Source organism: Pinus tabuliformis, chromosome 4_2 (genome assembly GCF_031772625.1).
Source record: "Pinus tabuliformis cultivar Carrire ecotype Pingquan chromosome 4_2, CPIR1, whole genome shotgun sequence".
Taxonomy (NCBI): Eukaryota; Viridiplantae; Streptophyta; class Pinopsida; order Pinales; family Pinaceae; genus Pinus; species Pinus tabuliformis.
In genome coordinates, this window is record NC_142304.1 from 108,388,750 (window position 1) to 108,460,838 (window position 72,089).

Below are 72,089 nucleotides of genomic sequence, written 5' to 3' on the forward strand. Positions count from 1 at the left end.
CAAAATATTCGCCCACTAAAAATTTAAAACCCCTTAATTTCGGCAAAGGGCGAACATTCGCCCCTAAAATTATCCTTGCTTAACTATTAAGCCTGAGAAAATAAATTCTAATCTGATCATAATTCATTTAACATAATAGATCTAAAGGTAGAACAATGTATCTAAGATTGTGTGAAATACAAATCTACTGAAAAACAAAAAAAACTAAAACTAAAAATACCATCTAATAAAATATAAAAAAAAAAACTGAATATTAACCTACCCTACAAATAAAAAACAGGTCGTTACCTGAGTCAAGAGGCCCTTCCCGACTTGGAAATGTTCCCAACAACTAATTCAAACCAGTACAATGCTTAAATTTCAATAATTAAATCTTCATTACCAAAAACTTCAACTTTTGTTTACAGGTGAAGGTTCAATTTTATTACAATAATTAGCATCAGAATAAAGTCTATTTGCGTCTTCTCCAACCTAATCTCACGTTTCTAGGTAGATATATTTTTATATTCTCACAAGGCAGAGGAATCGATTGTTAAATGATAACATTGACTCCCAAAAACCTCTCGCTCCATACTATTATTAAAATATCAAATATCATATAAAACAATTTTGTTATGATTCAAGATCATGTTAAATCAGTTGTTGGAGATGGAAATGATGCTACTTGGAATTAGTTTGATTTTTTTCTAAGTTTGGATTTAACTGCCCATAGTTGTTGGTGCGTAGGTGTAGAATCATGTATCGAACTAACCACCGAATTTCTAGAAAATGCCAAAATGGGACCGATCTAAGTACCAAATTTCTAGAAAATGCCAAACTAGTACTGAATTAATGTAGGTGGAATTTGGGTTTGACTATAAATTTGAATATCATATTGAGATTCACATGTGAGCTGGATGTGATCCAAAAAACATAAATCCACCCATAAACATGTAGTTGCAACTCATATCATCTCGAGAAGTGCCAATGTGTTAACCTTTACTTAGTACAAAAATTCATATTAGTACTAAATTGTCAAATTCCAGTACTAGAACTTCTTGTTTGGGCACATAAACATATTAGTAAACTGCCATTGGAAAACCACATTAAAAACTAATTTAATCATTAAAAATACAAGAAATCATTAATAATTAACCACAAGGTAAAATGAATGCATTTAATAAAAATTGGTAATATAATAGTTACATACCATGTTGCAAAGGTATGAATATGGCTTTTAAGTTAAAGGTTTGGAAAGCCAATACGATAACATATCTAAGGCCCATCATCTCCCCATGCATAAGACTTTGCATGGCCTCATGCAAACAAAATATTAACTAGGAAGGGATGGTAGATGATATAAGGTGACAATGAAGATAATGATAAATAAATGTGGACTTGGAAACTTGTAATACCATTACTTATTTTGTGGTTCTTTTTCCAGATAAGAAACAATGACTTCATCCTCTTATTGTGAACATTCAAATGATGATTTTGTGAATGCTTTATGATGTACAAGGACAAGACACTATAGATATTCATGTACCACAATAATTATTATTGTCTTACTAGAATATGCATTAATAGATTTGGAAATGGGGATTTAATGGTAGTTTAAGGAAGGTGAATATTCATGTAATAGGAAGTGGTTAATCATAGGGATTCCTTAAATTTTAATGAGTTAAAGAGACTTTAGACATGTTTTAACTCAAGTATACCTTTTCAATTTTGATTTGTATTGTAGATTGCAATGGAAGTTGTGTGTCGTTGAAGATGAGGCAAAATAAGGTTGAGATTCTAGAATGATCTAGAAGAGCTAGAGTATATGAGTGCTAAAACAATCTGGTGAAGGAAGACGAAGAGATTTAACTGAAGATGTTGAAAAGGTCACAACAAAAACTCCCCCATGCCTGACGTTTTGAATGTCCTCATGCAAACAAGGTGATTACTAAAGAAGTTAGGAGGGTTGCTGAGATGGCTCTAGTAAAAAAGAACCTAAAAAAAAACAATGGAGCTAATGAGATGAATAGTGAAAAAAAACAAGTCATCTCAAATTTATTAAAATGATTTAAAACTAAAACTAATCATAAAATAAATTCCAAATCACTCATTATATATTATGTCATCAATTTTTAAATAGTCTTATGCTCAAGAAAAGAAACCTTTTATAAATTTAAGGGGTTGTCCTTCTTTGTATAAAAGGAGGATTTTTATGACCACAACAAATGATGAACCATTGAAAAATTAGTTATTACTAAGAAAATTCAAAAGTCTTATAATTATCAAGTATTATAGATAATATTTGCAGTTGATTTACAATAATTCTCTGTGATCATAGGTTCCACTTCTAAGGTAATTAAATATTAGATATAGTATGAAAAAATAATGATATAGGACTCAAGGTTACCTTTAGGCCAATCTTTTGCAACAAATTTATGGAGTTCTTTTTTCCCTTGACTTCATCCACACATGCTTCCTTTCGATTGTAACACTATAGAGTAACCATCATACGTGTAGACAAAAATCCTTGGTTTGGTTGACACTTCTTTAGGAATAATTCCCCATTTTCTGTGAGCATCCATAGCCCTGATGGGTTTGTGATAAGGAGCTCAAAATTTGCCAAAAAATCAGTGTCAGAATATTGATAATCTTAACTTCAAATCAAAGAGCTCATTATTATGAATCCAATGGTGTGAATGACACTCAAATCTGAGCTCATACGCAAGAGTTAGAACAAGTCAAAGTTTAGGTTTGCCTTGTCCAGGTGGCAAGATTGGATGACATGGGAAAGGTTCCAGCGAATGGGGAAGTTCCAAGTGGCAGGTTGCCATTGGGTCCCACATATTGCATATCAAATAAAAAAAAAGGAGCAGCCAAAGGAGAATTGTCCCTAGGCAAGTGGTAATGCAATAATTGCATATCGCAATTGCACAAAGAGAAGTGTTAAGAATCGGCCCCCAACAGGATCTCGACTACGATTGTGATATCACATATCACAAGTTGGAAGAGGAATGAGAATTGGCTCCCCATGAAACCTGGTTTCACTGTGACAAAATCACTATTGCAGATCACAATGGGAGCATGAAGTAACACCCTGGCTACCACCGATTGTGATTGTCATAGTGTTCCCGTATGCGATATTCTATATGTTGTGTTTTATAATCCCGGTGGGTCCATGTATCACAAAGTGCATGTTGTTTGGGCTTGAGGTTATCTGCTAATTGTGATGAGCGATAAGTCTCGGATGTGATGTGACTATAGGTTTCGTTTATTCATCCATTCGGTCCGCCGATATGGCATTGCACATCACCTGTTTTTGTTCACAGACCTTGACTACGGGTTTTTCCGCTGATTCTGATATCCGATAGGGCTACGAAACCATCACCTTTTTCACCAGATGACCACTTTTCATGTGAACACTTGGCCTTAACTATGATATAGGCAGGGAAGTTGGTGGGACCACCAATTTTGGTAGAACTACCAGAATTAGCTTCGAGTAATGAATTTAATTGGCAGTAAACCAGATTTGGAGGAGAAAATTGTGGAAAGACTGATAGAAGTCATAAATAAGGAAATTTTTGATCAAATGGGATTCAAAAAGAGGCTAGATATCCATTTTTTTGGATTCTAAACTGATTGGAACATGTTTAAGGATCAAAGGAGCACTTCTGGATAGGCATTTTACAAATGGAATCCTATGGGTGCTCTGGTCAACCAAAGTGTTGATTCATTTTAAGGAGGAGTATGAAGATGGAGATGATCTTGCAGGGGTATTCCAGCCTCCATCTGCTTTCTATAGTAGCCATTACAGTAGTATTGTAGCTTTATTTCTTATTTGCTCTATGTGTGTATAGATGAAGAGACCTGTTTAAGTAATTCAAGTGGATTGTAGTACTATTTATGCTCTTGGAAGTTGGAGTATGGGGTCTTGATTTGAGAGCCTTAGCCTGTTGATTGTTTCATGACCAACTATAGGTTGTCATGTATTTAGAGTGAGATTTCTTTACAAAATAATTTTTCCTTGGAATGGAAACTAGGCACTCTTTTTGTTAGCACACTTATGTACTCTTACTACTGAATAATTTTGAGCATAATGAGAAGGGGTCATGCCTTTAGAGCTAATCCAAGGATATGTAGCTCACGAGGGGTGAACTCCTTTAAGAATGGCTATTGTATTACTGATTGATGCATGTTTCCATTCAACATTTTGCTTTCATGGTTTAAGTGTTCTTCATGAAACTAACTTAAGTAAATACACATAAAATTCACTTTTTTTTTACTTTTTATTTTGGAGTACAAACCTCAAGCACATTTTTATATTCTAAATAGGGAATTAGCACAACATTACTAATCTGCTCCATTTTAGTTAAAGTTAGTATCAGATCATAGGCTTTCTTTGCACAAGGAGGAATTGGTTGTTGTTTGCGATTGAATGTGTTTTGAAGCTCATTGAGGAGAAGGTTTTGGAGAGGAGAGAAAGATTGTTACAATCTCTACCACCAAGCTCTACCTCAAATTGTAGTAGAAGCTTCAAGCAAAGCATGTCCCAAGGAGGAGAGCCTACAAGAATGTTAGAGGATGTAAAGGATTTTAGAAAGGCTTTCTTAGACATGGCAGAAATGGTGAAAATCCTCTATGAAGAGAGGAATACCAAATTGCAAGTTGAAAGCTCTAGACCTCCAAGAGGATAAAGTTCTCAAAGGGAAGAAGGTAACAGTAACGGTGATAAACCACCATCTTCTCCACAATATTCATGTTTTCTACAACTCTTATGCAAGCTACTAGTGTAGAAAGTTCCTAAGAAGGTAGATGGACAAGTCTATACCTTTTTTCCACATGATGTAGAATATGAGGTTCTATCAGCACCCAAATTCAAGGAGCTAAAAGACGAGAGCCAAAGGTTCCAAGAGGACACATCCAAAATCAAAAGGGAGTCCAAAAACATCTTCATATGTCAATCAAAAGATGCGGAAAATGGTAATAATTTACATGCTTTTTCCTTATGTGAAAGTGTTGACGTAAATTCATTTGCAGCTTTTGAAAACATATTAAAGGCATTGGATCCAAGTTCTTGACCAAGATGGGTTACAAGGGAGGAGGCGTTGGAGTAAACCAGCAAGGCATTAAAAATCCAACTGAGGCAGGGGAGAGGCCTAAATATGAAGTCTTAGGCTATGTTGCAAAAGAAGATAGGTCTTCTAGTGACACCTCATGGGTATCATGTTCCATTTTCCATAATAAAGCGCATGAGGAGGCAAGATGTTGGGAGTTGCATCCATAATTGGTTTCCGCTTGGTTCCTCAAGCATAAAAAGTACTTGAAGTGAAACATGTCTCCAAAGAGAGATGAAGACGTTGAAGAAGAAGGGAAGCTAAATTCTTCTTGCCACACAATTTCCTCACGCAAGCAGCGTAAGACAAAGGATAACAAACAGAGGTATATCCATTATGTTAATTCAAATGTTGTTCATAATGGAGAAAAACACACAGATTTGAATAACGTGTTGAGGAATATGTTTCCATGCACCTTTTTCCTTTCAACTAACCATTGTGTAGATAAGTGTGATAAAAGGAATGAAATCATGAAGAATATGTTTATGGTTACTGGAATTGAGACCGAAAAGAGAAAATATCATTGAAAGTTAAAGGAAAGTGAGCCAAGAGGAGCTAAAAATAACTTATGTACTCACTGCAATATCAATGGGCATTGATTCAAGAAGTGTTAGAAATTATTTCCACAAATTCATTATAGTAAAGGCAAGAAAATCATGCAAGCACCAGAAGAGGAAGTGGCAAAAGAAAAAGTGGCACGAGATGCGACCATCCCTGAAGCTACTTCAGAAGAAGAGAAAGTTCAAATAGAGGGTTCATTTACCTGGTTGGGTAAGATATGGGCAGACTATTTGTCCAACTGAAGTTTGTAATTTTTTGTTTGCACTAGTTGCATATCCCCATAGTTGGGTAACTTATAAAAGTGATGTTCATAAATAAATCACTTCTATGCAAAATTGTTTTTTTTAAGCATTACAATGCTAGTTTGGCTTCTTGATAGTCAATTTTAATGAAAAATTTGGGAGTCAAGTTTATTCCATTTTGTAAAATTCTTTCTCCAACTGTCGATTTTAAAATTGTTGTATGAGTCGTTGCAGCACATTTAGTATGTTCCAAATGTGTTTATCACTTAAGCTATACAAGTATTCACTATGTGAGACTTGTTTTGGTTCATTTGGCAAAGTCTTTTAGGATCTTATCCTCGATAAGTATTTTGAATATGAGGACCTTGGAATTTTTCTTGGGAAGGATGTTGTTATGGATGGCCATAGTGACATGGACAAGCCAGGAAGAACATCAAACTTGAATTCTTTGGTCAAGTTATATTTTAATTTTAGCTTGAGAAAAGTGAAGACAAGTACAAGTCAAGGCACTGCAAACATTGGTTGGATTGAGTTTGGAAAAATGAAGGAATTTTACCTTCAAATGTTGAACAATTGAAAGTAAGCTTTCGGAGACCAAAAGAATTTCAATGAGAAAGAGTGATCAGGAGCTCAAAATTTTCAAAGAATCAAAGTGTCAGAATCTTGATAAGCTTAGCTTCATTGTGAAGAACTCGTTATTCTGAATCTAATGGTGTGAACAAAACTCAAATGTGAGTTCGTATGCAAGAGTTAGAGCTAGTCAAAGTTTAGGTTTGACTTGTCTAGGTGGAAAGATTGGATGACATGGAAATGGTTCCAGCGAACGAGGAAGTGCCAAGTGGCAGGTTTCCATTGGGTCCCACATATCAGCGAAAAACATAGGAGAGGCTTAAGGAGAATTGGCCTTAAGCAACTAGTTATTCGATATTCGTATATCGTAATCGCACAAAGGGAAGTGTTATGAATAGGCCCCCGACAGGACCCTAGTTCCGATTGCGATATTGCATATCGCAGATCGGAGGAGGAACAAGAATCATCCCCCAAGGAAGCCTGGTTTTGATGTGACAAAATCACAATCACAGATCGCAACGAAAGCATTAAGTAATGCCCTAGCCACTGCTGATTGCGATTGTGATAGTGTCTCCAGATGCAATATTCTATATGTTGTGTTTTATAATCCTGGTGGGTCCGTGTATCGCAGAGTGCCTATTTTTTGGGCTTGAGGTTATCTGTCAATTGCGATGAGCGATAAGTCCCATTTGCGATGCAGCTATAATTCCATTTATTTTTTCATCAGGTCTACCGATACGCATCGCACATCACCCGTTTTTGTTCATAGACCTTGACCACGGGTTTTTCCACCGATTGCAATATCCGATAGGGCTGCAAAACCATTGCCTTTTCCACCGAATGACAACTTTTCATGTGAACACTTGACCTTAACTACGAGATAGGAAGGGAAGTTAGTGGGACCACCGATTTCAGCAGAAATGCCAGAATTAGCTCCTGATAATGAATTTAACTAGCAATAAGCCAGATTTGGAGGAGAAAATTGTGTAAAGACTGACATAAGTCATAACTAAGGAAATTTTCAACCAAATGGGATGGAAAAAGAGGCTAGATAGCTAATTTCAGTTATTTTGAACTGATTGGAACAGGTTTCAGAATCAAAGGAGCACTTCTGGATAGGCTCTTTGCAAAGTGAAGCTTATGGGTGCTCTACTCAACCAGAATGTTGATTTAGTTTAAGGAGGAGTATGAATATGGAGATGATCTTGAAGGGGTATTCTAGACTCCATGTACTTTGTGCAGTAGCCATTACAATAATGTTGTAGCTTTATTTCTTCTATTCTTTATACGTGTATGGAGAAAGAGACTTGTTTAAGTACTTCAAGTGGATTGTAGTATTGTTTATGCTCTTGGAAGTTGGAGTATGGGGTCTTGATTTGAGAGCCCTTAGCTTGTTGATTGTTTCATGAATAATTGTAGGTTTTCATGTGTTTAGAGTCAGATTTCTTTACAGAAGAATGTTTCCTTGAAGGGGAAACTAGACACTCTTTTTGTCATCACACTTATGTACTCTTATTACTAAAGAATTTTGAGAATAATGAGAATGGGTCATGCCTTTAGAGTTGATCCAAGGAGATGTAGCCTAGAAGGGGTGAACTCCTTTAACAATGGCTGGTGTATTATTGATTGATGCATGTTTGCATTTAGTGTTTTGGTTTCGTGGTTTAAGTTTTCTTCATGAAACTAACTTAAGTAAATACACATAAAATTCATTTTTTTACTTTCTATTTTGGAGTACAAACCTCAAGAACATTTTTATATTCTAAATGGGGAATTAGCATAGCATTACTAATCTACTCCATTTCATATTAGTTTGCCTACTGGTATCATTGGTCAGAACCTGCTACTAGTAGGTGTCCACAACCTCGACATGTTAACCTCTTAAACCTATTTTACACTGAAGGCTCTAGTCCCATGTTTTCTACCATTTTAGGTTTACATTATGGACATTTATTTTGTAATTGGTAGATGGAGGAGAAACCCCTTAAATGCATAGGATGATACCTTTCAAATTGACTTTGATTGCCTGCATAATGTATTAGACACATAATGTACTTTAGGTACTTAGAAGACATAGCATGAATGAGCCATTTTAATGTGAGATGGATGAGGCTAACCAAAGAATAGCCAAAAGACACCTAAAGTCCTAATAATCATAGTTTCATGTATTCTTTAACTTTTTAAAGTGTTTCCACTATGAGCAGATACTTCAATAACTCTTATGCAAGTCTTAATAAAGATGCTCGAATATCATACTTTGGTGTTAGGGTTATAGTATTCAAGTTTATTTTTTTCATTGATATCATTGTATGGACCTTATAATTGTGTTTTGATCCCCTTAGTATGCTTTAGTAACTATATTTTGAGAAACTATTTCATATTGATAATCATATATATGTGTGTGTGTGTGTGTGTGTGTGCAAGAAAAATGAAATTCCAAAACAAAAATGGCGGCTATGAAAATTTTTGAATTATCATTCAATTCAAATTCTATGGAAAAGATATATTATTCAGCCATCTTCATGAAATAGTGGTATTAATTATAAAGCATGAATGCATCATTTTTTAAAAATTATGGAAAAATAAATATGTCATCAAATACTCCTCTAAGTGTTCCATTCCATTGATGAACATGTATTTTCTTCTTTTGAAAATATTCTTCTAGTATTTAAGCATCCCAAATGAACAATATCCTTGAATCCTTCTTTGTCTTGCAAAATAACAAATTGGTACCAAAATTTTGGGTGCTAGTTGGTTGAAATATGGTACCATATAGTTGGTGTACAATACTAAACGATGTTGCAATGAAATAATTTCCAACTTCACATAACATTCGAAACATACTGGTCATAGCTTACTTTATTGAAAAGAAAAACTAGAAACAAATATAACTATCATAAAGAAATAATAAGTGGGAAAGAAAAGTAATAGTTGAACCATGTTGCAGTTGGAAATAAGACTAAGTGGAAATATTCATTAAAAAAATATGCAACTAAAAGAGATCCTGACATAAATCTTCTATAGGAACATAGATCTCTCAATTTCAACCAATTGCTTTTTAGCTGTTAGCATGCCCACTTACTGAAAACAAATGATAAATATGATGCACTATATTTTATAACTAAACTAACTACTATATGAAACATTTGTTTATTTATTTATTATCCTGCTCTACTTGAGAAAAATAAATTCCTTTCCTCAAGTATAGGAGTATTTCCAATGTAACCATGTGTGTAATAGGTGTAAAATGCATTCATACGCAAGTTTAAAATATAATATTCAATACATACCTCAGTATGAAGAACCAATTGTTTTAATGATGATGTCAAGAAGTAAGGAAGAATGAAGGAGTGGTATGGCCTTACAGTTTCTTGAAACCAACTTTCAAGAAAATCAAAATGCTCTTGGTTTACCTCATTATTTAGCTCATTTAGCATGTCCTCCTTTACCATGACATGAAAATATTCTATTATTAGATGATTATCCTCTTGTCTTCTTAGAGGATCCACAGATAGGCATGTCAAAAATTCTTGATTCTCAGGTTATAATGGTTTCCCTCCAAACCATTGGATTCGTTCCCTGATTCTTTAGTTTCTTCAACAGGTTTGTAAGGGTGAATATCTTCCTATGGAAGTGGTTCATGGAGTTGTTCTTCTATTACTTATAGGAAGGCAGATAATTTCTTGGCTACTTTCAAGATTTTTTCTTCCCGAGAATAAGAGATACCAACCACTGCTAGGACATGAAAGCGTTCTTCCAAACTCTTGATCATACTTGAATACTTTTTTACTGGTTTCTAATCCCTATCATGCACATGGATTAGTGTATGGATTTCTTAAAGTACCAAAAAATTTAAAAATCCTAAAGAAATAAAAATGAAACACACTAAAAAAAAATAAAAGAAAACCAATCATGTACTTGAAGCACCATCATGCTACTAAGACCCTATTGTCACCGAGTTATTTTTTCACACAAGTTAGGCTTCCCTTATTTTCATGAATCAATCTAAAGGAAAACAAACTTGAAAAGAAAAATAAGGAAACAATAAGGCTTTGGAGAAACCACACCAAAGTGGATGCTTAGGTTCTTACCTCCTGCCTTACCATTTTATCTCTGCCCTCAAGTTGTCCCTATAGCTAAAATCATTCAAAAGAATTGTGAAAGGAACTATTCTCTATTCCCTTTAGCACTTCCGAGGTAACGATGCCAAAAATGTTGGGAAAATTATATGTACTCTATTTCCAACATTTAATTATTGAATCTGAGATTGTAAGACTTCGAGATGCAAGCACAAAGAATGTAGGATTAGAGCCTATTCTAGGTTATGCTACTAACTAACACTAGAAAAAACTAATCGCTAAGGATTATAACTTTTCATTGGACTATGGGACTCTAATGCTTATTAGGTTCTAAACCACAATATTTTGTTATGAATAGACAATTTTCATGTGGTTTTATTTATGTAGCTTATTAGGTCTTGAGACTTCAATGGTTATAATCCTCTAGTGATGAAAACGCATTAAACATGCTGCAAAAAAGTAAATTGTAGAAAATTAAATGCTGACAACTATAAGAAAAAGAGTTCAAGGCAAGTAAAAAAGAAAAGCAAATAAGCTACAAGAAATGCATTAGTAAAATATCAAAAATAAATTCTAAGCAGACTTAGAATCATAATGATATATTGTAGGTTCTTATTCGATGTAGGAATATTTTACCAAGTAGCTGCAAAGCTCCAATCAATTAAATAATCCTAAACTGTGAATTACATATATATATTTTTAATAGCTTGATATAGTACAAAACCTGGTATTGAATTAAGTACAGAAAGTATGGAAATTGAAATTCGGAATATTAGTACCGAATTAAGTACATAACCTTTATAGATTAAAATTCAGGGTACCAAAACATGTTAAGAAACCAATTCAAGTTCTCTTAACTATCAAGCCTCGGAAAATGAATTATAATCTTATCATAATTCATTTTACTTTAACAAATCTTAAGGTAGAAGAATAGATCTAAGACTGTGTGAAAAAAAAAAAAAAAAAAAAAACTGAATATTAACCTACTCTACAAATAGAAACTAGGGTTGTTATCTATGTCAAGGGGCCCTACCCAACCTGGAAACTTTCCCAACAACTAATTTAAACTAGTACGATGCTCAAATTTCAATAATTAAATCTTCATTACCAAAAAATTCAGCTTTTGTTTACATGTGAAGGTTCAAATTTATTACATTAATCAGTGTCAGAATAAAGTCTCTCTGCGTCTTCTCCGACCTAATCTCACACTGCTGTGCAAATTTGATTTTATATCCTCATAAGGCAGAGGAAGTGATGATTAAAATACAACATTGAATCCAAAAAAGGTCTCGTTCCATACTATTATTAAAATAACAAATATCATACAGAATAATTTTGTTATGATTCAAGGTCATGTTAAATCATTCATTAGATATGGAAATGATACCACTTGGCATTATTTTGATTTTTTTCCAATTTCGGACGTAGCTTCTGGTAGTTGTTGGTGCACAGGTGCAAAATCAAGTAACAAAATAAGTACCGAATTTATGGAAAATTCCAAATTGGTATTGAACTAAGTACTGAATTTCTAGAAAATGTTAAACTGGTATTGAATTATTGTAGGTGGAATTTAGGTTTGACTGTAACTTTGAATAAAGACTTGAGCTTCACATGTGAGCTATATGTGTCTGATGAATATAAATCCCTCCATAAACATGTAGTTGCAACACATGTCGTCTCGAGAAGTGCCAATGTGTTAACCTTTACTTAATATAAAAAATCATATAAGTATCAAATTGTCAAATTTCGATACTAGAACTTATTGTTTGGGCACATAAACATATTAGTAAACCGTCATTGGAAAACCACATTAAAAACTCATTTAATCATTAAAAATACAAGAAATCATTAATAATTAACCACAAGGTAAAATCAATGCATTTAGTGAAAATTGGTAATATAATAGTTACAGACTATGTTGTAAAGTTATGAATATGGCTTGTAAATGAAAGGTTTGGATAGCCAATATGATAACATATCTGGGCCCATCAGTCATAAGTCCTACACCCATAACTTGAACTCTATTTTAAATATGGTCATGGATATTTGATTTTATGTTTTTATTTTCCACCTATGAGTTGGAGATGTGGTGCAGAGATATGGCATGAGGGAAAACCTAAGTTGAAAAATATTTAGTTTATGTAAAATAAGAAACAACCTTTCTTTCTTGTAAAATAAGTCAAGATCCCTCATATTCCATGGTGAAAAAAACACCTAAATAATTCAAAATTGCATGGAAAGAAAATAAAATAAAATATGTAAAGGCATGATAAATGATTCCTGCATAAAGAGGTGACACAAACAACTTTGTCTGGACTATGGACACTTGCTAGTAATGAAACAATGCTTGTGATTTCCCGATTTTCCCCATGAGGGCTATGGACACTTGCTGGAAGCATAGAAACACCATAAATTCACTTTAATATCATAATATAACCTTTTTTCATGTTATATATGCCATTGTCAAATACTTACGTGTGTGAACTCTTGTTTGGGTATGTAAATATTAATAAGACCCGACTGTGAGATAGATGGATGGAACATCTATAAATGGTTAGGTAGCTCAATATGATACCCACAATATCTATTCAATACATCCTTGCATCACATTTAAGAATCTATAATTTGAAAGGATGAAGGCAGATATGTTGTACTCTACTACTAGTTTACTAATTGTTGCAGTCGCTACAACATCCCCCAAAATTTTTTCCCTATGAATTTAATATTTTGGGACCCCTTTATTTTTTAAGTTTTCATGTATGTTTTTGTTGTGTGACTTAGAAAAACTCTTTAAATCACCCAGTCATCAATGAATGTGTTCCCTTGAATGAACCATGGTCATGATAGGTTTTCTTTTTATCAGATTCTGTGCATTATCTTTTTGTTCTTCATTCTTTCATTCTCAAACTTATATCAAGTCAAGAATCATACTCATCCCTAAACATCAAGTTCTATATGTGAAGGATGCTTTAAGGAGTTTGGGAGGCCATATAATATTCATTAATCCTATGCTTATTCATGTATTTACACGTTCAACTTCAAGGAGAGGTTGTAATCAAATTATAAAGCTTTCCATCATTAGATGTTGTTCCTAAAGGAAGGTTGATACTACTAGATAAAAAAACATTTAGTGGAGCAATTCTATGGTAGAGAACAACCTTCAGGGTTGTAATATATATCATGGTTCAAAAATTATGGAAATTTCAGATAAGATGTTGACATTATAGAAGATATCATTGTGTTTGGGGCAAAGGAAATATTTAACCTTATCCTCATTTAATAAGAAGGGGATAATGGGCCCAAGAGCTATTGACAGATCTCAAGTTTTGTCCAAGGAAGTCATACTTCCTAAATCCCCTACTACCATTCAAGATGATCATGATGTTTAAATTTATTCAAAGCTAAATGATGACCTAAATTTTAACAAAGGTGATCTTGTTAGCTTCATTTCTACTGATCATCAAGATTAGGGCTTGCTTAGATGTGAGCCATTGGAAATATTATGGATTTCAGTAAGCCTAGGGTTTGCTAAGAGGAGAGCTTCAATAAAAACATTGTATACTCTCCTCAGGGATATTGTGTTAAATGAAGGCCTTGAAAATGATATGGTAGCCACTATTAATAAGGATTTGTTTACATCTAGAATTAGTCAAAGGTTGATTACAATTATTAAAGAAATCAATCATGAAGAGTCAATAGGTTCAAGGGGGCCTAAAGGAGATCACTATGTTCTTGATTTGAGAGTTACACTTGTTTAGTGTTATAATGTTTCTCAAAGATAACATCTTGGTTTAAGTCAATGCCTTGTACTTTCTTTGCTCATAGTTCAGATTGAGTCATAAAAGGCGAAGGAAATTCTATCCTTGTTGAAGGATTGTGTTGCTGATGCAAATGATTTTCAAAGAATTATCAAAGTTCAAATTGCATATAGCATCCTTTTGGATTTGTTATACCATTAATATCAAATGATTTGAATGGATCACTAAATGCATTAGTCTATGTTATTGCCTTAGACACTGCTTTTATAAAAAATAATCCAAGGAATTGTTATGGCTACTGCAAATTATGTGACAAGTGAGGGTTTTATGGAAATTGTAATACTAGCATGGAATACCTTCATGATGTTTACTTTTGATGGAATTTTTTCAGTTGTCACTAGTTTAGGTTCACAAGCAAGTGATGTTATGAATATACGGTTGCATCTTGAATGTGCTTGCATGAAAAACTCATTTAACTTTATACTCATTAGGGTACTATAGAAAACAACAATCTAGAATGATGATGAAGACACGGTGTATATCTATAATGATTATTTACATAAGATGCTTACACGTTTTCTTTCTCACTACATTAGATGAAAAAAGTTGAAAGAGTTAAAAGAGAGAGCCATGAATACTCTTTGCTCATATTTAGTGGATAAGACATATGACTCTATGAGTGATGATGTTAGAGCTCAAAAACACGCTATTGAGGCTCATTCTCAACCTTATAGCTATATTTTGGAGATATTGATAAAGGTTTATTAGAGTTAAAACTAACAGAAGTGAATGAATCTTTATGGAACTTTATGCATTTTTTGTGGAATATCATACTAGCTATCAGACACTTGTAGCTATCATCTAGTTAGGAAGGTGCTAAGAAATTCTAATATATGGGATTTGATACTCTTTTTATCTCTCTCAATGTTTATGAGAAAAAGGTTTAAGCGATGCCTTAAAAATCCTAGAGATTTATTTCCTAAAGTTCAGGAAGGTGATTCAAGGGAATTTGTAACATATATCAGGGTTCTACAAAAGGTGATAGAAACTAGAAACTAGAAACTTGATGGAAAGAACACAATGGTTCCTCAAAATAGAACCTTTGTTCAATTTGTTACCATATGAAAGTGTGTCACCCTGTTTGAAGGGCGCCTTGAGGAATGTTATATCTACATTTGTGGAAGTGCCCCCTACATTGAGAGATATTATCTAGAGTTTACTGGAACATCACTATATCTACATATGTGGAAGTGTCCCCCGCGTTGAGAGATATTATCTAGAGTTTGTTGGAACAATATTATCTTCCAGTTGTTGTTGGACCTACTTCAATTAGAGATAGTTCACATCAGTTTTCTTCTCATGTATACGATATGAGAATTGAACTAAATGACGTGAAAGCAATGAGAGAAGAATATTCATCCACGGTTTCTTATATGAATTTGTTTAATGTGCTTATTGAAAAGGAAACCAATGTAAGGTTTTGCGGAAGAATGTTTGTTTGGATTTTTAGGTTTGTCTGTAACCATAGACCTTTTTCCCAAAGAGCATATGCAAAACTTGTTGAGAAATGGCAACTGGTAGTTACTTGTCTTCGACACTTTGAAATGGTGTTGGTCATGTATGATATTTTTGAGGATGTTCAAAATTTAGTGGACTAATTTCCACAATTGTCATCATTAGTTACTCAAGCAATGAAGGTTTCAGTGATAGCATTAATGAAGGATTTTATGAGTTGAAAGATTATTTTTTATAACATCATGAACCTCCTCATGCTAGATGTGAATACAATTCTAGAAGACTATAGGTCCCAAATTTATGGCCCTAGATTAGAGGAAGTAATGCATATTTGTCTTGAACTTATGCTTCTTACATTGGAGATAGACACATCACTTGCATATTATTGCAGTCATGTATACCAACGAATAAATGATGATAGTCGTCAAATTATTACGTTGCTTAAGTATATGTGATATGACTCACTAATCTCAATTTAACAATGCTCCATTAAAATCATGAATATTCTCTATGTTTGTATGGATCAACTTGTATCAATTATTATGGAGTAAATTGCAATATGGAACCTAATATAATACTATTCATATTTCTAGAAGCATGGGCCTACAATTTGCAAGCACCTGATAATCCTAATGAGGACAATGGATTATTAATATTACAACTTCTTATTACCAGCCTAAGATGGCCTGTGCCAAATGTTATCCATTTTCTACTCATATTTGATTTTGATGTGCCTATGGAGAGGACTATTTTGCAACCTAAAGGGAATTTATATTTGTTTTAGGGTTATTTTCAATATTCTGGAGACACTTTCAAATCCTAATGTTAGTGCAGTTCTTCAAGATTTTGGTTTTCAAATAGTTTATGGATTCTTTATAGATAGAATGTTTGGTTCCGTTATGGTATATGTAATTCACTTTGAAAAATATGAGTTATTTTAAAGCACTTGGATAAATTTTGTAGTGCACCACCTTTGAAACACAATATCAATCAATCCCTTTATGTTAGTGATATTTAAGAGAGAGCATGGCTTATTTAGCTTCTTGCACTCAAGTAGCACACCTTATTTGTGCCATCACAAAGATGAAGGCTTCTTTGTGACACATCTTAAAGAGAAATCCTTATTTGCGACATCACAAGGAGAGAGACCTCTTCAGGGTGTGTCATAGTGTGGGAATTTGAAATGAAAAAGTCTATGTGAACAAAGTGGTGTTGCCATTACTACCCCTAATCCCTCACGCAATAGGAGGATATGGATCAAAAATATTATATGAAGGGGAGTATAAAATTGCAGGATTTACATGCATTCAAGGATCATCTTGTTGTGTATAAGCATGAAAATGGTTTGGTTAAAGTGATTTTCTACCATGTGCATCCCATAGTAGAACCTAGTAAAAGCTTTTCCAATGGTTAGACTATTCAATTTATCAGTCACATTTATTAAATATCACCAATGGAATCACAATACAATTCTTATATATTGGGTTACAAATATAGTTCATTACATACACCTACATCTCCATATGACTATGATATGAACATTGGGAAATTAGTTTCTAAAGAATGTTGAATCGACTTTGGGTGGTTTTGAAAAGGAGAAACATGAAACTCATTGAAAATGTAACACCTGCTGTGTTTCATATTAGGAACTCTTGCTTTGGGGGAAACAAGAGACTTGAAAAAATAAAGAGCAATGGAACAAGGTTTAATGGCTATTGAAGACCTAGAAAATTTAAAACTTGTAAAGGATCTTGCTAAAACATATTATGGGATGTATGGTGTGACTATCATTGGCCTTGCACCTAAAGTGTCCCATTTCCATACAAAGGAATTATGAATCATTTTTGCATGGAGGAAACAAAAGTACAATATTTCTTGATGATATAATAATAAGATATGTTTATTGCCATAATATCTTTTGTCCTAAGACTGTAGACTCACTGTTTTTCTACGCCATATAACTAAGGACGAAAAGTATCATGTATGGGGTTGGAAAATAATTCAATATTTTGAGTCCCATACTAAGGTTTCTTTTGGAGGATATAGTTCTTTATCTACCATGACAATGTTGCATCCTTTAAGAAAAGGTGGAGAGAGTCGACATCCTTTCAAAGATATAAAATAAAGAAAGTCAGTAACAAAAAATCACATCATGTGCCATAACTCTTTGCAACAATCCTTGATCATATTTTTCTACCTGTTACATGTTATCAATGATCATTGTCAGTTTGGAACTAAACATCTAATATTATCTATCTTATACAGGAGCGTTACAAGGGCATTTAAGTGTGAGCCAATACATTGCAAGGCACTTTCCTACTTTTAATGTGGAAATTGAAAAGCTTATATTTCTTTACAGGAACATTACAGAGACCTTAAACAAATCCATTTTCACCAAAATTGGTGAAGCACCTCACATTTGGTTTTATTGTGTTTATGGATTTGGAAAGCCTAAGTATTGTAGTTGTTTCTCATAAGCTCATTGGTGTTATAAATCTTTTGCAAGTTGAACCTGGTACCATTTAAGGTGATCTTATTATTTAAGATGGAGGGATGGAAAGATACAAAAGATTATATTATTTGTTTCTAGGTATGTTGTAATAGGTTTGGATAAGATATCAAATAATATCTTCCAAACTACAATACATTCCTTCCAATCTCTCGCATCAAAATTCACTTTAAACATTGTTTTTATCATAAAATGAAATTACCAAAATCATGTAAGATTCATTAGGAATCTGAAAAGCTATTAGGAGTCATATAGGTAATGAGGAAGTTGAAGATTCACGAGGAAGTTGAAGATTCACCTAACCATTTGAATAAATGTACTCTCATGTCTCTAACCAAGGGTATTTTAGAAATTGAGTCTTTTAACATTGAGCTTGTTAAAACTTAGGTAGATTTGAGAGCTCTTTCTCTTGGAAGATTTCAGGATGAGTACTTGTGAGTCTAGGGGAATATCTTGGAGATTATATGATCATCCCACCATCCACTATTGTATTATGATGGACTTGTGATACATGTATTTGAAGTTGGAAGACTATTCATGAGAAGCTCTTCACTCTTGGCATGGATTCTATTGCATCTCTTTGATGGTTGTAATGGCTATCCAATACTACTATAACATTTGCATGTATTCTTTCACATGGATTTTATTTTGATGGATTAATTCATGGCTTGTTGCTAATATGTTTGTTGGAACCTTTTCTCTTTCATTCAAAGCTAACACTAGTAAATAGTTTTGAACTAATTTACAATTAACTTCTAATATTTTCTTACTCTTATATGTCTCATATGGTTTTAATTAACTAAAAATCCTCTTGATATGGGATTCTTCTTGTTGTTTTTATATTATGTTCTTGTATCTTATCTTGTACTTCAAGTTTATCATTTGCGTGCTAATTCGTCCTCACTCTCCAGGTATTTCATACTTGCCCTCATATTAACATCTGTTCATTTGAGATCAAAGAGGAAGAAAACATTGTGGCAGTCGAGCTAACATACCAGATAGGACTACTATCCCAAACAATGTGATGTCTAATTGGGACTTCACACTAGGGATCTCCTCTTACTATTGGTAGTACATCTTTCCCTATCAATAGTTTAGCATTTGTCCCATTGCATTAAATATAACATAATCCTTATTCTTCCTTCTAGGTCTCTTCAAATATTGTTCTTTGATGAATTTACTATTAATGGGAACATCCTTGATGGATTTTATGAGGTATTCTGGAACATAAGGTCTTAATTTTCCCTAAGAGTTCATTCTCTATAGATGTGTAAGGTTTCTTAAGGTGTATCCCTTCATGAAATGAAGGATATTGTAATGGAATAGTTGTGTCTTATGGGGTAGGTTCTTCCTTGCCATAATTTGTTATGAAGCTAGCTCACAAAAGGATAGAAAAGATAGATCAACGACTTATAAATCAGCCTCGTCGAGGGGGAAACCTCCTTTACATTACACAAATGAACAATTCTTGGATGATATAAATGACAAAACTTTATTTCTATATATAGCAATCTAAGGGGTCACAATATAATCAAAGCCGACATAACAATAATAATATAAGGGCACAAAAATAACAATAGTGGGATTCTATGGGGCACAATAATAACAATATTGGGACAATAGGGGCACATCAATAACAATAAGGGCTACAATGACAATAATAATGGGGGAATAACTAGTATTATAGGGACCTAACATGTCCCTCTCCTTCAAAAAAGTGTTGTCATCAATGCTTGAGTAGTTATGGATGCTTCTGTATAAAAGTCTAATCCTCCCATGTGGAATCTTTAGTGGGTAAGTTCTTCCACTTGATGAGATACATTGAAATTGATCGATTTCATAGCTGTCGAGTTCTTGTTTCTATGATTGCTTCATGTTGAAATATGATTTTTCCTTCCTCATCAAGTTCTGGCAATATCGTTTGAACTGGGAGCTTGTCACCTATAACCTTCTTTAAGCATGAAACATGGAAAAGTGGGTGCACTCAGGAAGCTACAGGAAGCTCCAATTTGTATTCCATAGTACCTATATTTTGCAACACCTTGAAAGGACCATAATAATTTGGTGATAATTTATTATCCTTCTTAGCTTTCTTGAGGGACATTTGTTGATATGGTTGCAGTCGTAGGAATACCCAATCAACTACATCAAAATTTCTTTCGCTGCAATGTTGATATTCCTATTGTTTCATTCTATTTTTGCCAAAGTGAGGTTATCCTTTAAGAGTTGGAGAACTTCTTGTTGATGCTCGATGTGATCTTCCACTGCTTGAACCTTATAATTTTCTCTTAAATATGATGTAATGAATGGTGGATGATATCCATAAAGTGCTATAAATGGGGTCATTTTTGTTGCAGTACGGAAGGAAGTGTTATACCACCATTCAGCAAGAGGAAACCATTTGACCCATTGTGTTTTTTTTATCAAATACAAAGAAATGAAGATATCCTTCCAAACATTTCTTTACTATCTTAGTTTGCCCATCAGATTGAGGACGATAATATGAGCTATGAGCTAACTGAGTACCAAGACAAAAAAATATTTTTTTCCAAAAATTTCAAGTGAAAATGGGATGTCTATCGCTTACAATAATCTTTGGGTTTCCATGTATCTTTGGAATTGTTTCCATAAATGCAACATAAAATGTACTCACTTTAAATGGATGAGATAATGTACAAAAGTGTGCATACTTGGTAAGTCTATCAATTACCACCATGATAACAATATTTCCTTCACACTTGGGTAAACCTATGATAAAATCCTTTGAAACCTTCTCCCAACGTTGGCTTGGAATTGATAAAGGTTGTAATACGCCTGGGGTCTTAATTGTTTCAAATTTCTTTTCTTAGAAAACAAAACATTCCGCTACAAACTTTTGAACATCTAATTTAAGGCCATCCCAAAAAAATTCCTTCTTAACCATGTGGTAAGTTTTTAGAAATCCTGAGTGCCCTCCTAAGGAAGAGGCGTCAAATTCCATAAGAATATTTTGTTTGAGTTAGGAATTCTTACATAGGTATAAGCAATCTTTGTACCATAATGAATCATATTTCCAGCTAAATGTGTCAAATGTATTGGGATCTTGTAGTAGCTTTTGAATGAGTGCCCACACTTCTTTGTAATTCTTCCTTTCATCCCTTTCTTCATTTATTTAATTTGGTTGGATAATAGAAATGGAGCAAAGAAATGCTTCCACGTCCTCATCCTTTCTTGAGAGTGCATCTACTGCAACATTTTGCTTCCCTTTTTTGTAGATGATTTCAAAGTAATAACCCAACATCTTTGTGACCCATTTTTCTACTCTTCTGAAGATAATATTTGTTCTAAAAAGTATTTAAGGCTATCATGATCTGTTTTTACCTTGAATTTTCTTCCCATTAGGTAGGGTCGTCATTTCTTAAGTGCATGTAGTATTGCCAACATTTCCTTCTCATAAATAGTTTTTGGTAAATACTTTCCTTTGATTGGATGACTTTTGAAAGCAATGTATCTTTATTCTTTCATTAAAACAACACCAATTGCATTTCCCGAGGAATCACATTCGATAATAAAGGTTTTTTTGAATTTTGGTGTAGCTAAGACCAGTTCTTGGCACATTGCCTTTTTAAGATGTTCAAAGGCCTTTGTTTCTTCTACAGTCCATGAAAATTTATATTTCTTCAATAATATTGTTAGGGTTGTTGTTATTCTCCCATAATTCTTAACAAACTTGTGATAATACCGTATCAACCCTAGAAATCCTCACAGATGCTTTATGGATGTGGCGATTTTCCATTCCTTAATGGTTTTAATTTTTCTAGGGTCTACCTTAACACCTTCATGAGATACAATATGACCCAAATATTCCACCTCTTGTACTCCAAAGAAACATTTGGAGATTTTTGCATATAATTGTTTCTCCTCTAATAGTTTGAGCACCCTATCAACATGTTGAACATGATCCTTCCAAGATTTGTTGTAGATAAGTATATCATCAAAAGATACTAACATAAATTTTCTAAGGAAGGGTTTGAAAATGGAATTTATCAAAACCTTGAAATGTAGAAGGTGCACTGGTAAGGCCAAAAGCCATGACCAAAAATTCATAATGAACCTCATGAGTTCTAAACATTATTTTCGGGATGTCTTCAATCTTCATACTGATTTGATGATATCCTAGATGAAGATCCAACTTGGTGAAGTAAATTGATCCATTCAATTCATCAATGAAAAGATTGGGAAATTTATCTTTAATATTGAACTTGTTGAGCTCCCTATAATCTGGACACATGCACTATGATCCATCCTTATTGTGAACCAATACTACTAGAGAAGAGAAATAACTTTAACTAGTTTGAATTATATCAGCCTCTAGCATTTCTACAACCATATGTTCAATTTCACTCTTTTGGGCATAGAGATATCTATAAGGCTTGATGTTTTTAGGTACACTTCCTGGAATCAAATGAATAGCATGATCATGATCACGAATAGGTGGGAGGCCTTTGGGAGTCTCAAATACCTTGGAATGATTGTCCAGTACTTTCTGGAGATCTGGAGAAATAGATAATTTCAATGTGGGAACCTCTGGCAAACATAATTGTGCAATTACACGTCATTGTTCTTACTTTAGAAGATTTGTCATTCCATTAGAGCTTATTATCATTTTCGGTTTCCCTGCGATACCCCTTAATTCAACTTACTTTCCTTCTAAAGAAAATTTCATGAAAAGTTCTTGAAAATTAAAAGCTATTGTACCCAAGGATTGTAACCATTGGACTCTGAGTACAACATCAGCACCACCCATTGGAATGAAAAGATATTGTCTATTCAATACATATTCTCCCATGGATAGCTTGATATTATGGCACTTTCCAGGGAGATTTATGGTTCCTCCACTTGACACTCTGGTGCTAGATATAGGAAGCAATTCAATTCCTTGGCTATCTTACAATGAAGAAAATTATGGGTACTCCCCAAATCAATCAATGCTATTACCTTTTTCTTCTTGTTATGTCCTTCTATCTTGATAGTTTGAGGAGTGGTAATTCTGGCCAATGCATTACAATATATGGTTGGATTCATTTCTTCTTTATCTAGGGTTTGTTCCTAGTGTATATCCTCTTCTTTTTATGTTTCTTATTACTTTTCTTCCTCCTCTTCACAATCTATGTAAAATAATTTCTTCTTAGCACACTTATGACCTTTAATGTATTTTCTATGACAATTGTAACAAAGCCCTTTTCTCTTTTTTCTTCCAATTGTTGTGGTTTCAACCTTGTAGGTTGTGGAAGGCTAGGGGAAACAACACTTCCATCTTTATAATTGTGAGTGGTAGGCTTCCTTGTTTCCATAATATTGCTTTCCATTTTTCTTACCAACTTGAATGCCTTCTTGAATGAATCAAGTTCCCAAAGGAAAACCTCATGTTGGATGTTATCCTTTAAAGTCCCTAGGAACACATCAATCTTATGCTCTTCTGGAATATTGTTTACCCTTATATTCAATTTTTGGAAGTCCTCAATGTGCTCCATCATTGAACCCCTTTGTTTGAGATTTATCAATTGGCTAAAAAAATGTATTTCTTTGTGTATCCTCATAATGTGTTATCATTTCATCCATAAAAATTTCCCAAGTGACGATTTTTTTACAAGAGAAAAGACATCGATACCATACAAACTGATTTGGTTCCAAATATAAAGTTGCAATGCATGCATTTTCTATGTTTTACACATTATGGAGATTTAAATATTGCTCCATATGTAGTATCCATGTTACGGCATCCTTGTCATCAAACTTCCTCATATCAATCTTTGGAACATGGTGGGTCGTTGATCCAACGTTAGAGTCTATGAAATCATGATTAAAATTTATTTTGTTCTCATCATGAGTTTCCTTTACTACCCTTTCACCGTTAGTAAGAATTTTTTGTAGAAACTTAGTCAAATTTGTCTTCAAATATTCCATGTTGCCTTTAAGTTTTTCTTCTAAACCATCCATCTTAGCTTCTAGGACTCTCTTTAAAATATCCATCTTAGCTTCCACGCCATCCACATTAGCTTCCACGCCATTCATCTAAGCTTATATGCCTTTCTTTAAACCATCCATCTCAGCTTCCACGTTTTTCTTTAAACCATCCATATTAGCTTCTGTTACTTTTTGTGAGAGTAAATTTTGTTGCACTTGGTCTTGTAATTTTGATATATCATGTTGCATTTCTTCCTCTTCTTCATGAGCCATGCTAGACCTTTCAGGTTTCCTACTAGGTGTTTCCATTTTCTTTCTTCAGGGCATAAATTAATGATAATTGTGCTTAACTATTCCCTTCAAATTCCTTCAAACTATTTTTTCAAACCAAACTTATGCAAAATTTTAAAAAAGCTACACACCTTTTTTCACTTTGTAGGAGCTCGATATTGTATCTAATGTATCTCTAAAATTTTAGATCTCCAAGGTCTAAAATTCTGAAATTTGGTAGTCCTCTTTCTAAATCCACAAGTCTTATCGAAATTGGATTATCCAAGAAAACATTATGCCCAATATCCCAAGATGGCCTGATTATACACTTTTTCAGTAGAGCGAACTTGTACGAAGTACCACATGTCACTGTTTCAACCTTTGGACCCGAAAAAAATGCACAAAAAACTACCATCCATCCTATTTATGTAACTTCTTACAAAATTTAAATTTGATACTTAGAGAGAAATTTATGACAATTTTCCCAAGGTCACCTATTTGGGATGTAATTTGGGAGACTGCAAAAACCCTAACTTCCTTGGATCATATCTCTGAAAATATAGCAACACAAGATTTGAAATTTGGACCCGAGGATCATCTAGATTTCTTCTCAAATACTTTTGTTGTTTAGCTTTTGAAAAGTCACAGAAAATAAGTTATAGCAAAAATTCCACGATGACCTGTTTTGGAGCAGCGAAACCATAAAATCCAAAGCTCTGGTACCAAATGTTACGAAACAAGCTCACAAAAGATAGAAAAGATAGAAATGAATAATTCGAGGGGGAAAAATCCTTTACATTACCCAAATGAATAATTCTTGGATGATACAAATGACAAAACCTCATTTCTATATATAGGAGTCTAAGGGGTCACAATATAATCAAAGCCGACATAACAATAATAATATAAGGGCACAAAAATAACAATAGTGGGCTTCTATGAGGCACAATAATAACAATATGGGGATAATATGGGCACATCAATAACAATAAGGGCTACAATAACAATAGTAATGGGGGAATCACTAGTAATGTAGGGGCCTAACATAATTTAAGTCTTCTATAGGATAGGTAGTGAGAGGAGAGCCATTCAACACCTTTATTTATCTAAGATTGATCTCTTGAGGATATATAGCATAAGTTTGATATGTTGTGCCATTGTTATATGTTGGTTTAACCTAATTACTGTTTGGATTAGGAACTAGTTATGGAGGAAACTATTGTTCTTTTGGAGGCCGAGATCAAAACTTACAGAAATATTGTTTGGCTATGTGGAGGTAGAAACAATGCTTATTATTTCAATTTCGAAGGCCTCCACCCTTGTGGAGGATTATTCCACTAAGGGTTTTCATTGGAGGTAGGGATTGAAGTGGTTGACAATGGGGTTTATAATGTTGACATGGGTATGTGCACTAGTTTTTCGTGGCCTAAATAGTTGGATAAGCCTAGTACCAATGTTGAGAAGGTATTTGTGAATTATAACAACTAAATTATTGAGGAGGATTGTAAGTCATGCCATGCTAAAATAACTTAGGTTGTCCATGTATCCTCTAGTTTTTGAAGCATAGTGGTTCCAAATTCTTTTCAAGTCCTTGATATGCAAATTTCAAACTTGAAAAAGAAGGGCATTTGTTAGTTGGACACAGATATTAAAAAATTATAGAAAATTCTATAACATTGAGTGGGTATTCATTTCTTGGATATCTATTGGCGAATTTAGGTTAAAAAAATAGCCAAAGACATCTTGTCTTCTTGTTGCATATTTTAATAAAAAAGTGTTCATATGCATGGATAATGATCACAATATATTAGTTTTTGTCTTCTAGTAATCTTATTAAATTATTTTTAGTATGGATTATAGGATGAGAAGATTGTGCTACCATATTCTTACCATTTATACCTTTCTTCCTAGTTGATTTGGAGTAATTTTTGAATATATACTTGATGTAACTAGAATATGTTTCCATTTGATATACATTTTGTTGTCTCCATGAGTTCCTCTCTCACTCCTTTGAGCAAGACAAGTTTAAGTGAGCCTTCATTCAAAGTACGCTTATGGGATTTGTTTTAGCTAAGCTAAAATATTTCACCATAGCCTTCTAGGGATTCATTCTCCCCTTGAGTCATTCAAAATATTTCATCCCTTGTGTCTCTTTCCTTACAATAGTATTTGTACTTATTAATAAATATTGCTTCATTTAGTCCTAGCTTATGATGTTGTTACATTCTAAGCTCATGAACCACCTCAAATATTATTCCTTTAATGTAGAAGGATAGGTATTGTGATTTTATTAATCTAAGGTGTAATCATAGGTTCTACACACAAATAAAAGGAAAGTATGAATGTGTTAGGGTCTTTTGTAGTAAGGCCCCAGAAGTGATACAAGGAAAATATATTGATGTTTTTTATTTTTATTTTCTCGATTGGTATCTTGAATGGGAAATTAAAAACTCTAACTTTTCCTCCATGATCAAGCATTGTATGGTAAGATTGAGATATTGTTTCCTTATAGATATTCTCACAATATCTTTCTTCCTCCTTTTATAAATTCATAAAAGTTTCTATTCCCTCATAATAAACTTCTTGTTGATTGCCAGGGATTGGTTTCGTGGTGGGGGGTTTTGGTAAGGATTTTCTTGATTTATCTGTAAGTTAATGCATGCATCTTAAAATAAATCTTTTGATGAAAATTAAATCTACATAAACTATATTTTTTTGAATAATATGGCTAATCTCATGCATTATATTTTTTTCCTTTTGGTCAATAAATGGGGTGTAATATTTGACACCTCCTCTACGACAACACCAAAAAGTAGTCATGGGCGAAAGAATGGAAACAAAAATGGTTCACTTAGTTCATAAATTTAAATATCAACATGGGGCTCATACAAACTTGAGATATGATGTGAACTATATGTGCAGACCCCAGACATGCATATATCTAGGGAATACCATGCTTATCCAAGGACCACCTAAGTTCCTTTCTTAGGGGAAGGAAAGTTAACAAATATTCAACACTACATAATGGAACACTAGAATTCAATTGCAAGGAAATCCATACACTAATTGAGAAAGGTCTACAAAATAGAATGCAAGAGATCAAGCAACTTAATGACCAATCCCCACTTATCATGTTAGTGGAAATATGGTGTACATGTCTATGAGGAGTAGAATGTAAGGCTGTAGACTAGGTGAGATGATATAGGTTACTATATCCCAAAACCAAGAAGTAGTTTTCTAAGAAGGTAAAGTTGTAGTTACCTAAGCCAATTTGAAGGAAAAAATTACTAATAGTACTAGTAGACTATACACAAAATGAAATGAAGCGTGCGAATGCAAAACTAATTTCCTTTAAGGTGAAACTGAAGAAATTCATGATCCAACATATTCTTTCTAATCCAGAAATGGATACAAATAAATTAAATCATCAATACCTCTTAGTCACCAAAGTGATAGTTTTTTTTTTATATTCTACTTTTTTTTACTTAAAAGTACATTCGCAATAAACAAGGAACCCTAGGAATTGAAAATTCCCTGGATGTAAAAAAAAATTGAATTGTAAAAACTACTCTTGATTAATTGAGAAGCTTTGAAGGATCCACAATCTTGTTGATATCATTGGACTTTGATAGTTTTTGGATGTTTATGACTACAGATGATGACGGATACTCCAAGTACAAAAAAAAATTTATGCTATTGATTATAAATTTGGAATTTATACTATATTATTGTTATGTTACCAGGGTATTTCATTGAATGTTGATAAGTTAGAATTATCCATAGTTAATTCTATTTAATCTATACTCCTTTTGAAGCTAAATGTTGAAAATAATGGCCTTTTATTTATTTATTTTTCATATGTTCAGTTGAAGAAATTTCTTAATCATAAATTTAATAGATTGTCTCATGTTTAATTTGGGTTCATGGATAATTGTTAGAAGGTTAACCTAAAGCATTTATGTACTCTCCCATATATCAATTTTTTTTAAATTAAAAATTAAAACAATTATATTATTGTATATATATATATATATATAGATATAGAGAGAGAGAGAGAGAGAGAGAGAGAGAGAGAGAGAGAGTAGAAAAACTCAAATTTGTTGTTGGTGATGGTTGGGCACTTAAAATGTGTGTTTAGTTGATAGATATACCTTGTCAATGAAATATCCCCTATAGACAACACCATTATACTAGGTGATGATTTGGATAAACTATTGCAACAAGGGGTATCTATTCTATTGAATTCTCCTAATACTTGCACCTTAGCCCTAACGAAGATCAACAATATTATAATACAACAAACAAGAGAAAAAACACAAATGTGTACTAGGTGAGACTTGAATCCTAGTGGGGACTTTAACATAACCCACTTAAAATTACTCAATAAAACATTTTTTCTAGACTTTATATAATATTAGAAAACTCTATAATAAATTACATAGTTTAAATAGGTTATATAAAATAGAATTTCATTTGTTTGTCTGTGTGTAATTGTAACACCCTCCTCTCACATCTACCCAAGTAACCAAACATCCAGGGTAAACATATGACAATAGGATACTATGTGTTGTTGGGAAAAGTATCCAATATGGAATGACCCTATCCCACTCTAAGGGTGATAGTACCTCAGCAACAATCGAATGCAAAGCTATTCAAGATTACTTCTTTATGAGATGTAAGAGAGAGGAGAAAGAGATCCACTAACCGTTATCTTCCGCTAATGATTGATCCAATCTTCCCTCTTTGCTGCTTGCTCCCAGCTACTTGCTCTTTCACTGGCCCAGCTACACAAAGATCCTGCAAAAGCACAATAAAGGGAAGCTACAAGAAGCATACATCCATAACTGATTCAAGGATTAGAATAAATCAAATATACAAGCATCAATACGCCATTGAGACACATGCATATAGAAGAACCTCAAATGCTTTATTAATGGAAGAAGTAAAGTTCTGAGAGTGTTACAACCATAAGAGGCCCAATCCAGCAACACCTCCCAGCAGAAAGAAATCTCCTCTTCACCTCCTTCAAGAAAATCACCCAATAGTTCTATACTCAAACCAACAACACTTCCTTACATTCACAAGATTCCAGCCCCCTTAGACCTCATGAGAGAGCTCTATATATAGGAGTTTTGGAGAAAGGATGAGTCAGCTTGAGGCTGGCATGAAGCTGACTAGTGTCCTCTCCCACTTCAGTTATTCTTCAGTTCTTGAGTCCACTTGGAGTTTCTTGCTTCCACTTGGAGATCTAGATCCTCTTACTCATCACAAGGCGAATTCCCTGATCCAAGTGTCATTTTGGAAGCTTCCTGGGCATTTGACACCTTGAGGAATGACTGTGCCACTTGGCCAATCTTGCCCAGCGCAGGTAGCCTTCATTACTGTTGACATTCAGCGCAGGTACAGAGTGGAGCAGTTGACATTCAGCGCAGATGCTCAGTGGAGCAGCTGACATGATCCAGAATTAGCTTGTTTTTGAGTGTTTTCAGGTGGAGAACTGATATTTAGTGTTGTGGTTTGCTGACCTTGTTCCTCTAGGGGTAGGAACAACATGTTTAGGGACTTTGGATCCCTCAGATTATTGACATTTCATGCTTCATGCTGTAAGGAACAAAAATGTCTATAACAGTTGCCCCCTAAAGTATGAGGTCGTTTATCGGGTGAAATGCTTTATCAGGAGGATCCGAAGTTCATTCAATCGCTGAGAGGTGACCTGTAATAAATACAATACAATACATTATTTTTCATTCTGCTTTCATGATCTAGCTGAGGCGGGCATTCCCATGCTCAGCTTTATAAATTCATTTTGGTACATATAACAGACGATCGTCTGATGGTAGACTGATAATTCTCTGCTGAAATTATCATCCTTTGAGTAGGATGATCATCTGCTGTAATAATGTACATATCACATGTCTTTATATTTCCTGAATATATATCGCAGCCCTGATGGATGAAACTAGATCCGGGGTCTTCAAACTCATTTGATCTTCACTCTAAGTACAAGTCGATCCATGCGAGAATTGCGCTGAAGTCGAACATGGAAAGACATCGCTTGATTACCGGTCAATAATGTAAACCGTTAACAAGCGTGAGAGGAATCACCGATAATGATAATGACCCTCAAGGTACTGCAGTACAATTCACGTGGTGTGAAAAGGACTTGGCGTCGAACACCACGCAAAATCTTCTGGTCGAAGGTCATTGATGTATACCTGTCGCCGGAAGTGAGAAACTTGCCATTGAGGCATGCAAGCTTCAAAGTACTGAGGGGGGTGTTCCTAGATCAACTTCTTGGATAATGAGCTGAAGTCGACAAGAAGCGATCCGTAAAAGGAGGGCCTTAATGAATCCCACATCAGTGACACAGAACGGAGCTAATGATTTTAGTGGAGGTGAAAACAATCTGTGAAATATGATTCAGGGTGGCGATCATGGATGGATGAAGGATAATGTATGGCAGTGGATGGGACACGGTTGACTCTTTCTGAACAACATCTCTTGAGCATATAACGACACTGATGTGATGGATCAGTAGCATTACCCCAAATGTGGATGGTTTGGCGAAGACCATGGTGATGAGACCGGTGAATGAAACAACCCAACCCGATGTGATACGGAGGACAAAGTGTCATGTTCAAGAGCGACTTGCTACCATTAAAGCTTTGAGGTTCTCCCAATTTTTCCCCAGTCATTTCTGACCAGTACCTCTTTATTTTTGTCAAGCTTGAGGAGGATAACATATGCTTGTTCTATAACCTGCCCTTCGGGCAAGCCTATCGCTATGTTTTAACGAGCCTAGCGATAGGGAAACTCGTTCTCGTCTAAAGACAAGTTTGTCGCTATTTAATCATTTTAACGAGTCTAACAACAAGGAAAACTCGGTCCTTTTCATTTTTAGAGAGTCTGAAAAGGTACAGAAAGTTAACTCCAAAATTCCTTTTTCGTCATCTGATCCCTTAAGTCCGAAAAAGTATAAAACAATACAAAAGGGACGAGTTTTCGATAACTTTAACGAGCCGAATAAAACAAGCGCTCGACCTTTTTGTGCAATAATCCCTCAGGTCCAAAAAGATTAAAATCTAGAGGAGGGATAGCTCTTCCGATTAACGAGCTGGAAGGCCAAAACTCGGCAAACTTTTCATATTTTACGAGTCAGGAGAAAAGAGCTCAAAGAAGACTCGTCTTTTGAGGAACGAGTGATAAACAGCGATAGCAGCAGATTCCAGGTACAGGTTGGAATTTTCCAATCACGGCAGTGTCACAAGGATGGCTAAGTGAAATCACTCTTCGCAGCTGTTCCTCAAAATGGGTAAACAATCATATGGGGGTGAACGATCGGCCAAATGGAATGGAGGTGGCAGGTGCAAACACGACCAAGGCTTTTATGGCTAATAAATTTACGATCACAATGGTTATTTACCGGAATAGGTTCATTTTTTAATGAGCTTAAACTCTGGAGGAAACTCTTGCTCACGCTTTTCTATTTTTTAACGAGCATAAATTCCACGGTAAAACTCCTCGATCTTATGTTTAATTTTTAACGAGCATGAACTACGTATTAAAACTGCTCGGATCTCGCTTTTCTATTTTTTAACGAGCATAAATTCTGCGGTAAAACTGCTCGATTATATGGTCAAATTTTGATTTTTTACCATTACTAGCTTTTCTCTTTTCAAGTATAGTACTGCATTTTCAATTGCTGCAACAAACTTTGTTAGAAATGAATAATATTTGCATGAAAATGAGATTATAACCCTAATATTTCACTTTGAACTACGTAAAAAGCCATTAAAAGGTGTTTTTACCTCTCATTTACCATTTCATTTGCATTTGGTTTGTTGGAGCTCTGGAGGTGCCTCTTCTTCCTTGATTTTCACCAGCTGATTCCGGGAGATTCTGTGGACGATTTTCGGCGTCGTCTGGACCAGGTAGGAGCTAAACCCTAGCTCTTTCTTTTCATGGTTTCATTTTCCTGTTTCATGCCTGTTTCCCAGTATTTCTGAGCCCCAGGGGTTTTGCAAAAGCGCCCTAGTTTCAGCGTAGGTTCCCCTTTCGAAACCTGCGCTAAAGGTCAGGCTGCCTTAAGCGCAGGTGGGAGACTCTCTGCCTGCGCTGGGCTAAAAAAACTGAGTTTTTAGGTCATTTTTTGATGATTTTTCGCTAGTTTTTCATCAAAATCAGGAACTTACTCCTTCTCTGTTTGTTTTGCAAGGAACTTTGAACAACATGTCCCTTACATGGCGAGAACGAGAACATGAAGAGGAGGACATGATTGCCCTCCATGACCGGTCACGGTGAACGCGCTGCGGAACTGTGGCCTGCTGAAGTTCTTCCGTATCTCTAGCATGAGAGCACAGATTTCTTTGCTGCAGTACATGATTGATGCTTGGGATCCTGTTAACCAAGTGTTCCAGATTAGGGGAAAGGCCATCCCCTTGACCATAGAGGACATGCACTTCTTGACTGGACTGTCAAGACGAGGTGCCCCCATTTCCTTGTCAGGTACGGCCCGGGGGACTGATTCCACCAGAGATTATGTCCGCCAGTATTGCAGGGAAGGTTCTCAGCCGAGCAGAGACGACAAGATTGTTATCCGTGAGATTACTGATCTGGCTCTCAGGTCCATTCTGTTCAATATTGGTAGGATGGCCGGCAGTGCAGCTCTACATGTTGCCAACAGGTCTTATATGCAGCACGCCTTGGAGTGTCTCCAACCGAAAGTATTCAACTAGTGTGAAGCAGTACTTGTTCAGATGAAAAGTCAATTGACCAAGGTAAAGGACGGGAAGATGAAGAACTTTGGATTTGGTTCTATTCTGACTGCCTTCGCCTTGGAGAAAATCCCACTGATGCAGCCTCAGTACATCATACTCGACTTGCCTTCTCCGACCGAGCCACGCATGCAGAGGTGGGTCGACCACATGTCTAGGCATGCTGGTCAATATCATATTACTTTTACTGAGGCCTTCTTTAGGTGGTTCGAGCGCCAGGAGATGGCGTTTTCTGAGTATCCATATGTGGGTATGGATTTCCGAGGTGATCCGGATTTGGTACTACCGGATGGCGAACAGTGGGGCGCCATTGGTAAACTCCTTCACCATATTATTGTTTACTGTTCTTATTCACAATGTTGTTGTGCTTTATTCTATCAAGACTTTTAATTGTACTCTTGTGTGCATGCAGATATTGGTCCTGTTCGTCTAGCAGTTCGTCCGAGATCGCCAGCTGCTGCCCCGGCAGTGGAGCTTGCTAGGAGAGTTGTTATTCGCGATCTTGACGATACTGAGACTCTTACAGCTGTTCAAGAGCAGGTTGAGAGCCTTACTCGTAGTCTTCCGGATGTACAGATTGACGAGTTACCTTTACAGCTGCAGCGGCATACTATCGGTGTGCCTAGACGATGGACTCGTCTCTTGCGCATGATTGCACAGGCCGTGACGTACTATCATGAGCACCACTAGGCTAGGGTGCCCCCTAGAATCTTTTTGAGTTTTAGGTCATATGACCAATTTTGTCTTGGTTACAGAACATTATGTATGAACTTATATAAACAGCTTATATATTTTGATTTTCGAGTTTCATTCTGTTTGAGTTATATGATCCATATGTACAATCTTTAATGATGTGTCCTTTTTATAAATGTTGCAAATGTCTATTTAACACATAGTTTGCTAATGAGTCAGTTAATGTGTTTAAGTTTCTTGAAATATGTTGATATTGAATTGAATCAAATCGTCTTTCCAAGATCTTAACCCTTAGGAACATGCGATAAATAGCTGGATTGCGAACAGAATATATACCATTGAGTATTATGAGCTGTGAGTCTAGCCTGACAATTAGTCGGCGTATGCCACGTGTGATGGCATCAGAGAGTAGTTCTATCAACGCGTTATACTCAGCGATGTTATTCGTTGATTGCCCAATACATACACCTCTGAAACTTATTAACTCGCCGCTTGGATCAAAAATGGCCAGGCTGCGGAGGATAGGTTCCGCGAACTACGACTCGCTCCGTCGGCATATCCAACACATGTCTCCAAAAGGTTCGACATCTGCAACGAATGAAAAAGGTGGATCACTCGACCAGAACAAACACTTTAGCGAAAACAAAATACAACAAAAGCATGCAAGTTACTATTTAAGCATAGTAACGCTTGAGGTACAACCCGTTGCGGGGCTGCGCCAGTGGAATTCCATCGTAATCCATTAACTCGTAGGCTCCTTTTGCTAACACCTTTTTAACAATATAGGGGCCCATCCATAAGGACTTGAATTTACCTGCTCCCAATTTATCGGATTCTTGGTCATAAAGCAAGACCAAATCACCTTCTGAGAAGACACGGGGTTTGACATTTTTGTCGAACTGAGCCTTGACTCGTTTCTTATGGGCCTCGTTAGCCAAAGCGGCATCACGACAGGTTTCATCCAACTGGATTAATTCCAAGAAACGAGCCTCTTCTTCTGAAGTTCCGGGGAGAAGATCGATTGCAAGTTTAAGCGACGAAATTTCGCACTGGATTGGTAAGACTGCTTCCAGGCCATACACCAGTTGAAAAGGTGTGAACCCGGTTGCGTTCTTTATCGACGTTCGATAGGCCCACAAGGCTGAGTACAGGATTAGGTGCCACCTTCTTTTATGAACCCCGATCATCCTTTGCAACATACGCTTCAGGACCTTGTTGATTGCTTCAACTTGTCCGTTGGCTTGCGGATAATACGGGGTAGAGCTGTCGTGAGATAGCCCTAGCTTGGCAGCTAATTCGACTAATTCGACCATCATGTGATTGCGAAAATGCAACCCATGATCTGTAACTATAGCCTGTGGTACGCCGAACCTGGCGACTACATGATTGAAAAAGAAAAGGGCAGCTGTTTCACCAGTGTTATCCAATGTAGGCATCGCCTTGACCCATTTGGTAAAATATTCAACAGCGACTATAATATACCCATGCCCCCCGGTCGAGGTGGGGTTACATTGCATGAAATCGATGCCCCACTTGGCGAAGGGCCCAACAGCAACTATCGGCTGCAAAGGTGCGGGTGGTCGTCTGGTTTTGCTATCAGAAATTTGACAAGCATGGCAACTTCTGATTGCGGTTATGCAATCTTTGAACATGGTTGGCCAGAAATATCCTGCTCGTAAAATTTTTGTGTTGTTGCATATCCAGACTGATGCCCCCCACATGCGCCTGAATGACATTCATTCAGGGCTTTTTCGGCCTCCTCATGGGTAAGGCACCTCCTCAAAACTGTATCGACACCACGACGGTAAAGTGAATCACCGATGATCATGTAGTCTTTTGCTTGGTATCGTATATGTTTTTGTTCGGAGCGAGAGGTGTTAGGCCTAAAATTTTGGGTTTGGAGATAAACTATGATATCTCCATACCACTCATCGCTTACAGATATCAGAAACAAACTTTCGTCCACGATTGACTCTTCCGATGTTTCATCGTTGGATGATGATGGGAGATCGCATAATAATTCTGCGAAAACTAGAGCTTTCTTTGATTTGGATTTTACAAATTCCAGATCAAACTCTTGAAGGATCGCTATCCATTTTGAATACTTTCCCCCCAGCAACTGTCGCGACAGTATATAAGTCATGGGGTTGCAATCTGAGAAGATGGTAGTTTTCCGAAAGAGGACATAATGTCGAAACCTTTGAATCGCTTGAACAGCTGCAAGCGCTAGTTTTTCAACATAAGAATATTTACTTTCTGTATCGTTTAAGTTTTTACTTAAATAATAGATAGGATGTTCAATTCCATCGACTTCTTGAACTAAAACCATTGTAATGGTCGTATCCGCTGCAGCCAGATATAGGTTAAAATCTCTTTGATAGTCCGGGGCGTACATTAATGATGCTTTTACTAGACAATCTTTCAGAGCATCAAAGGAAGCTTGCGCCACCTGGTCCCAGACAAAAGGTACATCCTTTTTCAAAAGACGAGTATAACCCTTAGCAAGTTCTGCGTAATTTGGAATGAACCTCCTCAGAAAGTTTGCTTTCCCTTGTAGTTTTTGAATTTGAAGCAAATCTGAAGGTGGAGGCAAATTAATGATTGCCTGAACCTTGCAGGGGTCGAGACGAATCCCATACTTAGAGACTACAAAGCCAAGTAAACGACCAGAACCGACGCAAAACACACATTTGTGTGGATTGAGTCTTATCTTGTAGTGTCGGCAACGTAGAAATATCGCTCTTAAATGATGCGGATGATCAGTCCGCTTTCGCGAATGAGCCGGAAGATCGTCGAGATATGGTTGAACAATGTTCTTGATGTCATGGAAGGCATAATTCATCGCCCTCTGAAACGTCGCCCCTGCGTTCTTTAAACCAAAGGGTAATTTTCGATAAGCGAATGTGCCCCACGGACAAATAAATGCATTCTTTGACTGGTCATGTGGGCGGATATTTATTTGATTATACCCGGAAAATCCATCCATAAATGAAAAGATTTCACATCCGGCGCATTCATCAATTATCTGGTCGATGAAGGGTGTAGGGTAGTTGTCCTTCGGATAAGCTTGGTTTACATCCCTATAATCAACACACACTCTAATCGTCCCTTGTTTCTTCATAACAGGGACAATATTCGATACCCAATCGTTTAGAGGAACCGGGTAGATGAATCCAGCATGGAGAAGTTTTTCAACTTCTGCCTTAATGGCAGCGGCTTTCTTCGGGTGCACTTGCCGAATCTGTTGTCTTACTGGTTTGACATCAGGATACATTTTAATTTCATGTTCAACTATACTCGAGTCAATGCCTGGCATTTCATCATATGACCAAGCAAATACATCTCTAAATTCACGAAAAAGAGCGTTATATATTTCCATTTCTGAAGGGGAACAACCTTTGCCGACATAAATATTCTCTACAACATCTGTTTTAGTCGAGATATTTATGGCTATAGTCTCTTCAATATTGGATAGGTTTCGCTCGGAATCCACTGTGTTTACAGTATTTGTTAGGAATTCAAAAACTGAAGGGTGATAAAGGTCGCTTTGAGTATCTTCTTCATATTCTGGAAGAAGGGAACGATGGTGGTGATCATTCCATGGTGCCCCCTCAATCATCATTGATTGTAAGATTCCTTCGTCAGTCCCATGTACTTTTGACCAAGGATCTAATTGGGTTCCATATTCTCTAGACCTATCTACCCAAACGCTTGACGAGCGTTGATTTGGGCTCGCCTCCCATGCTTGAAACATTGATTGCTACAATATTTCTAAAGGGCTTGGGGGCAAGACCATTGAACGATCCATGTCGACCTTCGTGGAAGATATCATATTGCAGGTTGCTACAAACGGTACATTTCCTATGTAAATAGGAGGTGGTAGCGCGAAAGTTCCCATCAATGTGGGGTCTTTCAATAATCCTACTCTGATATCTTGAATTGAATGGTTGCTCTCATGGATCATGGGAATGCTTCCTGTAATTTGTGAACCATTAGGGAGGAAATTCTGTTGGTCGACGATCATAATCCCTCCTTCAAACGGGAATGCGATCTTCCTAAAATAAGTCGACACAACAGCTGCCATGGCATAAATCCATGGTCTACCCAGTAGGATGTTATAGTCGAGATTTCCATCAATGACCTCAACATCAATTTCTATTGTTTTTCCTCCTAGTTCAACTTTTAAGTTATTAAGGATACCGTATGGGGTATAAGTCCTTCCGTCGAAAGCTTTTAATGTCGTCGAAGATCGCGACAAGGTTGGAGATCCTAATGTTTTCCAGCAACTCATCGACATAATACATGTCGATGCTCCCTCATCAATTATTGTTCTGTGAACAGTTTTGTTGAGGGCTTTCACTTGAATAAGGAAAGCTAGCTGAGCTGGTAACTGAGGATCATATCCCTTGTGATCAAAGGATATAAGATTGGAATCCTTAGGATCAACCCCACCAATTGCTGATAACAACGCTGCCTTTGGGTTGGACAATTTTGTAGCACTTCAAGAGTCGACATAGTGGATGGCGATTGTGCCAAATCTTCCACTATGTTATAATGCTGCGCCGCTCTGGCGCGAGGATTAAATGTCGACTTGTGTACTACACCCTTTGGCAGTTTTATTGTTAATTCAGGGATGATGGGTGGTACAACTTCTGCCGAAGTTGTTGTCGAACTACTTGGTTGATCTTTACCTTTTTCGTTCGACAGCTGAGGATTCCCATAATCTTTGTTCCTTGTCGAAATCAAAGCATCATTCTGCTGTTTCGACACCGACAACATAAGGACTTGCGACGGGGAAGCATTTCCACTATCAACCAGATTTTGACCTGGGTTGGGAAATGGATCAGTTAACACAGCTGAGGTTTGGGAACTTTTAAAGAACCTCTTTAACTCAGCTTTGAATGGGCAATTCTTTATGCCATGATCCTTATCATCACATATTAGACATGGAAAATTTTGTTTCCCTTTGCCAGGAGGGTTTGAAGAATTTTTTCCAGGGGATGACTCACCCTGTTTCTTCTTCTTCCCTTTGTTTTGTTTCTTCTTGCTTCCTGGTTGATTGGTTTCTTTGCCTTTATCTTCTGATACGGCATTTACTTCCGAAGCAAGAATTTCTTCTTTTGCATTTTGATCCGAATTCTTACGGGCTTTCTTTGACGAAGCCTTTATCGATTTCGCGTTTGCCGTGCCAATCACGCCGTCACCGGCATGAGAGTCACTAATTGATTTAGGAGGGGGAGGAATTGAAAATTCCGGTCTAGGGGCGTCAGGTATTTTGTCATAGAGCGTGCCGGACTGAGTATAAACTAAGTCCAAATATTGCGCACGAGCAATGACTTGCTCCTCTGTTACGACTCCCCCCTTGGCCACATCTTCCGTAATAGCCGGAAGTAATGACTTTATAAACCATTCAGCTAATAGCTGATCGGGAACATATGTTTTCACCATCCTACGACGACGATGCCATTCATGTATATGATCAGATATATGGGTGGCAGTTGTCTGTTTGAAGTTGGTTAATATTTCTGTTCCCGTTTCATACCTTATCGGTAATTGAAAATGGGTTAAGAAAGTCGTGGCTAGGGAACTAAAATTGTCGAAAGAGGCTCTTGGCAATTCAATATACCATTTAGCCGCTGGACCTGTCAATGTCTTCTGAAAAAGGCGAAGCCTTATTGAATCGTCGTTTAGGGTGTTCGATGAACACCACAGATGAAAAGTCATCACGTGATTCGAAGGGTCTTCACCTGGATTTCCATTGAATTTAGGAATGTCAGATGGAAGTTTATGAGGAATCGCTGGCCACCAAGGGGCATAAGCAATCGGATCGTTGGTTAAACGGTGTAAATCGGGTAACTCTAAAGTTGCCACGAATGGTAACTGTTGATTCAGGTTAGGCGAAGCGTAACCAGGGTACGATGGAATCACTTGAGCAGTGGGTCTTTGCATACCTGCATAATGTAATTGATGTTGGTATGACTGATACGGTTGGTGGACTTGACCACTGTAAAGTGGTTGGTTTTGACCGTTTTGGATATACGGTTGTCCACTGTTCGCAAAGATCTGCTGCTCAGAACCTTGGTACACTTGCTGGAACTGCGGTTGTTGGTATTACACAAGCCACGGTTGTGACGCCATGTTCTGTGGTGCTATGCTAACCGTTGGTCCGAGGTGTGGGGTAATTGTACCCGTTTGGACCTGTGTCGTCTCACCAGTTGGCGATTTTGGTTGTGACCCATGATCAAGTGGTTGTTGCATTACAACCTGAGAAATCTGAGGTTGACATGTAACAGGTATCGCTTGAACTTGTGACACAGTTACAATAGCTGGTGTGGTTGGGATATTCGTCATAGGTACACACTGTTGCATAGAATATACAATCCTCGGTTGTTGAGGTAGCATTGGTACCCAACTACTTGATGCAATTCCAGTATAACCTGAATACTGTTGAGAACTCACGTATGTGTACCCTCCCGTAGGGGGTAATGAAAGGGCATATTTCCCCCCATACGGTAGCAATCCGGAACTAAAGGGGATTGATGGCCCAGATTGACCTCCAAATGGATCAATTTGGCGAGTTTCAACATAAGAGTTACCAGGTATTACTCCGATGAACAAACTGGAACAGACCATACTGTCGAAATAGTCCCTTGGTGGACTCCTTCTAGCGGTTGAGAGCTAGTTGGGACAGCTGGTATGCCAGCAAACATCATCGGAGTGACGGCAGGGGCTTCTGCTGTCGTTGTGTCATTTGACACAGTCCTAGATGATGACGGTTGTTCAGACATTTTAAGTCTATCCAATAGATTGCCTAGCGATTCTACAGGGACTTCCACTCGTGGTGGATTAACTTCTGATGAAGGAAATAGAGTGACCCCGACTCCAAAATGAGTTGGAGTACTTGCTTGCGGATCCTCTGCAATTTCCTCTATCGCAATCAAACCCGGTGGAAGAGGAAGACCGTCAGGTCCGTAAAATATTTCTGGTGCCGAAGAAGTGGTTGTTTCGACAGCGACAGTTGTTTGAGGAACAAAACTTTCTGGACCGGTTACAGATGGAACTGGTTCAGTTACACAAGTATTTGCCCCCAGACTAGGATCAGTATTACTGTCTTGTTGTGGCTGTTGAACTTCTTCTGTAGAGGTAGGGTTTCCAGAAATGTTAGGAGTAACCGGAACCTCAGATGTAGTTGGAACACTTGTTCTAACTTTTATAGGAGATTTTGAACCGGTTAAACGAGTTCGCTTTGTCCGTACTGTTTTCGATTCCGGAGACAAAGACGGTTGACTCGTAAGCCTCCGTGAACGACGGGGTTTCAATTGACTTTCTTCCACGATTGCGGATTACTCGATCAACTAAAATATTAAAAGGGGAAATTTGTGTTTCCGAAATGAATGAATTTTATTAGACGCTTTTAGACACAACTTGCTTTTTCACTTTTTAAGAGTCGAGAAAAAGCTAAAGATGACTCTAGTCTCCTTCGAAGTATTAACGAGCCCGAAGTGACAAATGCTCGGTTGGACTTTTTCAGTTATAGAGTTTGAAAAAGGCCAAAAGAAACTGCTCTGGAGATCTAGGCAGAGGGTGTGCCAAACCTTTCGCAAAACCACAGAATACGTTTTACGGTACGGGTGGTCGATCTTCATGAATACTGTGTTCACTGCATTGCGATCAGTAGGGCGGCCGACACGGTTTCCTATGGATAAAGGCTTTGATCCTATAGGGGTCTCCCAATATATACGCGACGGTACGTGGGAGCACAAGTCCGTATTGATACTTATCGCTTCACCGTGGAGGAATCACCCAACCACTCAACGCTAAGATATCACGTTTAACGACGCCAGAACACGTCTCTAGCTTAGACCTCTATGTGTTTGCGTTATGTTTCAAAGCGTTGTTAGGTTCATTCAATATATTTTAAGTTGATATTTTTAAAGTTTTCCTTTCAAGGTTCACCACGAGATGTTTTGATACAAATTCCTAAATGCAGTCTAAGATGAGAAGCAAGCTTTTTTCAATCTTTTCGACTTATGAAAATCTTAACTACTGAGGGAAAAGAGAGATAAAATCTTTTCACACAGATCAAAGAGCATACACTAATGCACTTTTTCCCTAAATCAACATACAAACTTATATGCAAAATGCAAAATGCAGGTATTTCTTTTCTCTTTCTTAATGTTTGTGCGATACAAAAAGAAAGTTGTTGTATAACTTTGAATTCAATTTCAAGTGAAAGCAAACAAGTTTATCCAAAATCAAAAGACACCTTAAGATTTACTTGTTTCAACACTGGAAATATATAAATTCAAACCATATGACGAAAGCAAAAGCTCAATCAGCTATGAACAACAAACAAACTAACTCTTAAGATCAAAACGACACTTTATCACAGGTCTAGATCTAAGAGGCCACAACAAGACTAGTTCACTTTCGTTACGGGAAACTGTAAATGATGCAAGAAATACACAAAGAACAAACACAGTTTCTTTATACAATCGAGGCGGAATAGTGGCAAGGAAAGTTGGTTTCAGATAGGTACATTGACTGGTAACAGGCAGCAAAAACAAGGGTGAAAACAGGGCAAGAAACAGCAAGAAACCCCAGTAGCACTAGGCAAAACTGGTCCAGCGCAGGTAGTACACTGGCAGTTTGACCTTCAGCGCAGGTAGCCCCTTCGGGAACTGTGCTGAAATGCAGACTGCCTTCACAGCACCTGCACTGAAGAACGAAACTTTCGTTTCTCTTGGTTTCCGGGTCACAGATTGCTCAAAAATTCATAGTTTTTGGCCAAATCAGAAGCTATCAGTCAAGCACACACTAAGGGATGAAAAGGAGGATGAAAAGCTATCACTAAGAGCTATTTAGAGTCCTTGTGGATCAGCTCTTCAAATCATAAACTTGCCCAGAAACTGAGCTAGAGTAGCTGCCCTCTACTTTGCATTTGAAAGATCCAAATGCAGTTCGATTCGGTACTCCCTGTGTTTATGAAATGAATAGCAAAACACAAACAACCAACAAGATACGATCCCCAGCGGAGTCGCCAATTTGTTGTTGGGAAAAGTATCCAATACGGAATGACCCTATCCCACTCTAAGGGTGATAGTACCTCAGCAACAACCGAATGCAAAGCTATTCAAAATTACTTCTTTATGAGATGTAAGAGAGAGGAGAAAGAGATCCACTAACCGTTATCTTCCGCTAATGATTGATCCAATATTCCCTCTTTGCTGCTTGCTCCCAGCTACTTGCTCTTTCACTGGCCCAGCTACACAAAGATCCTGCAAAAGCACAAGAAAGGGAAGCTACAAGAAGCATACATCCATAACTGATTCAAGGATTAGAATAAATCAAATATACAAGCATCAATACGCCATTGAGACACATGAATATAGAAGAACCTCAAATGCTTTATTAATGGAAGAAGTAAAGTTCTGAGAGTGTTACAACCATAAGAGGCCCAATCCAGCAACACCTCCCAGCAGAAACAAATCTCCTCTTCACCTCCTTCAAGCAAATCACCCAATAGTTCTATACTCAAACCAACTGCACTTCCTTACATTCACAAGATTCCAGCCCCCTTAGACCTCATGAGAGAGCTCTATATATAGGAGTTTTGGAGAAAGGATGAGTCAGCTTGAGGCTAGCATGAAGCTGACTAGTGTCCTCTCCCACTTCAGTTATTCTTCAGTTCTTGAGTCCACTTGTAGTTTCTTGCTTCCACTTGGAGATCTAGATCCTCTTACTCATCACAAGGCGAATTCCCTGATCCAAGTGTCATTTTGGAAGCTTCCTGGGCATTTGACACCTTGAGGAATGACTGTGCCACTTGGCCAATCTCGCCCAGCGCAGGTAGCCTTCATTACTGTTGACATTCAGCGCAGGTACAGAGTGGAGCAGTTGACATTCAGCGCAGATGCTCAGTGGAGCAGATGACATGATCCAGAATTAGCTTGTTTTTGAGTGTTTTCAGGTGGAGAACTGATATTTAGTGCTGTGGTTTGCTGACCTTGTTCCTCTAGGGGTAGGAACAACATGTTTAGGGACTTTGGATCCCTCAGATTATTGACATTTCATGCTTCATGCTGTAAGGCACAAAAATGTCTATAACACTATGATAGGATTCAACCTTGTAGGTGACCTTAAGGAAGTGGTAGGTTACCTTAAGGAAGTGGAATCAATAGAAACACGCCATAAAAACCCTCCACATCAACAGTAGAACTGCCAAGAGGCATCCTACCACTCATGTATCTAGCCCCTAAGACCAAATAAAGTTTTAGAACATTTAAAACCCCAAAACTCTCCCTTGATATGGACAAGCATGTGTCCATGAGGCTCTATAAGTTCCCACAACATGGGTATGCATGCACCCAGGGACGTTTCTACCCAGTGTTATGCCTACATCTCTTGGATTTGAGCCACGTTTTTAGGCCAGAGCCCAAGTCACTGCCCATAACTCAATGACACTTTTGGAAATAAATTTACACAACATAGTAATGATGCATTTGCAAAAACAAAGACAAGGTATAGACTTGACCCTTACTAGCCATGACAAACATTTTTTCAAACATGTCACAAATATGTAATCTGCAGGTGTAAACAACAAATCTGAGCATAGGGATCTCATACTTATCTAAGAATCACTAAAAAGAATTGTTCCCTTACATAATTAGCTACATTATCATCTATTAGCTCATAGATACATTATTCATTCATTTAAAAATAAAAACATGAGGAGAGCCATACAACATCACTATCATAAATCATGCTTATAACCATCATACTAACTACAAAAATATTAAGGTTACATCATCCATTAAATCCATATATAAAATAGTACATTTACACATAAGATACCAAGTAAAGAAGCTCTTATTAATGAATGCAAAAGCCAACCCAAGATGGGACTACCATGTTCCACCCAAACATAGAATGGTTGAGCCAATTTTCTCTTCAAACATTCACCCCCATGCCATATTCCAAGAATGAATGTGGGAATTAAACCAAAAGAACCAACCAAGGCATCCTGAGGCTAAAACACCTCACTCTCATCAATAGAAACTAAGCTTTACCACAATCCACACTAGAGCACTAGGCCAAAACAATAAACATGTAATAACATACTTTACCACGATCTCAACCAAATCACTAGACCAAAACAAGCATGGATTCCACCTTATTTCTCTACCTACATCATGACAAATTTTCTTGTCTCCTAGTCTCTCAAGGTTTATTGTAATCCAGAGTCTAATCTACGGATCACTAGACCCTAACCTGAGACTCCACCCTCTAGTCTTTATTGTATATCCCTCCATTCACTGATAAGGATTCTTAGGCCTAATCAAGGGTAACCACCTCTATGGTTTACCGTATTTCCCGCCATTCACCATTCAAGGATTCCTATCCCCACCAAGGCAACACAAAATTTGACTTTACCACAACCCACAATCCAATTCAAGGGTTACTAGGCCATGTGTTCTATTATTTATAGATCCACCTCACTAAGCTTCGAATCCATCTAGAAATCCAACTCAACCAAAACATGAGAACCCCATCACACCATGGCTATCCAGAAAATGAAAAGCTAGGTTGAAAACACTATTACACCTAGAAAAACCCATGCCATAATATCAAAGAACCACATCCAATACCATTCATTCCAAATATAGGAAGGAAAACACACATGCAAATCGATACCTACAAAGGATCCTACTATAGCTGCCTGATCTTGCTCCTTTCTTCCTCTTACCTTATTTTCCTTTATTAATCCAATGTCAAAGTTCTCCAAGAAAACTCGAAGTGTCCAAGAGTAAGTGTGAGAGAGAGAATAATGAGAGAGCTACAAAATTGAATGGAAAAAAGGTACTAGTTGATCCTCATAAGCCTTTTTATAAATTAGGCCTTTATTTTCTTCATTTTCCATTATTTCCTTCAATTTCCTCCTCACAAGCAAATTGTGATATTTCACCTTCCTTTTCTCCTAATTTCCATTATTTTCATAAATAAATGTGCCAAAAATGCCACTTTTCCTTTCCAAATCCTTTTCCTTTTCCTTTTCTAATTTCCTTAGCCACAATAAACAAAATCAACACCCATTAGGACGTCTTGCCCAATATTCAACTTGGAATAAGTTTCCCATCAACTGTGGTTATTATTTTTTCCTTAATTAACTTGTATTACATGGAATTTTCACCAAGGTTGTTACATAACCCTCCCCCTTGGAGGACACTATCCTCGGTGTTCAAACACACCTATACCTCAACAAAACTGATGAAAATAAAACATACTACTCATGGAGCTTTATAGCATAACTTGATGCAGTATTTACAATGATCACACTGCTGAAAAGAAAACCAGCAAGACAACATAAAAGCATAACAACTATAATGACATTACACCCATACCACTAATAGGAGATTTATAACATAGCTCATGGTGGTATTTACATCCAAATACATACGTATATGCATAAAAACATCACCCAAACATATGCTAGAACAAATGCCAAACATCATACCAAGATTGTTTTGCCTCAACTGGAAAAGAATGAAGGATACATAGCCCACGTCTAATCTTCCATCTCTCGTGTAGCTTCATTGGGCCCAAAGTGCTTCCATTGCACTTTAACCTGCTCAATTGCTTGGTTCCAGAGTATGAGCATATTTCTCTGCAATATACACTGAGGCTCCGGTTGGAATTCTCCATCTGTCTCCACTTGCAATAAAAATCAATCAATCACATGATTAACATATTTAACATAATTCTTAAGCAATGACACATATAAAAACATCATGGACTTTCACTGTCGGAGGCAGTGCAAGTCATAGGCTACTGGCCCAATCCTCTCAATAATCTTGAAAGGTCCACAAAATTGCAGTGCCAGCTTGGCACATGATCCAATCCTTAAGGATCTCTTCTTCAATTTTATGCGCAAGTATACCTGTTGCCTAACCTGGTACTCCTTGAAAAATCTATTTTGATTCACATAGCTCTCTGTATATCCTATGCTTCTTTAAATTTCTTCTTGATTACCTACATTTCCTGTTTCATTTTCTCCATGTCTGGTCAAATCAACACCCTATTCATCGAATCGATGCAACTGATGGGAGTATTGTAGCTCTGCCCATAGAATGCCTCAAACAGACTCATCTTCAAATATTCCTGATACCCATTGTTGTAAGTGAACTCTACCAATGGAAGATACTCTTCCCACTTTCGCTGATGATGCATCACATACATCCTCAATAGGTCCTCCATATCCCTTTGACCCTCTATGTCTGTCCATTTTTCTGTGGATGATAAGATATACCGAAGGCCAACTGTGTGCCCAAACCTGCAAACAACTCCTTCCAAAACATGGAAGTAAAATTTGCATCTTTGTCTAACACAATATTCTTAGGAACACCGTGTAATATAACCACATCTCTAATGAATAACTATGCTATATCGCTAGTTGAGAATGTAGACTTCACAACCTTCACCAACATGTCCACAACAACCATGATGGAATAATGTTGTCTCACTTTCCTTGGAAAACCTATGATAAAGTCCATGGAAATGACTTTCCATTTCCACTCTAGAATCGCAATCAGTTGTAGAAGTCTACCTAGATGCTTACACTCTACCATTACCTATTGATAATCCAAACAACTAGCCACAAAATCTGCTACATCCTTCTTCATATTCGTCCAATAATATAACTTCTTCACTGTGGTCAATGTCTTCTAATAGCCTAGGTGACCTAAATATGATTTCACATGAAACTCCCGCAAGGTCACCTTCTTGAGCTAACTGCTATCTGATACATATATCATGTCTCTAAATCTAACCAATTCATCTATTGTAAGAAAATAGTCCATATTATGCGCACCTACACTTGTACCTATACCTGTACTCTGCTGCAACATGTGCAAAATATCCATATACCTGACATCATACTAACTTCCCTACACAATCCTTTCATGTAGATCTATCACATAGGAACTCATAATTTTTATATGATTTACCTATATCTTCCTACTAAGAGCATATGTGACCATGTTCTCCATTCCTTTGATGTATTTGATCTCAAAATTGAACTCACTGATCGTGGCCAACCATCTAGCTTGCTTGGCATTCATATTTGGTTGGTCAAACAAGTATCTCAACCCACTGTGATCACTCATTGATACAAAACTCCTGCCAAGAAGATAGTTCATCCATATCTTCAATGCATGTATGATCACTACTAGCTCAATATCATGCATTGGATAGTTCTGCTCGTGCTCATTTAGTTTATGTAATTCATAGCATACTACCTATCGTTCCTACATAAGGACTCCACAATTCCCCTTTTTCAAGCATCTATACATACTACAAATTTTTTTTCTGGATCTGTGATCTTTAACATTGTTGCATGTGTCAACAAATGCTTGAGATACTATAAACTTGCCACACACTCCTTTGTCCATTCAAACCTCTTACCTTTCCTTTGCAATGATGTGTAGGATAAGAAATCTATGAGACATTCTTGATGAACCTCCTGTAATAACGTGTCAATCCCATGAAGGATCTCACCTCATCTACATTTCTAAGAGTTTCCCACTCCATGATAGCACTTACCTTTTCTTGATTATGCCCTCCTTGAAGACAGCATGTCCTAAGTAATGTACTTCATTTTGAAAGAAACTGCACTTATTGAGCTTAACATATAATTGATGCTCTCTCAACACTATTGCTGAATTATCAACATGCTCTTCCTCATTTTTAGAATATACCAATATGTCATCAATGAACATAATAACAAACTTATCCAAATACGGATGCAACACACTATTCATCAAGCACATAAATGTAACTGGAGCAATATTCAAACCAAATGGAACTACAAAAAACTCATAATGCCCATACCTGGTCCAAAAAGTTGTATTGTAAATGTCCTCCTCTTTAATGAGTACCTGATGATATCTGTATCTCAAATAAATCTTCGAGAAAACTTATGCTCCCTTCATCTGATCAAACAAGTCATTAATCCTTGGCAACATACACCTATTCTTGATGGTCACTTTGTTCAACTATTTGTAGTCAATGCATAATTTGAGAGTACCATCCTTCTTCATCACAAACAATACCAGTGCACCCCAAGGTGATACACTTGGCCTAATGTATCCCTTGTCAAGCATCTATTTCAACTGCAACATTAACTCTACCAACTCAGTTACGCTCCTCCTGTAAGGCGCTTTTGATGTTGGTGCTGCCCCTAGTACCAACTCAATAGAAAAGCATACTTCTCTGTTAAGTGGAAACTCTGAAATATCTATGGGAAACACATCCTGAAACTACTGTAGAACTAGGTACTTGCTCAAGACATCTGCATCCTCAACTTCCTTACCTTTTACTAGAGATATGTACGAAAATAACACACACCCTTTCCTATGACTATGCTTGGCCTGCATAGTTGTCACCATTCTAACAGATGTGGATTTCTTCTTTCCCAGTAAGACTCTAGGTTCCCCATTACCATCCAATCACTCAATGGATTTGTCATAACAATCGATCTTGGTCCTATGAATGTACAACCAATCCATGCCCAACAACATACTGTATGATCCCAATGGTAATACATTCAAATGTGCTGAGGTAGGCATACCATTCAAATCAAATGAACAAGCTCTTACCCAATGAGGAACTCACTTCTTTGTACCTATAGCCAATTGCACTAACCAATATTTTGCATGCACTTCTTTATTCAAACCACACTTATCCACCAAGTTAGGACTAACATAAATATAATTAGATCTAGGGTCAATAAAAATAGAAACAACTTGCTCAAAGCTTACCGTTCATCCCAATGATAGATGCCTGATGATATGCCTGTCTATTGTCCAATGTTGCATAGATACGAGGAATTCTCTGAACAACATCCTCAATAGTCTGTGCCTCTTGTGCACTATAGATTTGAGGCCTACCACCCTGATTCTGTGGACAACCTCTCTTAAAGTGTTCCTTATTGCATGTCCAACACTCCAATAGTCCAGTACCATAAACTCTCTGTTATTGTTATGATCCATGTCCTTTTGTAGCTACATTGAACTTCTTTTACAATGCCACATTTTATTCTTTTATGCATTATGAGGCCTTGTTATTTTCGGCTGCCATTTTCGCTTACCTTTATCCTTATCGTTCCCTTTCCATCCTTGTTGAGATTCATTCTTACACTCTGACTGTTCATAACAGTGCTTCAATTTCCCAATAACTTCCTCAAGTGACCAAGGTTCATCATACTCAATCCGATCTATAAATACTAATGGAAAGCCACTGAAAAATCACTGAACTTTTTCCTTCTCATCTTAAGATATGGTACATACCTCAATAGCTCTAGGAACTTGGTTGTATACTCCTCATCTATCATCGATCCCATCTTTAGCTCATAGAATTCTTAGGCCTTACCGTCGTAGTACCTTTCTGAAAATTAATTCTTCCTAAAAATCCTCTTGAAGTCATTACAACTCAAGTCATTCATCTTGATGCCTTTAGCTTGCTTCACATCTTCCCACCAGATATCTGCTTTACCTTTCAAGATGAATATAACAATTCTAACCTTCATGTTTCCTGTGTACTCTTTCAACTCAAAGAACATGTTCATCCCAAGTATCAAAGCCTCTGCATTTTCTGGTTTCTTCACATCTCCATCAAAATTAGGTGGATTTATTTTCTTAAATTCATCTGGCAGGTATCCCTTATCACTCCTACTGTAAGGGTGATACTAATGATGATCATTATCCATGTCAAAACTAGAACTAGAATAATACCTATATCCATCACCTCTCTTATCCGGAGTATCCAAAAACCTACCATCTCTAACTATGTCATCTCTATCCAACCTATGACTACCATGAGACATACTTCCATATGCCCCATTAGTTCTGTCCTCCTATCCATGGCTGATCCAAAGTGGCCCCTGTCGCTGCAATTCTGACAAAATCTAAAGGAGTATTGCATTAACCTCTACTTATTTCTCTTGTTCCTTCATGATTTTTCATTTTCCTCCTTACAACTCCTTATTTGTTCCTTCAAGCTTCTCAATGTGTCTACTAAATCAGAAGGGTTCCCAACCCCACGTTGCTCATTTGATTCATACGGAGAATCTTTGTTACCATCTTGCTAGTCATTTTTTATCTCTTTCTTGTAAGGCATACTATGTCAACTAAACCAAATCATAATAAACCAACGTACCTTAGAAAAATTCGAGAAGGATATATCATCTTCAAGATCATCCAAATAAACATAATACATGTACAAACATAATCATGACAAAATATATACGTATAATACATATGCACATAACCATATAACCATCATTCTAGCTAGATTCGAGTCATCTATGCATGACCATATCAACTACAAATACCATGGACTTATGCATGACAACGACCACCATACCAATGTATACTGACAATACACAAGCATAAACAACGTGTAACCAATCATACACTCATGATGACAAACTTCATGACAAAAACATCCTCTTTCACATGGCGACATCAATACAAGCATGACCGAAACCATGCATATGCAACAAGCATATAGATTACAAGGATTATTAATGCACGTGAAACCAACATGAATGCATTAACAACACACGCTACCCATCCAGTCTAAGGGGTGAACCATGCTCTAATACCACTCTATAACAACCTCCTCCCACATCTACCCAAGTAATAATCTAATCAAGGTGTTAGCCCTTGCAATCTACTAGGCTGAAAAGGAAATCGACAAGGGAAACCTCAAACCAATTCAGCTCAGTAGCTAGCCCTACTGAGCATGAGATGGGTCTCTCTAAGTCTCTTATAAATGCTATGACTTTAAAGCAAATGAATCTTAGGCTAGATATGTATATTTGTTTATGAAAATTTGGTTTTAAAAGGGTTTGTTGAACTTAGGGTTTGGAACCACAAGTAGGTCTAGGTTGTGGGAATACAGGAGCAAGAATAAGAATGACCTAGATGTCAGAAGCCATGGTGTAATTAGAGTATTTTTTTAGTGTAGTATAGAGGATATAAGATGAATGAAATTAATGAGCATTCAAAATAATTTCATTAGCTTAAGAAGACAAAACATATAACCATGAAAACCTATATAACAGAGCTTGATAATACAAGAATTATAAGTATTTTATCACAAGTTATTCATAAAGAGAAGAAATATAATGTATGTAAAGATTTTTAGACCATTTTAAAACAAAAAGGGTGAAGCACAAACACCATGAACTCACTGTGCTAGAGTTCCTTGAAAATAGTTGCAACCTATATATGTATTAGCTGAAAGATGATTACAATGCAAGCCTTCCTTCACAAAAAGTTCAACCCTCTTCTCTTGAGGTGAAATAGAATTTATAGACTCTCCTAACTTCTTTCCCACCTACAGGAGTCGAACTCCTTGGTGTAGGAACTGACTCCAATATTCTCTCAACCAAAAAGTGAGAGTGAGAAGGTGTAACTCAAACACCTCATGAAGAGTTTGATTAGGAGTTTTCTTCTTTCATGACGCCTAATGAACATCAAAAACAACCTATGATATGCATTTATTCATGTCTATATCACCTAGCCTTGTAACTTGTGCCATTACAAAGAGAATCTTGACTTTGACCGACTTTGACTAGAAACTAGAAAATTTACAAAGTGAAATTTTACAAATAAAAACACAGAAAATGCAGAAGCACAACGCCACTTTTGAGATGATTTTCAGGTGCCTTATAGGGGTCCAAATTCAAATATGAGAGAATATTCTACTAGCCCCTCAAGTCTAGTTTCCAAAATAGTTTACATTTTTGAATTTGGAGCACGGGAAGATCTTCAAAACTCCATTCTGCCAAGGTCGCTCCAGAAGCGCAGCGCCTATCAAAAAATGGTCCAGAATGCTAGTTTTTTGCCACTTTTTGCCTTTTTCTCCTAAGATAAGCCACCTCTGCAAAATCTGGGCAAATGGGTTTTTAGAGGATGCCAAGAAATTTCCAAAAATATAAACTTTTCCTTCAAAGGATTCCTGAGGAAAAAGCACACCGCCAAGGCGCTGCACTTCTTGAAAAACCAATTTTCTGAATTTAGACCAAAAATTCTCAAAAAACACAAAATGCTCAAAATTGGCTCAAAAATGGAGGGAAGGTGTAAAAATGAATTTCTTAAAGCTTCATGGATGCTTCAGCAAGCATCTCCAAGTTTCCCTCATCCTTTTTCTCTTTTTTGGCTCCTTGAGCTTGTTTTTGAGTTGTTTCACTTTGACATTGGTGATCATGTTTTGAGCTTGATAATGATGTGCCATGTGTCTGAGCATTTGGTTATCTCTATTTGCCTTCCCCAGTAGCTTTTACAAATGTTCATTCACCCTGTTGAGCCACTATTCTTTATCTTGATGTACCTCAAGGGAAATTCTCTCTTCAAGGTCAAGGTCTTCATTGAGAAATATTTGTTTTTGTTCCTCATGCAAAGCTTCTTTGAGACCTCTAGTTCTTGGTCTTTTCCTCTTTCTTGTACCCTTTGTTCCTTTGGGATCACTTGATTCTATGATCTCCTTACCTCTTCCAACCTACTGCAATAACTTGGCTTTTTCCTTTTCCAAGATCCACTCTTTTGCCTTGAGTTAATTGTTTTCTTGTTGTAAGAATGGTATAATGAACTTAGCTCTTTCCATGTTTACTTCCAGTTCATTGATTTGGAAGTCCTTGTCCCTGATGGTCTACTTCATGATTGAAATCTCATATTCCTCTTCTAGATCAATGATCTCAAATTCCTGCTCAACTGTCTTCTTACCCTTTGTTGTTGATACCTGCTTTGTCGATGAAGAAGGTTTGGCCCCTTTCTCTTTGTGAGAAGAAACACAAGCCTATGCCCTTTCTTATACACTTTGGTGATCTCTGGCCTAGGTAGTTGAATCTTCTCTGCTGGTCTGCTAGATGACCCCTTCTCTGCTTGTTGTTTTAGTGTGCTTGTGGACTGAGATGTTGCATTTTCCTCATGCCATTTTAAAGTTGTTTCTAAGAAGGCTTCCCGAGCCATACCCCTCTCTGCTAACTGATGAAGGACAATGGTTTTGATGAGATTATGATGGAATAGGGTTGGAGAGTGCTCTTTTTCTTTCAATTGTCTCTTCTCAGACATTTTTGAGATACTCCTGAACAAGTAATTGCACATGTTGAGCGGCTTCTGAGATGTGAAGTGCATCAAGAGGCAAATGTGATATGCATACAACCTTGATAATCTACCTTCACAGGTAAAGAACCTCATGATGGTCTTCATTAAAGGAGCATAACTCAAGAAAATATCTGAAAGGCATAAGGTGAGTATGTGTGTCTCTGTATGGAGTCTTTAAGAAGGGCTTGTAGTTTTCAAGATCTAGATTCATTCCTTTGAACCAATATTCACCATTGTCTGGTAAAGCAGTTGCTAGTGACATGGAGGCCATTGAGAAGATAAACTCAATACTAGCAATTATAGCAATCTCTCCGTTCAAGTGTGTAGCCACCTAATTTGTCAGTTTTTCATAAAACCCTGCTTCACTTACTCTTTTGCAAAATTACAAACAATGAACATCTTCAAAGCATTGTTTAATGAAAGGATAGGAGCTGATCTGATTGTAATCTGATGGTTCATATCTAAGAATCCTCCCTCCTTTGTGTTGTCTCTTTCTCTCTGGTGAAGAATCAATCTCCATGATGACACAAAATCCTAGCAGTAGGAAGTGAAATAGATGTGAGGTGAGTATGAAAATGAAGTGATATATGAGGGATTTTGACAAAATGATAGGAGGGGTTTTGTGAAAGATGAGATGGTTTCGAGAAAATAATGAAAATGAGTGAGGAATATGGTGAACAAATGTGGCTACTATTAAGTGAGACCAAGAAGGTTTTATGTGTGAATTTGCAAAAATAACTCTAGGAAGGTGCTAGGGTTTTGTTTTTTTAGTGTTTAAACTTGATTTGGAGGTGGATGGACTAATAAAGATGACTCATCATGCATGTTTGGAGGTGTAGAAAGTCAATTTACATGTTTTGGAGGTAAAAAATTGTGATGACCATTTCTACCCTAGCATTTCCCATAGAATATTTACTATAAACCCTAGCTTGAGATATAATCAACATGGAATGCAAATGGGAAAGAAAAAATAAAGGGAAATGATGTACTTACTTGTTCCTAAGCCTTAGAATGCAATTTAACCAAGTTTGAAAGCAAGAATTTTGAAATTTGGGAAAATTTAGGTGATTTTTGGGCACTCTATCTTGCGTGTAGCGCAGTTATTCTACGCGCAGCGCCAAAGTGCAACGCAGTTCTCCTACGTGCAGCGCCTACTTCAAAAGCACAGCGCATTGTATCTACACATAATGCCTGAAATTTTGGCCAAATTCTCCAAGGGAAATGGAATTTTTTCTTTTTAAAGCGAGGGAGATCAATGATGAAAAGTGAATGAGAGATGAATGAAAACATATTGAGTCATTTTGAGTTTATATAAGGGTGATTTCTTCACTTTTTCAAAAAGAGAAAAGAAACTAATCCTCTTTTGTGAACTGTTTTCACTTTTCTGAAGGCAAATTTTACCTTGCCTTTGCAAATGTGCTTTTTGCATCTCCTGAGTGCTGGTGCTTTCTTCTCCTGAAACTTTTTATGTCATGAAAATATAAATAAACCATGTTTTATTTCTTGAACTCTTTGCTTTGTCAATTTTGACTTATTTCTGACTTTTTAAGAAAATGGTGGACCTCGGGGACCCTTATGACCTAATGGGTGACTTAAGACCTAATGAAATGATAATGATGATTTGACCAATTTTCATGGTATATGACAAGCAACCAGCATGAGTGAAATTTTAGACAATGACTCTATCTTGGACTGACCATACAATCACCAAATTTTCTGTGTAAACCTAGTAACAAAAAAATTTGACAATGGAAACCTGAAAAGACCATGGTAAAAGCATTTTTTGATCCAGGTGAAAGGCTAACAAGACTGAATAACATTGGCTCCAACTAGGGATGGCAGCTTCTTGGAGGTGTCAAGAACGCCATAGACCAAGTAGCTTTATGCATTGGGAAAATGGAGTGAACATGCATAAAAATTGATTTTTTTACTAACAAAAGAACTAAAAAGATAAAAACAATACTGACTGAAAGACACTTAGGGCCTTCACTTCGGGCTTCAAACTCTAATGACAGTTATCTAAAATGCTAGAAGTAAAATACATACCAATATGTACAATGATGATGACTTTCTAGATTTTTTAGACATAATAGTGCTTGAGAAGCCTACCATTGGTCGCCCCTCCTGAATAGTCTCTTCCATCCATCTCTTCTAACAAGAAAGCATTCTTTCCTTTGAATGCAGAAATTTTGTATGGTCCCTTCCATAAGTTCTCAAACTTACCATGTTTTCCTTTGTCTTCATTTCTGGCATCCCACCGAAGGACAACATCTCCCAAATTGAAATTGTCCTCCTTTGTTTTGTGGTCATAAATCTTTTTGACTTTCCCTTGGAGTTTAGATGTGTTCTGAAAAACTTCCTCTCTTGTCTGATGTAAATGAATCATCTAGTTTATTCTCCTTTGTATGTCATTAGTTTCACTATCCAATTCATGTAGGACTTTCATTACTGGGACAGCAAGAGATGAGGGAAATACTGTGTCAACTCCATATAACAGCTGAAAAGGAGACATACCTATCGACTTTTAGGTGCTAACCCTGTCCACCCACAAAGCATTGATGAGTTTTTTATGCCAATTCTTCTTGTTTGCCTCCAAGACCTTCTTGATGATGTTGATCAGAGATTTGTTGGAAGATTCAGCGAAGCCATTCCCTTGTGGATGATATGCAGTGGAATGTCCTAACACAATATGATATTTGGCATAGAAATCCACCATTCTTTTTTATTTGGAAGCAACAACATTGTCTGTTATTATTTTTTGTGGGCAGCCAAATCTAGACAAGATATTAGATTCCAAAAATTGAATAATGACAGAATCAATAGCTTGCCTCGTTGGGATAGCTTTAATCCACTTTGCAAAGTAGTCGATGGCTGTTAATATCCATTTTTGTTGTGCTGAAGACGATGGGTGGATTTCTCCAATGAAATCAGGGCCCCACTATTGGAAAGGAGCTGAAATCAAAATTGGTTGTAATGGTAATGGCAGAAGTTTCCTCTTTCCTTGAAAAATCTGACACTCATGGCAACTCATGACTATTTTGTAAGTATCAAAAAAGAGGGTGGGCCAATAGAAACCAGCCCTTAAGATCTTGTTTGTTTTAGTTTTCCAAAAATGATGACCTCCACAATCTCCCTTATGAAAATTCTTCATTACATCTTTAGCTTCATCCTCTATTAAACAATTTAGCAACACACCTCCAGGATCTTTCCAAAATAAAACACCATCCAGAATACAATATTTTGAAGCTTTTAGTTTCAATGATCTAAATTTACCTTTGGGAAATTCTGGAGGAGGATTCAATTGCTGTAAGACATAGACAATGTCAACATACCAAGGAGAAGACATGAACATATCAAACACTTGCATGAAAGTGCCCTCTTCTTCTGATTATTTTGATAATGCAGCCATAAAATTAATATCTAGTGCATGTAGATTTGATTCTGCCATAAGCTTGGCTAACCCTTGTCCTTTGATAAAATTTGTAGGTTTTATCTCTAGGTCATATTCTAACATTACTGTAATCCATTTTCCTCTTCTGCCTTCTGGATCTGTTTGTACCAGAATTTCTTTCACTGCTATAGTAGGGACATAGGCAATAGTATATGAATGTCGAAAATAAACTCTAAAATCTTTGTGGGCCTTTACCAATGCCAATGCCTGTTTTTCAATAATATTGTATTTGAATGCTGCATCTCTCATAATGCGACTGAAAAATGCTATAGGCTACTCATTTTTCTCATCCTTTTTCTGCATTACGACTGCTGCTAATGTGTGCTCAGAAGCAAAAGAAAAAATTATGAAATCTGAGGTATAATCTGGGCTAATTAAAATAGGAGCAGTAGATAATGCAAACTTTACCGCATGAAATGATATCTTAGCCTCTAAAGCCCACTTTACCTCATTGTCCTTCTTCAACATATTTGTCATGTCTTTCAAGTGCTCACCTAGATTAGGAATAAATTTCATCAAAAAATTAATTTCCCCATTAAATGACTGAATCTCTTTCTTGTTCCTAGGGAAGTCTAATTGTTGAATAGCCTCCACTCTGGTAGGATCAATGTGGATGCCATCTTTAGAGATGACGTGTCCTAGTAGATTACCTTCGTCCATGGCGAACAAACTCTTCTTTGAGTTAAGTGAGATGCCAAATTTTTTTCATTTCTAAAAAACAATCCTCAAGTGATGCAAATGATCTTCATCAGATTTTGAAAATATTGTTAGATCATCAAGATAAATAACCAGAAATATATATTTTTCATTTTCAAATGCTATTTCCATGGCCCGCTGAAAGGTAGCTCCTACATTTTTCAGCCCAAAAGCCAACTTGGCATACATGAATGTACCCCATGGCGTTGTGAAAGTTCTCTTGAGTTGATCGTCTTTGTGTACCAGAATTTGATTGTACCCAGTGTATCCATCAAGCAATGACATCCTAGAGGACCCAACCACCTTCTAAAGTATGTGGTCCATTTTAGGTAGGGGATAGTTGTCTTTCAAGGAAACCTTATTAATATTTATGAAATCAATGCATAAACGAATTTCCCCGGTCTTTTTTCTCACAGGTACTAGATTAGAAATCCATTTAGAAACTGAATGGGAACAATTATTCTAGACTTATAAATTCTATTTACCTCCTTTTCAATTGATGGCAGCCAACTTGGGGCTGATTCTTATCAATTTCTGGCGAAATGGGTTCTGATCCGGATTTATATGAATGGTGTGCTAAATGATACTCTTATCATAAAATTTCAGATCTAACTAATCCCAAGCAAATGCATCAGTAAACTCCTTCATTAAAGACATGTACTTACCTTTTGTTTCAGGACATAGAGACTTTGATAGTTTGACCAATTTAGGATTCTCAGCAGTGCCAATGTTAACATCTTCTACTCCTTTTTCAATAGGAACCATGGTGGGCTTCTTGGTGATTTCATCCTTGTCAAATAACTCTTCCAAAGGCACCAAGCCTCTTGGAATGTTGTTTTCCTAGAGCTGTAAAACTTTAGTGTCAACGGAATGAGTGTGGTAACCATCAAGATTGTACACATCATCAATGTGAGAATTCTGAAATTCTCCTTCCAACTATAGAAAACTATTGATTTGCCTATCATCACCAAATACTTGCCAAAACCTCATGTTATCTGGGACATCTGGGTGATGCTTAACATGGATGGAGTATTTATGATTAGAATGAAAAGGAATCTTCACCATATTGGCTGCAGTGGCAAGTGAATCGGAGATGAAATTTTGAGTTCTAGGAATAAGAGATAATGTATATTCTGGAAAAGTTTTGAGAATATCAAGTACAACATAGTGATAAGCTCTCATTCTTGGGTGTTTGGCCTGGTATTCCCCTTTGACTTGCTTGATCACTAACTGAGAGTCGCCATAAACAGAAATATTTTTTGCTCCCAACTTCTTCAGAATTTTGAGGCCAGCAATCAACGCCTCATATTCTACCTCATTATTCAAACATTCAAATGCCAGCTTGTAAGAACTCATCCTCACATTTGGAGGGATATTTTTTGGCTGATGTAATGGCCCAAATACCCAAACACCAATTCCTGCTCCTTCTCTTCTTGATGCACCATTGAAATCCATGGTCCAAAGACCATTTTCTTCTTCTGGAAAAATAATTTCTGAAATTTGAATTTCTTTATTTTTAGGATCTTGAATGGCTAGCTCAAAATTTTTTGCTTTCTACACTATTCTTTGAATCTCCTCAATAGGATTTGCATTTTTTCTAGATTCCTCACCAATCTCTTTACTTTCTGTTGTGATAGTTTCATGTATGTTGCCCATTAGGTTAGGAACTTCTGAAATTTCTACTAACTGACTTTCTTCATCAATAGAATCCATATCACTAAACATAATGAAAGAGTCAAGATCAGTGTGAACAACATGTATTGGATGATTGACTAGCTTGTCTTTAGTGCTCATCATAAATTTCATCTTCTTTTCTCTATAAAGTTTCCAGAGTTGTCCAAAAACAGGGATAGTGGCGTATGAAAAGTCAAGTTGTAGAGTTCCCTTTAATTTTGCTCCCCAAGATCTTGAAAGAAACATGCCAAACCTAGGGGGAATATTAGCCACTACAATATCCATAAGTACATTTTTGGCTGGGATTTGATCTAAGGACACTACTAAATCCTTAATAAGGCCAAGACATTTCACTCTTCTATAATCAAAAGAATAAGTATCATGGTAAGGTCGGGTGATGCTCAGTCCTAGTTTATCCATGATATCTTTAGGCATCAAATTATGAGAGGCACCAAAATCTAGCATAGAATTATGAAGATGAGTTCATGAAGTTTAAGATTCATATAAAAAGGAGGAATTTCACTATCTTGAGGAACTCCTTCTAAGGTTGGACCAAAAAGGATGGTTGGCTCATCTTCAGCTACATTGACTGTATCAGACATCTGATCAACCCTAAGCATTTTTGCAATCTTGAATTTGTATTTGCCATTCCTTACCAATTCAGTGAGGGGAATGGCTATCTTTAATTTTGAAATTTCATTTTCCAAACTAAAAAGATTAGATTGCTTATCTACCTCTTTTGAAGCGCCGTTCCTCCTTTTTGTTTGGCCTTTAGCTTGAGTTTCCTTCTTTTGGCTTTTATTTTGCATCTTTGTCCTTCCTCACATTGCTAGTGGAAGCTTCATGAGTTCTATCCCAATTCTGTGTGACAATAGCTTTGTCTTTATTCTGGCCTGTAGGAGGGGATTCTTTTCTTGGTGCGTCCATTTGCAATTTTTTTCTTTTCTGAATTAAAGTAACAAGCACATTTATGTTTCTCAAATTGCACTGCTTTCGGAGATGATTGAGGGCATTCTGATATCCTCTTTGGTATTCTTCAGTTCTATCATCCCACAAATATTCACTTGCAAGCACAAATTGCTGGTAATATGGTATAAAAGGGTCTTTAGAAAACTGATCTTCTTCAGTTAGGAAAGTAGGCAGTTCATCTTCTTGAAATAAGTGATTTGCTTCTACTATTTCCTCTACATCTTCTTCCTTGCTTTCAATATAATTTTGCTGAAATGGAGCTTTCACCTGACCTTGAGGATCCTAATTTCTCTGCTCTCTCTGTCAATTTCTGAACTGTTATTGCTGTCGTTGTGAAAGTTAGGATTCCTCACTGACGGTTCAACTTTTCGATCAGTTACAGATATTTTATCCATCATCCTTTCCATAGTTTTTATCAGGATATCAAGCTTTGCATGAGATGATGATGCAAGGTCTTCTCTGAAAACAACTCTCTTTTCTACCCTCTTTGGCTTTGATTTTGACTTCTTAATGAGCAGATTGGCTTCAACACTGATTTCATTCCACTGCATTTCTTCAAGAGTATTTGGGTCTATTTCTCTGAGCTAATAGGCCATCTCTGGATCGAAAGCATCAGGATAATGAAGAAGAGCTAAACCAGGAGGAGGTTTCATATCATCAGGTATAGTATTGTACATTGTATTAAATCTTGATGTAATTATTGAACTGTTTCATTGGGGCTTCTTCTCATTGAATTATATTTATCCAATATCTGTAATGGATTTTTCCTCTATTGCCAATGAGCTAGAAATCATTCAATCAGTCTTTGAGAACTGTTAATGGAATTTACAGCCAGACCTCGAAACCATTTCTTGACATCTCCTTAGAAACTCTGAGTGATAATCCTCATTTTAGCATTCTCCTCATCAATTTCTTCTAAATCAATGAAGTCTGTTAACTTGTCAACATGCTATTGAGCTTAATTTCTACACTTCCATCAAACAAAGGAATTCTTTGACCATAATTCTGAGGCAAAGCAGTAAGTTGAGCAGGCAGTAAAAGAGGCGCAAATATTTCCATGACTGTTGAAGGTTTCAAGTATAGTATTGTACATTGTATTAAATCTTGATGTGAATTCTTGAACAATGCCAATGTTGAGCTAGAAATAATTCAATCAGTCTTTGAGAACCGTTAATGGAATTTGCAGCTAGACTTTGAAACCATTTCTTGACATGAAACTCTGAGTGATAATCCTCATTTTAGCATATCATCAATTTTTTCTAAATAAATGAAGTCTGTTAACTTGGCTGTTGAGATGTAATTTCTGCACTTCCATCAAAAAAGGAAGTCTTTGACCATAATTCTGAGGCAAAGAAGTAAGTTGAGCAGGCAGTAAAAGAGGCACAAATTATGACTACTATGGGTTACAATGTGGTTTAAGTGGATGTGTTACAATGGTTTGTGTAAGTGAAGGTTGTGATGAGGATGATGGAACTATTAAAATGGGTTGTGGAGGCAAGGATGGAATGAACGGATGAGGCAAGAAAGATGATGAAACTGAAGCTTTAGGAGATGTGGTAGATGAGCTTGGAGGTGTAAAAGAGGATGAAGTTGTGGCTAAGTATTCAAGTTGATATTGAACAAAAGCTTTTTCAGTTGTGATTTGGAGTTGGTTAGCAAGGCTCTAAAGCTTATCAAAGTTTAACAACAGTTCATGATCAGTCTTAGCAGACAAAGACTTTGAAGAAAGAGAGTGAGTTTAATCCTTTAAATGTTCTAGGTTGAAAAGTTCTAGTGTTGTATCAGAGATGCAAGAGTCAGACTTAGACTTGGTAAGTTATAATTTTATCTGCTAATCGAATGGAATTTTTTCAAAGGCGAATAGGTTTCTAGGCAGAGAAGTTGTTCTTTTAATTTTTTGAACTGCACTTTTAGTGATAGGTAGTCTAAGTTCTTTTAGTAGTCTTTCAGGGTCTTCAACAATAAAGGATGGATTTGGGTCAGGATTTGACCTGGTATGCCTTTTGGAAGCCAGAATGTACAAACACTAAACTGATGAGATTTATGAATTCAACCTATATTCGAATACTGGAAACTGAGAGGTACAAAACCAATTCTTTAAATATCTTAAGATTTTTCCCAGGGATAATTCAACAATCGTTCCCTTACAGTGGCGCCAAAAATGTTAGCCCTTACAATATCCTAGGCTGAAAAGGAAATCAAGAAGGGTAACCTCAAACCACTTCAACTCAATAGCTATCCCTACTGAGCATGAGAGGGATCTCTCTAACTATCTTATCAACGATATGACTTTAAAGCAAATGAATCTTAGGCTAGATATGTACATTTATTTATGAAAATTTGGTTTTTAAAGGGTTTGTTGGACTTAGGGTTTGGAGCCACAAGTAGGTCTAGGCTATGGGAATAAAGGAGCAAGCATAAGAGGGATCTAGATGTCAGAAGCCATGGTGTAATTGGTGTATTTTTTTAGTGTAGTATAAAGGATATAGGATGAAAGAAACTAATAAGCATTCAAAATGATTTCATTAGCTTAAGAAGACAAAACATATAACCATGAAAACCTAGATAATAGAGCTTGACAATACAAGAATTCTGAGTATTTTATCACAAGGTATTCATAAATATAAGAAATATAATGTATAGAGTGAAGCACAAACACCATGAACTCATTATGCTAGAGTTCCTTGAAAATAGTTGCAACCTGTATTTGTATTAGTTGAAAGATGATTACAATGCAAGCCTTCCTTCACAAAAAGTTCAACCCTCTTCTCCTGAGGTGAAATAGTATTTATAGACTCTCCTGACCTCTTTCCCACCTTCAGGAGTTGAACTCCTTGGTGGAGGAACTGACTCCAATATTCTCTCAACCAACAGGTGAGAGTGAGAAGGTGTAACTGAAACACCTCATGAAGAGTTTTATTAGGAGTTTTCTTCTTTTATGAGGCCTAATGAACATCAAAAGCAACCTATGATATGAATTTATTCATGCCTACATCACCTAGCCACGTAACTTGTGCCATTACAAAGATAATCTTGACTTTTACCAAGTTTGACTAGAAACTAGAAAATTTACACAGTGAAATTTTACAAATAAAAACACAGAAAATGCAGAAGCACAACGCCACCTTTGAGATGATTTTTAGGTGCCTTCTAGGGGTCCAAATGAAAATCTGAGAGAAAGGTCAACTAGCCCTTCAAGTCTAGTTTCCAGAATATTTTACATTTGTTAATTTGGAGTACGAGAAGACCTTCAAAACTCCATTCTCCCAAGGTCACTCTAGAAGTGCAACACCTGTCAAAAAATGGTCCAGAATGCTACTTTTTTGCCACATTTTTGCCTTTTTCTCCCAAATTAAGACACCTCTGCAAAATCTGTGAAAATGGGTTGTTAGAGGATGCCAAGAAATTTCCAATAATATAAACTTTTCCTCAAATAGATTCTTGAGGAAAAAGTGGCTTCTAGAAAAGCCAATTTTCTGAATTTAGACCAAAAATTCTCAAAAAACATAAAATGCTAAAAATTGGCTCAAATTTGGAGGGAAGGTGTAAAAATGAGTTTTTTAAAGCTTCATGGATGCTTCAACAAGCATCTCCAAGTTTCCCTCATCCTTTTTCTCTTTTTTGGTCTCCTTGAGCTTGTTTTTGAGTTTTTTCACTTTGACATTGGCAATCATGTTTTGAGCTTGATAATGATGTGCCATGTGTCTCAGCATTTGGTTATCTCTATTTGCATTCTCCAGTAGCTTTTCCAAATGTTCATTCACCCTGTTGAGCCACTATTCTTTATCTTGATGTACCTCAAGGGCAATTCTCTCTTCAAGGTCAAGGTCTTCATTGAGCAATATTTGTTTTTGTTCCTCTTGCAAAGCTTCTTTGAGACCTCTAGTTCTTGGTATTTTGCTCTTTATTGTACCCTTTGATCCTTTAGGCTCGCTTGATTCTATGATCTCCTTACCTTTTCCAACCTGCTGCAATAACTTGGCTTTTTCCTTTTCCAAGATCAACTCTTTTGCCTTGAGTTGACTATTTTCTTGTTCTAGGAATGATATAATGAACTTAGTTCTTTCCATGTTTATTTCTAATTCATTGATTTGGTAGTCCTTGTCCCTGATGGTCTACTTCATGATTGATATTTGATCTTCCTCTTCTAGATCAATGATCTCAAATTCCTGCTCAACTGTCTTCTTACCCTTTGCTGTTGATGCCTGCTTTGTCGATGAAAAAGGCTTGGCCGCTTTCCCTTTGTGAGAAGAAAACACAACCCTATGCCCTTTCTTATACACTTTGGTGACCTCTGGCCTAGGTAGTTGAATCTTCTCTGTTGTTCTGCTAGATGACCCCATCTCTATTTGTTGTTTCAGTGCACTTGTGGACTGAGATGCTACATTTTCCTCATGCCATTTTAGAGTTGTTTCTAAGAAGGCATCCCAAGCCATACCCCTCTCTGCCAACTGATGAAGGAAAATGGTTTTGATGAGATTATGATGGAACAGGCTTGGAGAGTGATCTTTTTCTTTCAATTGTATCTTCTCAGACATTTTTGAGATACTCCTAAACAAGTAATTGCACATGTTGAGTGGCTTTTGAGATGTGAAGTGCATCAAGAGGGGAATGTGATATGCATACAACCTTGAGAATCTACCTTCACAGGTAAAGAACCTCATGATTGTCTTCATTAAAGGAGCATACTTCTCAAGCAAATATCTGAACGGCATAAGGTGAGTATGTGTGTCTCTGTATGGAGTCTTTAAGAAGGGCTTGTAGTTTTCAAGATCTAGATTCAATCCTTTGAACCATTATTCACCATTGTATGGTAAACCAGTTGCTAGTGAGATGGAGGCCATTGAGAAGCTAAACTCAATACTTGCAATGACAACAGTCTCCCCTTTCAAGTGTGTAGCCACCTAATCTGTCAGTTGTTCATAAAACCCTGCTTCAGTTACTCTTTTGCAAAATTCCAAACAATGAACATCTTCAAAGCATTGTTTAATGAAAGGATAGGAGTTGATCTGGTTGCAATCTGATGGTTAATATTTGAGAATCCTCCCTCCTTTGTGTTGTATCTTTCTCTCTAGCAAAGAATCAATCTCCATGATGACACAAAATCCTAGCAGTAGGAAGTGAAATAGATGTGAGGTGAGTATGAAAATGAAGTGATATATGAGGGATTTTGACAAAATGATGGGAGGGGTTTTGTGAAAGATGAGATGGTTTTGAGAATAATGAAAATGGGTGAGGAATATGGTGAACAAATTTGGCTGCTGGTAAGTGAGACCAAGAAGGTTTTATGATGTGAATTTGCCAAAATAACTCTAGGAAGGAGCTAGGGTTTTGTTTTTTTAGTGTTTAAACTTGATTTGGAGGTGGATGGACTAATAAAGATGACTCATCATGCATGTGTGGAGGTGTAGAAAGTCAATTTACATGTTTTGGAGGTAAAAAATTGTGATGACCATTTCTACCCTAGCATTTCCCATGGAATTTTTACTCTAAACCCTAGCTTGAGATATAATAAACATGGAATGCAAATGGGAAAGAAAAAATCAAGGGAAATGATGTACTTACTTTTTCTTCAGCCTTAGAAAGCAATTTGACCAAGTTTGAAAGCAATAATTTTGAAATTTGGGAAAATTTGGGTGATTTTCAGGCGCTCTATCCTACGCGTAGTGCCAAAGCACAGATCAGTTCTCCTACATGCAACGCCTTCTTCAAAAGCACAACACGGTGTATCTACATTCCACGCCTACAAAATTTTGCCAAATTCTCCAAGGGAAATGGAATTTTTGCTTTTTCAAGCAAGGGAGCTCGATGATGAAGAGTGAATGAGAGATGAATGAAAAGCTATTGAGTCATTTTGAGTTTATATAGGGGTGATTTCTTCACTTTTTCAAAAAGAGAAAAGAAATTAATCCTATTTTGTGAACTGATTTCACTTTTCTGAAGGCAAATTTTACCTTGCCTTTGCAAATGTGCTTTTTGCATCTCCTCATTGCTAGTGCTTTCTTCTCCTAAAACTTTTTATGTCATGAAAATGTAAATAAACCATGTTTTATTTCTTGAACTCTTTGCTTTGTCAATTTTGATTTATTTCTGACTTTTTATGAAAATGGTGGACCTTGGGGACCCTTATGACCTAATGGGTGAGTTAAGACCTAATGAAATGATAATGATGACTTAACCAATTTTCATGGTATATGACAAGCAACTAGCATGAGTGAAATTTCAGATAATGACTCTATCTTGGACTAACCATACAATGACCAAATTTGTTGTGTAAACCTAGTAACAGAAAAATTTGACGATGGAAACCTGAAAAGACCATGGTAAAAGTATTTTTTGATCCAGGTGATAGGCTAACAAGACTGACTAACATTGGCTCCAACTGGGGATTGTAGCGCCTTGGAGGTGTCAAGAACACCATAGACCAAGTAGCCTTATTCTTTGGGAAAATAGAGTCAACATGCATAAAAACTAATTTTTTGACTGAAAAAAGAACTAAAAAGATAAAAACAATACTGACTGAAAGAGCCTTAGGACCTTCACTTCGGGCTTCAAACTCTACTGACAGTTATCTAAAATGCTAGAAGTAAAATACACACCGGTATGTACAATGATGATGACTTTCTGAATTTTTTAAACATAATAGTGCTTTAGAAGCCTACCATTGGTCGCCCCTCCTGAATAGTCTCTTCCATCCATCTCTACCAACAAGAAAGCATTCTTTCCTTTGAATATAGAAATTTCGTATGGTCCCTTCCATAATTTCTCAAACTTACCATGTTTTCCTTTGTCTTCATTTCTGGCATCCCACCAAAGGAATACATCTCCCAAATTGAAATTGTCCTCCTTGGTTTTGCGATCATAAATCTTTTTGATTTTCCCTTAGAGTTTAGATGTGTTCTAAAAAACTTCCTCTCTTGTCTGATGTAAATGAATCATCTGCTTTATTCTCCTTAACAAAGACATTCCCTTGTGGATGATATGTCGTGGAATGTCCTAGCACAATATGATATTTGGCACAGAAATCCACCATTCTTTTTTATTTGAAAGCATCAACATTTCTGTTATTATTTTTTGTGGGCAACGAAATCTAGACAAGATATTAGATTCCAAAAATTGAATAATGACAAAATCAGTAGCTTGCCTCATTGGGATAGCTTTAATCCACTTTGTAAAGTAGTCGGGGGCTGTTAATATCCATTTGTGTTGTGCTAAAGAAGATGGGTGGATTTCGCCAATGAAATCAAGGCCCCATTGCTGGAAAGGAGCTGAAATCAAAATTGGTTGTAATGGTAATGGCAAAAGTTTCCTCTTTCCTTGAAAAATCTAACACTCATGGCAATTCATGACTATCTTGTAAGTATAAAAAAAGAGGGTGGGCCAATAGAAACCAGCCCTTAAGATCTTGTTTGTTGTTGTTTTCCAAAAATGATGACCTCCACAATCTCCCTTATGAAAATCCTTCATTACATCTTTAGCTTCATCCTCTACTACACAATTCTGCAACACACCTCCAGGACCTTACCAAAATAAAACACCATCCAGAATACAATATTTTAAAGCTCTGAGTTTCAGTGACCTAAGTTTACCTTTGGGAAATTATGGAGGAAGATTCAATTGCTGCAAGACATAGACAATGTCGACATACCAAGGAGAAGACATGAACATATCACACACTCGCATGAAAGGGTCATTTTATTTTGATTCTTCTGATAGTGCAGCCATCAAATTAATATCTAGTGCATGTAGATTTGATTCCGCCATAAGCTTGGCTAACCTTTGTCCTTTGATGAGCTTTGTAGGTTTGATCTCCAGGTCATATTCTAACATTACTGCAATCCATTTTCCTCTTCTGCCTTCTGGATCTGTTTTTACCAGAATTTCTTTTATTGCTACAGTAGGGACATAAGCAATAGTATGTGAATGTAGAATATAAACTCTAAAATCTTTGACGGCTTTTACCAATGCCAATGCCTGTTTTTCAATAATATTGTATTTCAATGTTGCATCTCTTATAGTGCAACTAAAGAATGTTATAGGCTACTCATTTTTTTGATCCTTTTTTTGCATTATGACTATTGCTAATGTGTGCTCAGAAGAAAAAGAAAAAATGATGAAATCTGAGGTATAATCTGGGCTAATTAAAATAGGAGCAGTAGATAATGCAAACTTTGCCGCATGAAATGATTTCTTAGCCTCTAAAGCCCACTTTACCTCAGTGTCCTTCTTCAACATATTTTTCATTTCTTTCAAGTGCTTAGCTAGATTAGTAATAAATCTCATCAAAAAATTAATTTTCCCATTAAATCACTGAATCTCTTTCTTGTTCCTAGGGAAGTCTAATTGTTGTATAGCCTCCACTCTGGTAGGATCAATGTGGATGCCATCATTAGAGATGATGTGTCCTAGTAGCTTACCTTCTTCCATGTGAACAAACTCTTCTTTGGGTTAAGTGAGATGCCAAATTTTTTGCATTTCTAAAAAACAATTCTCAAGTGATGCAAATGATCCTCATCAGATTTTGAAAATATTGTAAGATCATCAAGATAAATAACCAGAAATATATCATTTTCATTTGCAAATGCTATTTCCATGGCCCGTTGAAAGGTAGCTGCTGTATTTTTCAGCCCAAAAGGCGTCTTGGGATACATGAATGTACCCCATGGCGTTGTGAAGGCTATCTAGAGTTGATCGTCTTTGTGTACCAGAATTTGATTGCACCTAGAGTATCCATCAAGCAATGACATCCTAGAGGACCCAACCACCTTCTGAAGTATGTGGTCCATTTTAGGCAGGGGATAGTTGTCTTTCAGGGACACCTTATTAATATTTATGAAATCAATGTATAAATGAATTTCCCCAGTCTTTTGTCTCACAGGTACTAGATTAGACATCCATTCAGAAAACCGAATGGGAACAATTATTCTAGACTTATAAACTCTATTTACCACTTTTTCAATTGATGGCAACAACTTGGGTTTGATTCTTCTCAATTTCTGGCGAAATGGTTTCTGATCTGGCTTTATAGGAATGGTGTGCTGAATGATACTCTTATCATAAACTTTCATATCTGACTAATCCCAAGCAAATGTATCAGCAAACTCCTTCATTAAATACATGTACTTACCTTTTGTTTCAGGAGATAGAAACTTTGATAGTTTGACCAATTTAGGATTCTCAGTTGTGCCATTGTTAACATCTTCTACTCCTTTTTCAATAGGAACCATGGTGGGCTTCTTGGTGATGTCATCATTATCAAATAACTCTTCCAAAGGCATCAAGCCTCTTGGAATGTTGTTTTCCTTGAGCTGTAAAACTTCAGTGTTAGTTGAATGAGTGTGAGAATCATCAAGATTGTACACATCATCAATGTGAGAATTCTGAAATTCTCCTTCCAACTGCAGAAAAATATTGATTTGCCTATCATCACCAAATACTTGCCGAAACCTCATGTTATCTGGGACAATTGGGTGATGCTTAACATGGATGTAGTATTTATGATTAGAATGAAAAGGAATCTTCACCATATTGGATACAGTGGCTAGTGAATCGGCTATGAGATTTTGAGTTCTAGGAATAAGAGATAATGTATATTCTCGAAAAGTTTTGAGAATATCAAATTACAACATTGCAATAAGCTCTCATACTTGGGTGCCTGGCCTGGTATTCCCCTTTGACTTGCTTGATCACTAACTCAAAGTCGCCATAAACATAAATATTTTTTGCTCCCAACTTCTTCAGAATTTTGAGGCCAACAATCAACGCCTAATATTCTACCTCATATTTCGAACATTCAAATGCCAAATTGTAAGAACTCATCTTCACATTTGGAGGGATATTTTTTGGCTGATGTAATGGCCCAAGTACCCAAACACCATTTCCTTCTCCTTCTCTTCTTGATGCACCATCAACCATGGTCCAAATACCATTTTCTTCTTCTAGAAAAATAATTTCTGAAATTTGAATTTCTTGATTTTTAGGATCTTGAATGGATAGCTCAGAATTTTTTGCTTTCTGTACTATTCCTTGAATCTCCTCAATAGGATTTGCAGATTGTCTAGATTCCTCACCAATCTCTTTGCTTTCTGCTGTGATAGTTTCATGTATGCTCCCCATTAGGTTAGGAACTTCTGAAATTTCTACTAACTGAATTTCTTCATCAATAGAATCCTTATCACTAAATAGAATGAAAGAGCCAAGATCAGTGTGAACAACATGTATTGGATGATTGACTAATTTGTCTTTAGTGTTGATCATAAATTTCATCTTCTTTTTTTCTGTAAAGTTTCCGGAGCTATCCAAAAACAAGGATAGTGGCGTATGAAAAGTCAAGTTGTAGAGTTCCCTTTAATTTTTCTCCCTAATATCTTGAAAGCAACATGCCAAACCTAGGGGGAATATTAGCCACTACAACATCCGTAAGTACATTTTTGGCTAGGATTTGATCTAAGGACACTACCAAGTCCTTAATAAGGCCAAGACATTTCACTCTTATAGAATCAAAAGAATAAATATCATGTTAAGGTCAGGAGATGCTCAATCCTAGTTTATCCATGATATCTTTAGGCATCAAATTATGAGAGGCACCAGAATATAACATAGCATTATGAAGGATGAGGTCATGAAGTTTAAGACTCAGATAAAAAGGAGGAATTTTACTATCTTCAGGAACTCCTTCTAAGGTTGGACCAAAAAGGATGGTTGGCTCATCTTCAACTACATTGATTGTATCAGACATCTGATCAACCCTAAGCATTTTTGCAATCTGGAATTTGTATTTGTCATTCCTTCCTAATTCAGTGAGGGGAATGACTATCTTTAATTTAGAAATTTCATTTTCCAAACTAAAAAGATTAGATTGCTTATCTACCTCTTTTGAAGCGGTGTCCTTCCTTTCTGTTTGGCCTTTAGCTTGAGTTTCCTTCTTTTGGCTTTCAGTTTTCATCTTTGTCCTTCCTCACATTGCCAGTGGAAGCTTCATGAGTTCTATCCCGATTCTGTGTGACAATAGCTTTGTCTTTATTCTGGCCTGTAGGAGGGGATTCTTTTCTTGGTGCGTCCTTTTCAAAATTTTGTCTTTTCTGAATTAAAGTAACAGGCACATTTATGTTTCTCAAATTGTACTTC